Source organism: Orussus abietinus, unplaced genomic scaffold (assembly GCF_000612105.2).
Source record: "Orussus abietinus isolate OABI.00-Male unplaced genomic scaffold, Oabi_2.0 scaffold1, whole genome shotgun sequence".
Lineage (NCBI taxonomy): Eukaryota > Metazoa > Arthropoda > Insecta > Hymenoptera > Orussidae > Orussus > Orussus abietinus.
This window is the reverse complement of record NW_019396017.1, coordinates 2,506,024-2,574,737: the sequence shown is the minus strand read 5'-3', so window position 1 is coordinate 2,574,737 and position 68,714 is coordinate 2,506,024. Positions and strand designations below refer to the sequence as shown.

The following is a 68,714-nucleotide window of genomic DNA, read 5'->3' as shown; positions in this document are numbered from 1 at the left end:
ATCCCCTACAGGCCGCGCCGTCTCTCTGGATCGAGCCTGATATCGAAGGAAATTTATGGCCCAATCTGCGGCCCGATGCAGTTTTCACCGCGCGCGGAAACGATCAAATTAAAACGAGAGCCCACCGCCGGGGGTTTGTTTGTTGGTCGCTGGACGCTCCTCTTGTTTGTAATTTTTCCCCGTCGAAGGGGACGTTATTTGTATGGGATTTTTTTCGGATTCGCTGCGTCGATCCTGGTTCCCTCTGAACTAACATCCCTGGTCCTCCAGCAGGAATTCTCTCTTTCACCTATTGCGAATCATTTTCGAGATCCAAACTTCTCCGGGTCGGATTTATCGGGGTCTTCTTGTCCACTTGATATGCCGTTGTCAAATATTGCAGATGTAGCATTCGGTAGATCCATGTTTGTCTGGTACCGAGGGACGTAGCAGCAACACGCTATGTCGCTGCAGCGCTGCTGCAGTATTGCAACTGCAGTATTGCAGCGGCGCTGCAGCTGGCTTCGGCTTCATTCCTGCGCGCTTGATGTACGGGCTTGTTTACCGCACCCGGAAAATAAATCCCAGCACGCGTTACGCTCCTCGGGGTCGGATTTTCCTGCAGGAAAATCGGCGGGAATTAAACGAGCCCCGGTTTGTCCGGTTGTCGTTACAGCTCGTTATTCGCCACCTGATGAATTGGCGATGAAACCATATCGGGGGCGCGTCGAGATTGCACGACCCCCGAATGGGTTTTGCCTCACCGGTACGGATGGAGTTGAATGTTTCAACTCGTTAAATTCAAGTCAACCCTAATAAATTCCAACGTAACTCGAGTTATCGGTGGGATATCTTTTCTATTTTCCAAGGTATCCGTGAATAATTGAGGGAAGCTCTCCGCCGGCCCTGCCGAAACTTTCCTCCTTCGGGATAAATAATCGGCGTCGGGTTTCGAGTTTTCCGAGAGGAATGTTTACGGGCCAGCCTCCCGAAATGGCTTCGACTTCGGGTTTTGAATTTCCCGCCCCCGGGATCCCCGCGATACGTGATACCGGCCGCCATGTTGCCCTCCGGATGCGCGACTCGCATTGATCTGAAGCTGCCGTTTAATCAACACCGAAGGTGCTCCGAGATTCGGTCTCCTAAAGGTGGCTACACACGTGGCGGTAAATCGTTACGATTAATCTGCGCAAATCAAACCCTTGGGATATTGGATTGACTTAAATTGAATATCAAACGCATGGGCGTGCTTTCGAAGAGTTGATTCAAAGCGCTTTTGGAAACGCGCTATGCGAACCAGCCTTTAACTAGATTGCAAATTGCCGCGATTAATGGTCACATGTGTATCCACCTTAACCCCTGCGTCTCTATTTCCGTTCCATTAGGTGCATCCCTCCTGCATCCGTCCAGAATCAGTCATTCCGCGCGGCTCTATCGCGTTCCAACCGGGTGCAGATAAGAAATTAAGAGGGCGGCCCGGGTGGTTTATTACTAATTAAATGAGAGGCGTTCCGGGTAAAAAATTCCGCCATAAACGCAGATAGTCCCTGCCTGGCCCAAGAGAATGCACATAAAGCCGACCCTCCACCCCGCCACCTGTGCACACCCCCACACGAATTCCGGCCTCCGCGGTAATACAGTGCATGGTGCTCGCATTATCGCGGGACCCGTTTTGATCCCGATGCGGCCGAGCCGCATGCGGCGGATATCGCTCGGATCGGACGTAAAGATACCGGAAGTGATGCCCGTCGAGATGATCCGCGCGATTCCCGGCATCGTGAAATTTTAGGACCCGAACCGACCATCGATCGAGAGTATCGTTCCGCCTTCGAGCTCCCGCTCTTCCGCCGTGCGGATCCTGAAATCCGTCGGCGGGGACGGATTTTACGTCCCACCGATAAATAATTGCCGGATCACGGGATATTGCCGCGGAACCGGTACGGTTTAGGGTCTGGCGACCCGTTAGAGTGGTTTAGAGAAGACACCTGAGATTGCTTTCGATCCGCGGCGCCATGTTGCGCGAATGGGCGCGAGACGTCTGCCGGTACTTCCGGTTGCGGAACGGAACTCGGAGACAAATGTTTAGTTATGTCGGAAAGAGGGTTCATTCGGGTGTCTGGAGGATAAGTGTCCTCCTCCACCTAGATCTATCCATAAAATTTAAGAGAATTTTCTCAACGCCATCTTGCTCTCGCTCGGTCTGCTTTCTCTCATACGTCTATTTCCACCGGTGGCAGGTTATATTTTTCACGGGATGATTTTCTACTCAATATTTCTTGCATTCTTGCATTCCATATCCAAAGGATAAGTGTATCCATAAAATTTAACAGAATTTTCTATTTCATAGTTCCTTGTAATTACTTGATAGAATTCCCCTGGACGCCATCTTGTTCTCGCTCGGTCTGGTTCCTCTTATATGTTTATTTCCAGCGGTAGCAGGTTTTATTTTCACGGGATGACGTTCGTCTCGACGTTTCCACGGTTCTTCCAGGGTGCACCGGGGAGGCTTGCAGTAATTCCGGGGATCCAATAACAATTCGGGGTAGGTGCGCGCTTATGTTAGGTGCGCCGCTGCATACGAGATAGAAGGCGCTTTACGAGCAATATCTAATGGATTGCGGCGCGGCCCACGTGACGTTAAATTTGACGTTCACGATTATTGTCACTTGCGGGGGACGGGTGGGTGGCGGCGTTAACGGCGCGGTGCCATGTTAATTTTATAATACCCACGGAAAAAGTTACGACTCGACGCCCGGCGTCGTTCGCTCGCATTTCGCCAGATGCCCCGGCAAATTACCGCCGCTAAAGCGGAAAGGGTTGTTGTCTGGCCGTGGAACCGCGACGGCAAGGGCGATATTCATAAATAAGCAGGCTCTTTGCACCTCCGACTGCCGAGTTAACAAAGTTACGATTTACGGAGCGTGCTTTATGCGCGTCAGGCTACGAGTCGGCGCTCTCTCTTTCTATATACATAAGTATGTACATTTATATACACGTGTAGATATTTTCCCTCTCCTTCCTTCCACAAAAGACAGACCTCGTAAAGGCCTAGGTGGAGAACGACTTCTCGGCTGCCCCTGCGAACTTATTCCCGATGCCGCCCTTTCCTTCTGATCTTTTTTTCCCGTTTTCCCCCGGGGGTGCTCGGATTCTCGTTAAGAAATTCCCCTCAGTGTCCATTTTAATCGTGTACCTAAGATAAACGGCGAAAACGGCAAGTCCTATTCTAGAGCCACGTCTTCACACATTCAGCTCCGCCTTATATACCTCAAAAAGTAAAGTGCACATGCAAGCCGGGGATACCCTGTAGCTTGCAATCACCTCGGAAAGTCTCCACGTGGCTTAGGAAATTGTGTAAAAAAATACTAATCGCGCTGCTTAAACTTAAGTAGTTCGTTAAAATGCACAAACGTGGCACTCGGGGAATAAACCAGCCCCGGGCTCGCGACCGCAGCCCTCGGTGCAAGTAATAAGCAAAAGGCGAAAAGTTGGCACGGGGTGCAGCGGGCTCTTGGACGGTGGGTGCATTCAGCAGGAGTTGTAAGTTCCGCCCTGTTCTTTCTCCCCAGGTCCATGCGCGCGCGCGTACAGAGAGAATGCTATTGTTGGGAGAACAAAACCCGAAGAAGAGCGACATCGAGCAGAAGAATCGCTTCCAGGGCGCATTCCGGCCCCCGTCCTGCGGGCGCAGAAGTCGTCGCGGCGTCCTCGGTAACGAATAAACGGAAATCACGATGGCGACGTCGCGTGTCCACAAAAGCGCACCTAGCTAATAACTTCGGGGTAATCATCGACCGAGAGAGAGGGGAGGGTCTCCGCACGCACTTTGCGCGTATTGTGCGCGGAAAACAGAGCCGTTGTCTTGGTGGTCCAGGCCGTCATCGCGTCCTCTCCCCGGTAGTACCCGAACGAAGGATGACGCCGTGGTTTTAATTACGCGGGATGAAAGTGCGTGAGCTCTTCCCCCATCCGTTGCGTTCACGTCCTCCCTCGGGTGCTCCCCCGTGGATCCAGCCACCCCGGCCCGCTTTTCCTGCACCTCCTGCGCCTCCTGGATTTTCTGCATCTCCTGCGCCTCCTGCGACTCTCGCGCCTCCACCCGGTCTCTGATCTTCGCCGAGAGGTTTCCGCCTCCCTGACTCCAGGTTAGCAGGCCGCTTCTCAGCTGGGGGCGAATTCACGCACCGCCTCGTGCGGAACCGCGTGGTTCGCTTCTTTGCCCCAGGATTTGCATTTCTAGCCTCCGCGGAAAAAGTCCTGTATCCATGCCAGCCACTTCGAGTACGCCACATGAGGGTTAATGAGCTGGTGGAGGCGCTGCGGAGGGGTCGATTTTCAGAGAGTTCCACCTTCCTGAAAATTGTAACGAGTCATGGAACCTTGAATTCGGAGGATGTGCACATATTTCCGTTTTCTTAATTATCTTGGGTATTTTCTTGCAGGGTAGTCTTAAACTCCACTGATCTTCACCCCTGGGAGAAAGAGACCATTAACTTGGAATGAAAAAATTTTCAATTTTATCCTAGATATTATTATATTCAAGTCTGTGTGTTATGATTTTTTAGCGCAAACAGTTTCGGTTACGGTCGAGCGGAAGGACGTCGAGCAATGGCGAGCGCGTTTGGAAAATAGGCAAGATGGCGGGAAGAAAAGGGCGAGCGGTCAATGGGCGTCCGTCGTCGGCATTTTCCGGTCGATTTGCGAGTCGGCCATAGATCAAGCCTTCCGGTGGCTGAATCCTTCGCCTTTAAAGCAGGCCGTTGCCCCGGTGCGTCAAGGGGTTTAGTACCACTGGCATAGATGCATAAACGCAAACCGGGCGTTCACGTTGACGCGTGCGCTCATGCACGCGCTCGCCCCTGCGTGGTCGTGTAAGCGTGCACCGGGTGCATGCGTGAACAAGGCGCGTATATTACATGCAAATAAATATGCCACGTCGAGGCGGCGGGAGGGGTACCTCCCGAGTACCCACCCCGTGCCAAGGCGGGGTGCAACAATGGGCCCTCACCGGTTGCCATGGTAACCCCATCAATCCCTTAGCAACAGCTTGAGATCTTAAAGGAGACGATTCCCACCGCGAGAGCGGTGATTAAATGATCTCGGGACGAGGTGTCGCGACGTTTTCCCCTGGACTCGACTTTAATGCACCATTTTCCGAAGTGGTCCGCCAGAGGGCAGAGGGGGCCGCGTCGTCCGGGAATTTTGTCGGCCTTTAATGGAACCGTTCGATTCCTGGACCGCCGATTTTCGGACGCACCGGCTTAATATAGGAAATCCAGGGTACAGGGAAGAAAGGACGGGGATGCGACTGAGATTTATGGAATGGAGTTGGAATATCAGACCTTAGACCATGGCAAGCTAACCTAAATCTGACCTGATAACGACGATGGTTCGTTTCAAGTGATTAACGGGGAAATATCGGCACATGGTTTAGTGTATCACTTTTAACCGTCTCTATCGAACAATGAGTACCATATTATTTCTACGCGTGTCCAATCGTAACGGGCAGAGGAAAAACGGTTTCATCGACACCTGTTTGTGCGATTGGAAAGATCCGGATGTGTCAGGGGTGGCGTCGATTTCAGACCGGCGTTCATTCGATTTCACCGATTCGACGTGGCTCGAGTATCCTGGATCGGTTAGATTTTCCCACGTTGCTCGTGGGACCGTTGATCGACCGTTGATGTCGGAAACGTTAGACCTGCGAGTGATAACAGGTGATACCAGAGCACGACGGGTTCCTCTTACACTTCCCACGTGCTCCTTTTTCTATCGAGGAACAGGCATTAAAATCGATCTACTGTTCTACCGCGGTGATAAGAAATTGATAGATGTCTCAGAAAGTATAAATAAATGTCATTGGTTTAGGCGTCACGGTTTGATAAGGCCCAGCATCCGAATTTTCGAGGTTGGAAATTGTTTCGGGCGGCAGATTGGACGCCCGCCGAGATCTATCGGGTGCATCTGCCGGCGAATCGAATCGACCTCTATAAGAGCTGGAAAAAAAAAGAATATAAACGGAAGCATCGGGATTAATCGCGAGACCTTATGGAATAACGGACCCGGAGATAACGGCGTCACGACGCCCGCGTTTCTGGACCCCTGGGTCGCGGAAACGCGCAGTTTAAAGTCGCATCCGGCCTCCCCTCTCCTCGGGCGGGGTCTCGTTAATCTCTCGGCTCTTTCCCTCCCCTTTTTTCCTCCTTTTCTCTTCTTCCGCCTTCTTTTTTTTTTCTTTTTTTCATTACTCTCCTCGGGAACTTCCTGCGTGTAAATAATAAAAATGCGAGGCCGACTCTCGACGGCCGAACTCGTGACTAAGTCCGGACACTCTACCCTCTTCCGCGAGGTTCCTCGACTCCTCTTTTTAAACGCCCTCCCTGTCTTCGGGACACGCGAACATGGGCGAGCCGGTGATTCATGCTGCGAGCAATTACGTATTTATCTCGTAAAATTTTCGGCACCGCGCTTCCTCCGGATTCCGCCGCGTCCACCTGGGAGCCGGATGCGCTCTTTATCAGATTTATCGTCGACAGCCCTCGAGGAATTACGAGGGAATTAATTAGACTCGTCGCCTTCCTTCCTTCTCGGTATACCTACTTGCCTGGTTCCGAAATTCTGTCGGCGTTGCAGCAGAGACTTATTGGTCATGCTCCAAGGATCTCTCTGATTTCGGTACAGGAAACGCAAATGTCCCTTGGAGATGAAAATTAAATCCAAGGGGAATTAACCCTGGCTCGGTTATAAAATTTCGGCAGAAAAATCAAGGTATACAAAATTTCATACTCGAGAAAAAAAAACATTGGGGAGTAAGATTCCTGGAAAATTAATTTTCTCGATTATCAAATTTGTGCATCAAATCAATGGTGTATAAAATTTCCGCAGCAAGACCACGGTTTACACGGGTACTCTCTCGCCCTGGAACGAGTAAAAATGATCGATAGCCCCCCAGCGAAGTAATTACAGCGGTGTGTACGCTCAGCATAGGTAGAGCCTTCGGCCGAAGCTGCTCGCAGTGACACCAGATAGATCCGGCGATCGATCTTCGTTCTACCGACCGTCTACGAAAGCCCCGCGTTATTTTACTACCGGGCCGCGGAATGGGTGCGATTTGGAAATTGGCAGAATGTATTGGACGCGGGGCAATGCATCGGGCATTGATTAATGGCACGCCTGTTGCAGTCCGGTTACAATGCAATTTGCTTTACGCACCCGGGCCCGGTGTTTGTAGGAAGTGACAAAGCCGTGACAAGAGTGACACGGTGACATGAAACACGCGTCACTCCGCGACAACTAATTAATCATCCCGGAACGATGGGCTCTGCAATGAATGCAAGGCCATGCCCGGTGCTCGGCCACGTCGTTTCGCCGATTCGGACATGTCGAACATGACGAGCCGAGCCGCGGAATCGGCGCGGGTTCATCATTATTATTGGATTTGCATATCGGCCCTGACAGCGGGGCCGATTAAATCGCACGTCTGCCTGGAATCGAACGGCTGGTCCGCCGGAAGCCGTCAGATTCCTGGAACGCCGAAAGTTGTTCCAAGGACTCGGGGCTCCTCTTCGTCTCACCTCCCTCTAAGAAGTCTCCTATTGCGAGACGTGGTTCATGACAGGAGTTGGGAATAAGTACGGATGGTCCTCTAATTCCTAATAATTTATTGGGGATTATTGCTTGCTTCAGCTGATGAGCGCTGTTCCTCTTGGGCTTCTTCAACGTCCACTTTCTTCTACCTTAGAGTTTGATCCAGGGTTCCCTATTTTTTGGCGAGTCTTCCGAGGTGAGTCGATGAAATATTCAACTCCAAGGGGGGGTGAAATCGTGTCGATTCTTCTTCAGGGGGTACAAATAGTGCCTTCCTGAAAATTGGTGCAAGGTGCAGGGCGGCCTTGGCGGGTCTGGCCGAAGAGATCGGTCCTCGACAGAGGCAGGTCCTCCCGAAGGACCTTCGATGGATATCTCCGGATCGAAATCGGATCAACCTGGACCAAGACGAATCCTCGTGTCTGAGGCTATTCGGCTAAACTATTGATGTCAAGTACACCCCAGGGTACGGCTCCCCGTAATGGCTTGCATCCGCGAGGGTGGACGAGGGTTCGTATCCGTGGGTGTTCCACGTAGATGCGTTTTTCCGTGGACGCATCGGTACGTCAGTCAGGGTGTGCGTGTGCGGAAAAGAAGACCACCCTCTCTCCTGCCCTCTTATTTATACCTTTCCCCGTTATTTTCTCTCCGCCCCAGCCCCTCTTTTTCTCTCTACTTTCCCCGCCATTAGTAGTAAAGGAAGACATCAGCTTCCACTCAGTGATTACCGAAGCGGATTTGCATAACACACGAGTCGCGCAGGGCCATTTACATTTTATTTTAATCGCGGTAATCGATCCGATCGCTCCGGAATTAAACTGGCGAGGGTGAAGACTTGGAGGTGAGAGAGTCGATCGGCGCAGGGGAGAGCAGGGCACTTTAAATAAAAATAAAGTGCCGTGCAAACGTTTCGGCGGGCGCATTAGCCGATGGGGAACTACAAGTTACTTTTAACGAGTCTGCGGAAACTCCGCCGGCGGGGCTGCGGAACGCACTATCGTCGGAAACCAGAGATGGAGGGAAATTGGCGCGGATATGGACAGAGTTCTCCAAGGGAGGGTCGATGGTGCTGGTCATCCGAGCCCCAGAGGATGAGGCTGACAAAAGACGGTCACGATACGAGGAATTGAATGCAACGAACCCTGATTAAACAATTGCAAACCCCTACGGATCTGCGTCAAGACGCCGGGTCAATGGAGGGACCTCTCTTGGCAACCCTTTGCGACTTCTAGGGGGTGGTCGACCCCCCAAAGGAACTCGTTCGTTCCTTCGTCTCCAAGATAAGGGGAATGTTTCATCGACTCCAAAACCAGGAGCATGTAAACTTCAGTCGACTCGACGCGATAATATTCCTAATTGAGGCACTTAAAGCCCCGCGGCATCGATATTCCAATAACTCAACCCTTCCTGTCGTGGGCTCTAATGGCACGAGGTGTAAGGGTTCCCTTCGATTCCCGCGGGATCTGGTCCTTCGGTTCTGGAGCAATGCATCACTCTGTCCGCAGTCCCGTAACTCACCCCGGGCACATACGGCAGCTCGCGCGTGTACGCATGGGGTGCACACGCGTGCAAGGTACGCGCGGACACGCATGGTCAATAAATACACGGACACGCGAGGCTGGACACGGCCATGGAAAGACAGGACCTGCAGATATATGGCCCGAAGTGAACGACGTCTCTAATCTAACCCTTCTGGACGCGCGATATCCCGCAGATGGGGAGCTCCGGGTATCGACTCCGACCTCGAAGGTTGGGGTTGGAGGACCTGATGTCGAACCCCCGTCACTCACCTCCTGCCACCTTTGGGAGTCAAGTGGACAGGGACCGAAGGAACGTCCTTCTCCATTTACATTTTCCCTCCTAGCGTTTCCCCGGAACCCGTCATAACGCAGTTTAAAGGATGATCGAGTGTTGTGGACGTGGGTGGTGTTGGTCAGGGGGGTGGACCGCTCGACGAGATTTTCCGGTCTCTGAACAATTTCAGGCGAAATCGGCATTTTTGAACAGCGATACGAGGAGTACATCAGACTGGTCTATAAAAATGTCGGTAGAGTGAAATACACGGTTAAAAATTGATTAAATTGGTTTTCGATTCCGCTCCAGGATTTTTTAATCCGATTTGGGCTTGTCTAGGGTGTTTCCACCTTTACGGTCAGACCGCGGTTGAGTTCCACCCCAATTCCAGTTACTCCGCGCAGAAGTGCGCCGATGTTCCCCGTACCGTTACGATTTAATTGCCGGCCATTCGCAGCCGGTATAATTGTAGAGCTCCATTCGTAACCGGCGGCCGAACTGCCTGCGAGATCCGGCGAACTTTCAACCTCATTAGAGGAGCGCGTCGAAGCGCGAGCGAGTCCCTGCAGAAATCGTCCGCCATAACCGCGCCCCGAAGAGGATCTTATCGGATCCCCTGAGCGCGATAAGCCGAGTTTCGCGGAGTAATTGCCGGGAATAGAGGAGCAGACCCCTGCGATGCGTCCCGCGTTTCTTTCCGACACCCTAGGAGCGAAATCCATTACGCCGGACACAATTGCCTCGCGGGTGGTCCCGCCGCCTCGAGGGCCGACCGTTACCGGGCTGACCGGCCGAAAAGTGAAATGATAACCGACTACCTAGAGTAATAATCTAAAACGCCCGGCCGAGCGTGAAGATGCCACCTCGCGATAAGTCCCGCATCGCCGCATCTGCCACCGCTCGGTTAGCGACGACGTCCTCGCGCGCGCGCCCTCGCCAGATTCCAAGATAAGCCGGAAGGGGCTTACTCGGAACTTTCCGCCCCACGACCGCCGATTAACGCGAGATCCGCATCCATAAAACACGGCAAATCGGGTGGATTTTCGACCGGGCATCCCTCCATGACACCGCGAGACAAGGTATGCTTCCAAGGAGGTCCAAAGCGCCGCCATCTTGAAATGTGGTAGCGTTTCATTACAACTAGGAATTAATTGTTTCCGAGGTGACGTTCACCTGGATTCTCGATAGAATCACGTAAAAGCTTGATACAAGCATTACAGATCTTATGTTGGATTTATTTTCACTCTTAGAATTGTGTATCGCGCTCGGTGGTGTGTTTTTATTGGTCGGTTAGAGGGCCGCGAGGCGTCCAAGCGTACGCCATATTGCGACGGACTTTCCTCGGTATTTAGTAAGTTGCACGGTAAAATGTCGAGTAAAGTAGTCGGTTAGGTGCCTCGAGTATATTCCGTTGAACTTTTCCACGGGACCCATCATACCGTGAACACATGAGTCCTAAATGGGAGAACGTATCCCGCAGTTTCCGGCCATTAATTACGAGGCGGCGGCGGCGCCGTAAAGCGATCGGACAATATGCCGATGATTTTCCGGAGAGGCGATGTCGCCCGAGTCCGACTCTCGAGTGCAGGAAGAATCGCGCATTAGTCACGCACCATTTTGCCACCAGGCGTGACGTGCACGCTTTTTTCAGATCGTTAATGGAGGCTCCCCTTTCTGGCTCCGAGTGGCGCACTCCGACCCGTCTTGCGGCACCCCTGCTTTCCCGCGCGTTTTAAAATCCAAGATGGTGGCCGGCCGGTCACGTGGCCAGATAGGGGCGCCGTAAAGCATTAATTGTCGCTCCGTTTCGAATCTTCTTTCGATTATCTCCCGTCGCTCCTGTAGGATCTGACCCAAATGCATTAATTAGCTTACTCGCGCGGCAAGATGGCGTCGTAATTAACAGGATTGCCCTATAATCCAAATGACCGGAGGGAGAAGCGATTTACATCCATTTACTGACCCCCGGGTGCTGAATAATAGAAACCGATCAGGGCACCACTCCTCGGAGGGAAACTAACTCATCCGTTCTTTCAGGAGATGCAATTACCGAGCCGAGCTGCGATTTACGAGCGAAGGCATTCTCGTCGCTTATCGGCCGAATCGATGAAAGATCGACCCGAGTCGCGAGTAAGGACGGACAAGCGATAAGCGAAAATGGCGAAAAAGGGGGACGTCGGAATCGTGGATTTCGCGGAAGCAGATCGTAAAAGTGGTTCGCCTCGTGATGACCTTCCGGAATTGCCGCATCACGTGAATAATATACGAATATGGATCGCGTTATTGGGTTCGTATTCCGATCTTATCGTAACAGGGGACGCATGCGATGGAGTGTCGGAAGGAAGAGAGGGAAAAGCGTTTTCCACAAAAGAGGGTGATACCGACACCCCAAAAATTGGGGTCGGAGGTGAGGGAACCTTGGACACCGGTGATAAATGTTATCACTTTTGTAGCCGTTAGTGGGAGCTCCTGTAACCTTCAATAAATCTCGAAGCTGCGAAATTTTACAGCATGGCAGATTTTGACGCATAGGCGTCATGGGAATCATCGCTGACAATGGAATCGCTGGGAATCGTTGTACGAGTCCAGAAGAGGGATGTTCAACTACCCCTCTCACTCGGAAGCGACATAGATTTCGAACACGATTCGACTTCACCCCTCTCTCCGTGTCGACAACCCCTAATTGAACGGAAGCTCGCAATAAATATTACGCTTCTTTCGGGGCGAGTCTCGGAGGGCTGGCTGGCTGATTTTATAATGGCGCCCGAAGGAAATAAGTACGAACGGGGCGCCGGAAGCGGATGTGCAATCAGTGTGACGGCGGCACTCAAATTTATTTCTTGGATCATTCCGCCAGGTCGCAATGCGAATCCGCGCACGTGTTCCACGCCACGCACGCGCGCGAGCCATGTGAAATAAAAGACACGCGGCCCCTCTCCATTCGAAACGCATTATCGCATTTACATACGCGACACCGTGCGCAACAATATGGCCGATCCTGCATCTGATTTCGTTCTCGATTTCTCTCCCTTGAACCCCCAAAAATATCGGCCCATTGAAACCTAAGTATCAGATATTAATTGTTACGTTGGAAAAAAAATTGATAAATGAGAGGTCGACCACTTTTACACGGTATTAAGGTGTATTTCCATCGAGCTGCATCATAGATCCCAGGAGGAGACGTCGTTGGGGTGCATTTTGCATCCCTCGACAATGACACGACACGTAGGAGACACATTAGGTTAGGTTAGGGTTGGGTAACGACCTTCCGCGATTTGCATCCGAGTCGTAAGTTGCGCTCGGGCGCAGTAAAATCGGTTGACTTAACTAATCCTCTCGAGCTAACCGACACGTGACTCCACCTTGGGACTAATCATAGATCATAGGAGGGCCCGATTGCGTCAGCCGAACGATCGAGGCGATCGAAATGCACGACGCTCGTGGGGGAGGTATTCGCTCCGGAGGGTAAACTGTAAAGTGAATCTCATTAGTCGTGCCCCGCTGCATGCTGGCAGGGGCGTTACTTTGATGTCAAACGACATACCCCGGGGCGCTCGAAACGCGCTCCATTATTGTTATTATGCTTAAGGCCGTTTCTAATTATCGGCGAAGGAACCGGAAGTCGCGGCTGCGATATCGACGCCCCCGCGCGGCTCGACGTTCGAACGGCCTCGGTTTACGATCGAGACGAATCCTTGCATGGCTCCAGATAGCCTCTAATGAAAAACTAACGGCAACGGTGGACACCTGTGCCGTGAAAATCGATTCCCATCCGATCGTAAATACGTTAAGGCCATTCTAACCGGTCATTTACGAACTCGCGCGGACTCATTTCGCCTCATTTCGCGCGGCGCTTCCGATGGTGCAATAAATCGCGCCGATGCAACGACCGGGCCAACAAATAATTGAACGATCGCCGATAAAAAGGACGACCCTCTCGTTAGTTTCCAAGAGATCGCGAGAGATCTCGGTAAAACCGGTAAAACGTCACCTTTCTTTCGGGGACCTTTAACGCGACCGGCTAGGTCCTATTCGTTGCTTCGAGAAGTTTCGCCGACGCGCCGATAAGCGTCCCCTGACGGAATAGACTTTGCGAGACGAGGAACCGAGAATATCTCGGGCGGAAAATCGTCTCGTCGGCGTGTCGGGGGATTTTATGGCGTCGTCGAGACTTCGCGTTGCCAGGTGAACGGAAGCTCCTCTTCCGTTGGTTAGGTATTTACCAAGGCATTGTCGGGGAAGTCTGCCCCGGCGGTCCAGATGACGCGAGAAAGAGAGAACGATGATGCAGAGTAAGCGTGGAAGCGTGGCGGAATATGCGGGGCCGTAGAGGGAGTGAGAAGGGTGAGCGTATAGAAACGTGCATTTCGTATCACCGAAGATAAACACGCTCCCTTGCTAACCCATCCATTTTAATGGAAACTCCGACGTAGCCGGCGCTACTCCCGCCGTCGACTGGGCTCCATCGCATGAATTTAATGGCGCATATTTATGCCGGCAGGCACCTCGATTACGCGTTCATGCCGGCTCGTTAGTTGGACGGTCCTATTTGACGAGGAGGCTCTCTCGGCTTAATTGGGCCCGACGTCTTCGCGGATTCTCCGGTCTTGAGGAGCGGTCTTGAGCGTTCTGGAGCAGCTCCCTGCCACGAAAAGACCGAGCCGCGCTGCGTTCGTCGACCTTGACCGATCCCCTCGATCTCGCGCCGCGGGACGCGACCGACTCCGCCGGCGTCTGGCGCGACAGTGCCGCCAGCGCCGCTGCCGACTGGCGGCCGCGAGTCGAAGCTCGTCCGCTTAATTGGACAAGCGCCAGGGAAACTCCCGATTCGACCGATCGCGAGTCGATCACAACTCGTGGGGCATATCTCGAGGACGGATACGAACGAACGAGGCTTTCAGGGGCTCGGTCGACGTTGTAATCGTTATAAACTACACGTTCTCTAAATCGTGGGACGCGGATCACTTCTTAACTAATCGAATTCCAGGGGCCATTGAAAATAACATTGTCGAAAAGTGTCGAATAGTGCAATAGCGCTGTCTTAATTGCGTGCGAAGAGGGCCATGCGGCGCGATTGCGCTTAAAATGTTCGGGACTTTTTCGACATGAAATTTATACTGCTTGGGACTCAAACGGTTAAACGCGGACCGCCTTTTCCGCGACGCGAGCGCCATGGGCGTTTACGTCTCAATTTTGATAAAAGATACCGGTTTAACGAGTCTCGGGCTTAAGGAGTTCGTAACCGCAAAAAGAGCAAGCTCGGCCGCGCTCGTCGGCCTTGACCGATCATCTCAATTTCGCGGCTAGAGAGCCGGGAAACTGCACCACCGCCGAGGGCGACGTCGACGACGACGCCATGAGCCGGCGAGCGGTCGTTACCGGAAGTTCATCAAGATGTGACAACACCGCCGTGAAACTCGCTCGTAAAATACTTTCCCAATTTAAATTTGAGCGCAGCGAGACGCTCCCGCGAAGTTTCCGCTTAACGAGCAGAACCACCCCCTTAACTCGGGGGAAGGGTAATACCCCGTAATGGGGAGACGTGTAATCGAGAGCCGCGGGACGTCTCGATTCGACTCGCTCGAATCGCGGAGCGAGCCTCGAGAGAGATTGGCCCAGAGGTCGATTTTAATACACCCAAGTCAAGAGAAGATAGCCGACATATTATTCCAGATTAATTAGTAGAGGGGGTCGTTAAAATCTCGATATAAATGGGAAATATGCTACTCCCCAGATACTCATTCTTTTGGTTAAGCAACCAATTTCACGGCTTAAACTGTCGGGCGGATTTAGAAAAGGTGGATCATGGAGAGTGTTGAATTTTTTATCGCTCTCGGATAACAGGGTTATTCAAAAAACCACCTACGCCGTAAAGTGTGCTTTTAACGCTAGTGTTGATGAAATATTTTAGCCGACGTGGGCGTAAAAGTACACCACTTCCGATTTTGAGTGTTCCGGCACACATGGACCCAAGTGAACGCGTTGCTCGTATACAGGGTCGTTATCCTATCCCCAAATTGCACCACAAATACGGTTTTAACAATTTCGGCGTCATTATGGCGAAGACGTGGTCGCGGGAATACTAACATTAAGTTAGTATCGTCCAGCGTTCCCTACGTATACAAAATGCATAAATCTTAACTCCTATCGGCGAACATTCATTTTGATTTGATCGAATCTGAGGAGAATTTCTATACACCTTAACACTTAATTAATTTCTCTCGCACCTTTGCCTGCCGCGTAACGAGGGTGCCCTTTTCAAAGCCTAGTACCCTCGCGCCGTTAATTAAAATCTGCAATGGAGCAAAGTAAGTTGAGCCTCGAAAGGCGAGAATTGCGCGGCGAGCCGAAGTAAAACTAAACCTAAACGACGTAAAAATGGGCGACCGCAGCTGTCATGTTTTCGCCGGTGTCGGCGTCACAGGGAAAAATGCGACCGCGGGGGAAAAAAAGCGATAAAAAAAAAAAAGAAAAGGAAGAAAAATAAAGGCTGCCAGTCGCCAGTTTTTGCCATGCGGTAATGACATTTAATTTCGCAACGCGAAACCGCGCCCACGGTTCCAGCGGTCGAATTTTGAAACATAATATTAGCGAGCGCCGAGAGGCAATCATAATAAGAGCGGGTCCACTGCGAGCGAGAGGGAAATAAAAGTGCGGGGGGTAATCGGCGAAATTAAATCGCCCAAAGGCCGAAGTCGATCGGTAATCCGGTTATCGGGCGGAAACAACGTTAAGCGAGAACGAATCGACGATACGAATCGTTTCGACGATTGTCGAGGCGCGTCGACGGGCGTCCGGCCGGCGTTATTACGAGACGAATGAAAGGACGGTTAATTCGCGAATTTGGAGATAAAAGAGAGAAAAGAGAGGAAGAGGGGGCCAGATTTAACCGAGCAGCGTTAATACGGAACTTAATGCCCCACGTGAAATCGGGCCCTCCCTCTCTTTCCCTCTTCTTGCCGGCGAATATGTTCGCCTTCGCCTCCTCTGCTCGCTCCAGATAGCGCATAACTAATTTTAAGCCCGTAGCTGTAAACCCGCGGCCTCTTATCCGCGAGATAATGCGCCGCTCCTGAGATCGCCTTCTACAAATTCAGGGACATTAAGCCGGGGCTTGATTGGATAACAAACATTTTATCGAGCCTCATTTTGAGACAGAGCAAGAGAGAGAGAGAGAGCGCGCGCCCTCGCACTAAACTTTAACAGCTCCTTCAGCAATAAATAATATTATGCGCCCGGACTCCCCCGGCGACCCCGCGGGCAATTAAATAAAATGTGATACCGTTCGAGTTATGACGCGAATCTTTATGGTTTACTGCCGAGGAGGATTCCTTAAATCCCTAGACGTAAACCGCGTCTTTCCGCCGGTTGAGCCTCGTACGCCTGCGAAATGCTCGATTTGCAGGCAGTCCTCTTTACGGACAATACCGTTCGAGCAATTCCTGGATTCCTGAATCTCTTACTGAAACAAAATCCGAGTTAGGCCTCATTTATCCCGCGTTCGCGAACTATACTTAATTGGACTAATTTTCTGGGTTTTTCTTTAAATTATAATATCGGGGACTTAACCTACAAATTTGAAGTTTTAACGTTGCACGATTGTAATCTTGCTACGTCAGATCTGGACAGGAAACGAAACGTTCCTGGGGGTTCGATAGCCCAGCTGTAAAATGGGGTAAAATTCGTGCGGGGGAGTTTTGTGTCCCGCACCCCCGATATCAAGAGCGTCTTGGGCCAATTTTCCGGAGACTCGTAAAAGTCGGACGTTTTAAGATTTACGCGCGTCACGGCAATTATAATGTGTTTTATTGTCCCCCCTGGCCGACCCCTCCTCACCCTTCCGGACTCTTCCGGGCTTGCGTCGTTTCCGCGCGATCTCGGCACACCCTCGAACTTACATCGTAAAAACGTTATTAGGCCTCGGCGGGATAGGGAGACGTTTAAATAAGATGCCAAGTTTTTCTCTTTTCTTTTATGCCGGCGATGCGCGTGCCGCATAAAAGGAGCGTTCGTAAAACCGGTAGCCGTGGACGAAACGGAAATGGCCCGTCTCTCGGTTCGCTCCTTTTCTCCCTCCCGGGGCCTCGATATCGATGGATTATACCGTGCGTACGTATTATAGGTCGGCACACAATGTTGAGCTTAACTGCCCCTAAAAATGTTTGTCTAACAAATTTTAAGAGACCGGTTTACAGCGGCCTTTTTATTGCGCGGGGGGCCTGCCGCATCGCCCGCCCTCGCCCCGCGGCCGAGAGACCTCTGGGAGACCAAAGAACGCCTCGCATCTCTGCAGCATCCAAAGTGTTTCTCTTTGTCGCGGCGACGTTGAAATTGAGGGTTTTATTGAGGAAGGGAATAACACGAGCGTCGCGTCGAGAGTTACCTCGCCTTCGGGCTACGGGGAGGCAACAATGGTAAACGTGACGCTCGGCCGCCATATTGGATTAAGTGTCCTTAGACAATTCACGTTTACTATTGGAAGCTCCGGTCGAAAAGGGGTGAGAATGGCTTCCTGGTGGCTCGAAACCCTTCTTTGATTGCAAACGACCATCTCGCGAGTAGGTGCGAACGTTAAACCGCCATGGAAACAGCGGCACCGGTACTTCCTCGCCGCCCTAACCTTAATTCGGCGATCAGGGGTAATTAAAAAGAAGGGCATTTTGCTTGGCAGTAAACCGAGTTTAATGACTTCATGTAAAAATACCCCATCGACTTTACGAGGGCCTCCAGCGCCATTCTCATTCTCCTGGGGTTTTTGGGCGCGGCCATAACTTTATAGTTTTATGTAAACTGTATCGGGCCATGAAACACAGAGGTCTATGGCGTTTTAATGGTGATTGGCGAGGCTCCTCGGATATGGGATTTCTGAGGTATAAACTTTCATGCGATACCCCCATTGTTGGAGCACTATTCTTCCGTCATCTACTCTCCTTTAAAACTGCACTCAAAAGGGTACTCGATAAATCCCCGTCCCCCGTACTTGCAATTTGAATCTCCTTTTATTGAGCCGTATTTGTACGCGCGTTAAGTCGCTAAATGGAGCGAAAGCATACGCAATGGTTATGAAACGCAGTAAAACGGTTTTCAAAATTTATGACGACGTTTGTAGTTACCTGGGACAGGTATTCTTGATTTTCTCAAGTGGTATATATAAGCCTTCGATAGCTCAGTTGGTAGAGCGGTGGACTGTAGTTGGCTGGACGGAGCATCAGAGATCCATAGGTCGCTGGTTCAAATCCGGCTCGAAGGAGAATTTTTTTTCCACTCGAGAAGTAGGTGATACACTTTCTTATTACTTCACTCGGGATCGAATATGTCTCTGGTATCGTTATTTTGAACTGCGATCGCAAGCCTTCGATAGCTCAGTTGGTAGAGCGGTGGACTGTAGTTGGATCGGAAGATGTAAGAGACATCCATAGGTCGCTGGTTCAAATCCGGCTCGAAGGAAAATTTTTTTTTAGGACTCGGACACCGTATCATGCTAACAAATTTACATTTGTGCTTAATTCGTTAGTAAAAATAATTGATCTTCTGCTCATAGTTTCAATTAATCTGATGGTGTACCGAAGTAAGACGAGGTTCTTAGTACTCAACTCATGAAACTCCAGGAGCAGGGCAGTGAATGCAAAATATTGTAAATGCCTTTGCAAAGGCATTTTATACCGTTCTTACGTTCTCGGTCGTTTTCCCAATCCTTTCGCAATACCTTGGATTACTATCAGTTGGATAATTGGCCGTAGAAAAATAAAAGTCGAAAGGGAAGAAGAAAGGTTCCGCCGAGACTTGAACTCGGATCGCTGGATTCAAAGTCCAGAGTGCTGACCATTACACCACGGGACCGCATATCATGTCATTTTGATAACACCTTTTTTTATATTCTTTTCTTTAGCGTTTACGAAATTTATGATATTTTATAAAATTGTAAATTCCTAGGTTAGATGCAAAATTTCCAACGCGTTCGACGTTGGAGCCGAATACTCGCAAGTAGTGGCCCTAAGAGTGAAGGTAAGGACAAAAGGGATGTACTTTCATCCCATGGAAATAAAAAGTACAAGGTTCCACCGAGATTTGAACTCGGATCGCTGGATTCAGAGTCCAGAGTGCTAACCATTACACCATGGAACCTCATGTTTCATTCATTGATCTGGAACCTTTGCGGGGGATTAAACTTTGGCGTCTTCATTCCATAAATCAGGACGACCTGTTAACGCAACACGCATCAGGTGATCCAATATTCATTACATCTTAACTTGCGATCTAAATGATTCGGTTTGGAAACCCACTGCTACGTGCTCGGAATCCGACTAAGTAAACTGCATGGATGTCCAAGAAAATGCATCTACGTGTCCATCCATTCAGAAAATGGCCCTACACCGTTCCCTCGTGATAAGATCTACCCATGTTAGAAAAACGCAGGATATCAGTCGAGGGATTAAGAAGTCAGACCGTTTACAGGTTCCTCGGTTAGGGAGAGAGTCATGGGGAGAGTCCCTAGGGGGTTGGGCCTGGTAACCCTTAATTGAAAGTCCAAAATGCCGGGCACTACCCTTGGGACCACGAACGTATCGAAACTGAGCATCCATGGGTCCCTACGGGGGCTCCGACCGCGCCTCTTTCGGCGCCTACCCTAACCTCATTCCGCATTTCCGCCTGGCGTCACCCGTGCATCTACCAGGCTCCACCTCGCCATTTCTAGCCGGGAATTCAGCGAAAAGGGAGAATCCCTGAGGGCGATCAAAACGGATTCCTGTTTTTGTTAGTGGAACGTGTCGAGTTCCGACAGTTCCAACAGTTGCGCCTACTTTGTCTAATTAATCGCCGGCTGGTTGCCCCGCGTGAATGGGGGGCGCCATTCTTGCGGAAACCACTCAAATTAATTTCAAGTCAAAGCATATTCTTCGATTGACGTCGCGCAACTTGACATCCAATCACCGGCCCCCAGAATTTTGGGCAACACCCCCGATTCCATTTCTCCGTTGGGTACTGGGAGCGATGGTACAATGCTCTCTCACTTCCGCACGCTTGGTTAAATCCTGACTGACAGGACGACGCTCGTCCACGCTGCAGCGTGCGCGTCAGCTCGCACGCAACATCAACGGGTCGCGTTACGCTCCGTAGCTGCAGTCCGTCCAGCAGATGACAACCGGGAACAAGTGGCATTGTTGAATCGTTTTAGATTCAATCGCAGGAATGATTCAGGGAGATTCGACACGCCCTAGCGAGCTGGGGTGCCCTCCAACTTTTTCGAACTGGTTCGCGACGCTCCTTTCTCACCACCCGAACCCCCTCGTCGGATTTCACGCCGAGAGCCCCACTAGCTCTATCAACGCGACATGGACTTCGGAAATCCCGGCACTGCCTGTTAAAACGATTCCGCAAAGTGATAAAATATTAACATGTTTCCGGAGTACGACGTAGTCGTCGGTTCCCCGAAGACGTCGATTCTAGAGCGACCTCGGCAGCCGCGGAGAGTTGATCGATGGTCCTTCCCCAAAATGGAGGGACCTTCCAGCTTCCATTTCCACATGACTCCGCGTTTCCTCCCCGCGAAATCCTTCTTCGACTAAAAGGACTCGAGATTAAGAAGCGAGTAGACGACAGGCGATTCCGTTTCGACATTATCGCTCCTTCCTGCCTTGTCATCCATTCCGGGTGACACGGGACTTCTCATGGTTACTCTCAGAAATCCATGAGGTCCTGATTTCGACCCTAGACCTGAGTCTAGAAAGAAGGAACCAATCCTCTTTACGATTCTCACGGTATAGCCAGGGAATTAGGTTTTATCTCTCGGGTTTTCAACATGGCGCCGGATCGGCCGCTTCCGCCGTTTGAATTTCGCGCGCTCGCCGGCTCGGCGGGCGGAAACGCTCCGACGTGGCGGTGCGATTACATCTTTATGGCCTTATAACAGCGCTTGCACTCGGAAAGGGGATTTCATCTCCGCTGTCGAGCTGAGTTTCCATGTGCGTGTCGCTTTGTGCCGCTCGCACATGGAAACTACTTCTCTTGTCAGCCAACCCACATTTACACCGCCCCCGCACCCTCGGCCCCGCAAATTGGTTTCCCGCTGTAATGCGGAAAGACGCGTGTCTTCGACCGGAGATTCGTGTACACTTATTTCATGCTCGGCGTGGCGTCGCAATCGAATCATCGATTTCCTTAGCCAGGGCCTCGGGGCGGATTCTTTCTTCTCGCCGGTGGAAACTCCTCGAGCGTCGAGACGTCGACCGAGAAATTGGAGAATTTACGTAGGGGAAACTTTCCGAGTCCGTCGTCATACTTCCCGCCGAAGCAATTCCCGAGGAAAGATGCGAGCTCGGAATTGGAGTGCACCGAATATAAATCTCGGAATTGGCGTCTAAAAATTAAGACCACCCGACGGAGGATAGTTCCAGAAACTAGTTAACGTCCGAACCGCGCGCATACGCGGCGCTGCAGGTCGCGCCATAAAGCGCGGATATGCGGAGCACAAACTCGATGCGGAGTAATTGGTTTCTCGCATTATTCTCAATCAGCGCGACCCGCGGGATTCGAAACGACGGAAGATCGTCGAGGAGAGGGAAGTTTCGCGCAGTTCACGGTGGTTGGAACTTCGAATTACTGCGGTAATCGCCGAGTTGTGCGTTGAAACGAGAGTCGCGCGGTAAATCCAATATGGCGGCCGGCGAGCGTTGCGAGCACGAAATAGCAGAGTACCAGATATAACAAAGGAGTCCAAGATATTCAGATTTTTTTTTTCTAATCTACTGCGCGAGAATGCATCAATGAAATTTTGCAATTAAAAATTATCCTCTGTTAGTCTTAACCACGTTAAAAACATCACATTCTGCATATCATACGCGGATTATGGTTTCGCTTTGCGTACCTTAATGGCAAAATTAAATGCATTTTAGGTAATTTGCGGTGTTTAGTCGGTATGAAATGTTTCGGTTATGTATCAGCAAAAATCTGAGATGCTGGGTTTCGATTCTGCGATCACTTTCCGTGGAACCGACCATTGACGTTATGTCTCCTTATACTATTTCATGGTCGGGAGTTTCGCGAGGAACGTCGGAATCCCGGAGAAGAATTATCCATTTTTTCTGTAGGCACAAAGGCGAAGGTCTGACACACCGAGATATCGAATTAACGAGGGAGGTCTCGATAACGAGGAGCTCTTTCCCACATAACGAACCTCGCCGGCGAAAGCTCCTCCTGGGGATACGGACGAGGCTCGTCCTCGAGCTCCGGGCTGCCTCGCTGCAGGGACTTAATTATCTAATTAATTAACCTCAATCAGTACGATGAGTAATTTCTCGGTTCGGTGGCGCCTTTGCGAGGAGACTTTCTTGTCACACCGACTGCAGGGTGAATTACGGCTGAGTTCACGGGAAATCGATTACCGACCGATGCCGCCGGTCTTCCGGCCCGTCCGGGCCGCCCTGAGAATGAACCTCGAGATGTCGGGATCGCATGTCGAAACCTTTGAGAGAGTAATCACCGGACCATCTTCCAGGCTCCATTCCGTGATACAAGAAAGCAAAGTCGAAACTTGAACGCCAACCGATCACTGAAAATTTAACTTGCATTATCCTACAGGACGTAGCCTGGAACGCGATACAGGATCACATTTGGGCACTTTAGACTCGACACTTCGTCACTTTGGTCCACTCGGCAGGCTGCAATTTCCCCGCATCAGCCGACAAAAGGCCCCGTCATCAAAGTAACGCCACCCTCGCATGTAACTGACGTTTTTGACGCGTCAAGTGGGCGACTGGGGAGGTTTTCTCGCCGCCATTAGGGAGGCTTCTGTTTTACATAAACATCTCTCGGAGGGCCAATCTCTAGCGACACCACTGGGTCCGAAACACCGTAGGAGTGATTCCTTTAAGCGATCCGAAGTGGGTCGCGAGTGTTTTTGCAGTTGATTCGTTGTTTGTACTGCGCAAATGCATATCCCGCGGGAAGCTCGCGACGGGCTTTAAGCTCGGTTTAACCCTGGCCCGGGGTCTGTTTGGCTAACTTCGTATTTAGTTAGTCAACCCTGCCCGCGAGGCGTCATGGGAAATGACAAGTGGCACACCACCACCCCATAAGCTCGGCTGCACCCTGACCTGCGCGCGTGTACGAGAGGTGCACCCTCTCCTACGTGGGCGCCCCCCATCGATTGGGCCCCGCCATTCGCATGCTAATCCCTGTTTATTTAATCAAATGCTAATAACTCCAATGAAGACGCGGACCCTCCGAGTGTTTTCCCAAATTATGATGCCGCTGCTTAAGCTATTAAGAGGGAAGGCCATTAGCCGAGTCGCCGGAAAAGAGACGGATAAAGAGACCGAGGGACGCCGAACCCCATGGCTCCCTTAAAGCCCCCTAAACGTGGTACTCGATCCATGGAATTAGGCGGTTTTGCTTTCTGCAGGCACTTCTAATTTCCCCAGAACGTATTTTCGGAGGCTCGAATTCTAATCGGTTTTTCATTTTTAGGTTAGGTTCCAGGGTCGACGCTCGGTAATCCTTCTCGCGATCGTCCTTTGAATTTTTAACGCGTATGTCGCCAGGTCGTATCCAAGTGTTAAGTACTAATGTAGCATAAACCGACCCTAAAGCTCGTAAAGTTGTAAGCTCCGACGCCGAAGTCGCGGCGCGTCCTAACCGCGCGCGGAATTACTTTATGGGCCGCAATTAAACCGCGCCGCGGAATTCTCATGCGTGACGATCGCTGCTCGCGATGAATTCCGCCGGACTTCGGGCCCTCGTCGTTGTTGCCGTTATCGTTATCGATATTATCCGTCCCGTACTCTGGGTTGATATTGCGGTGCGCTCATTAAAGCACGCCCTGCACGTGTCGAGGGAGGTCTTATCGCTATGCGCTGCGCTTATGGCTGGTTCCTGCGTAGATTTGGTGCAGGCTTTTAGATCGATCGAAATTGCTCCAGCTTGTGCAAGTCCTGTTCGGAATGATTACCCGAGCCGAGAATTCTGAACTATATCCTGGAATAAATTTAAATATAAATCCCTAATTCGAATGAAATCCTCCCGGGAAATTTCAAATGTACTTCTAGGTCGTATCAATTGATTTCCGTGTAGATATCCGCGGTTCACTTATTCGCAGCTGGGTTCATTCTTCCCGATCGAAAGCGTGCAGGATGTTTTTACGACACCTGCAAATTTTCGTCCCTAGTTTATCCAGTCTACCGTAGTCCGGTTGCCCTTTACACGTCGTCCACTTTTCCAGCGACTTGCTAATTTCCATCCTCCCTCGCCGATGGATTGTTACAGCCATGTTTCAGCAGAGACAATGGTACTTTTCCCGACTGACCAAGTCTTATCCCGTTCTGAAGCTGTTCGACGTGTACGATCGCCAGGTAAGGCCCCTTCGTCGGCGTCATCATTTAACGCCGTTGAAGGTTTCCTGGTTTACCTCTTTTACTTTTCGCTTTATTTTCAGTCGTTCATCCGCCAGTACGTTCTGGATAACATCTTCGTTTGCATATTGATGTACATCCTGTTTTACGCCGCCCTGTGGTACGCCAACAAGGTAACTACCCAGTAAAACTTGGATAGCTCGACGACTACTACGAACGTCTTCTGCTCGATCGATTGCAGGTCATCAGGTGGATCGAGAAGTCAAATCGAGAAGTTCTCGCCTCGGTGGAGGAGAACAGAAGTGTAGGTGGAATTACGTGTACTGGGAAATGGGTTTTCGAGGCGCCATTTTATCCGGAGAGGACAATTTCGCTCGCTTTAGTATTTCCCTATAAAGTAGCGTATATATCGTCATGTATCGATGGAACGATCGATGTCTTCTTCGGATGGTGCATTATTAAGGGGTTTAAGTTAATTCTGATGGAATTTATAAATTGATTATAGAAACTGGACGACGTCATCGCCCTGAAGAACAAACGCGCCGAGTACGAGGAAGTCGTGGTCAAAGCGGTTAGCTTGCGGATTTTGTCTTAGTGAATCGTTCCTTATCTCTAACTTCCTTCTACCGAGCTTCCGTTTACGTCCTGCTGTATACGGGAAAGTTGGAATTACGCAATAAAACGTTAACTTTTCCAGAAAGGGGCGCAGAAAGTCACCGCCAGGCATTTGGACAATGAGGTGGGTTCGAGATGGGGTTTCGAAGTTATGTCAGGAGGCTAAACGTTATTGTGGCTTAATGTTACAGAATAATAATGGGTTCTGGAACGATAATAAATGCTCGTACATTTCTAGATAAAGAGGCTGAACACGGAATTGGCTGCCACGGCGAACAAGATGGCGGAGCTGGAGAAGGTCCTAGGAAAAGTAAACGGACGTCGTTATTCCCCGGATTAAGTGATGTTCAGGGCCTTCCAGTAATTGCTAATTAATGTTAGGTCATTTTCAGTGCAAGTTCTGGGAGAACTCTCCCCGTGAACCGACAGGAATCGTTATCTCTCGCGAATGCAAATCTCTCGAGGGAGGAGAGGGTGCGTCGGACTTGTTCGCGGATGTCAAGGTAGGATTGAATTTGATTTTTCTTTTTTATTCATTCCACAGAACCTCGTTCATTAAATAATGGCCTTTTATTTTCTAAATATTATCTGGGGATGATCTCGAATTTTTTTAATTTCAAAAGATACTCGAACCGTCCTTTCCACCCCCGACGCCACCAGAGCCTCCACCGAGGAAGTACGGGATCTTTGTCAGTAGACCACCTGGGCATCGTCCAACCCCTTCTACACCTGCAACCGGCTATTCAGCTCTATCCCCGAAAATCGGATTCAAGTAATCGAGCCTCTGCCGAGAACTCTTCGACCGAAACCTCGTACCGAGGTAATTATCCAAAAGACTTAATCAGGAGAAAAGTATCTAAATAAATTCGAACCGGGGTGTTTACCTGGCGGTGAAATTTTAGTTCCTAGCAGAGTGATATCCAGGTACAACTGCCAGTACGAGGGCGACAGGAAGAGGAGCTACTTGAGGAAGTGGAGGTCGCCATCGAGGAGACCATCCTTCGGTAACATTAAGAAATTCCCAATCGAACCGTTCAAACCAGTCACGCCGCTCACCAGATCTGTGCTTGGCTTGGCACCTATTTTGCTAGCTGATGACTGACCTTGTAAATTAATGACGTTCTTGCGGGCGTTACAAAAAATCTGCTTATGTCATGTGACGGTAAATTAATTCACCGCGGTGTAAATAATGATCGTTCATTGAACGCGAGATACGTAGAAGTCGATCTAATGTATGAGTGGTATTTTGGTAATAATTTTCTCCTCAATTTCAGCGTGCATTATAAAGACATTTTACGGTGAATATCACGAGGCTGATTACTGTTGTCCCGTCCGAAAGCATTAAAGTGGTAACGAGATTTTTATAAACAGGACATAACGGAGCCAGACCGTGCGGTTGGGCTCTGGAAATTTTTTGGGAAACTTCCGTGACGCCGATCCGCGTCAAGGAACGCCATTTTTAGGATGAGGAAAATTCCACTGGCGAGACCTTACCGTGGCACAAAACCGACCAATGGAAATCCCGTTTGGAAACTGGCGAAAACCCGAGGGATCCCATGGGATGAAGACCCATGGGTTAGGGACAGGGTCCGTCACACCCCCAAAACTTTTCGGCCAATCGAGCGAGGGTGCGATCCATTATGTTCCAGAAGACGAATGTACTTTTGAGCTCCACGAGTGTGTTGTAAAATCCTAGTAAACTACGGCTCCAGTTTCCATTCCTAATTTCCATGGAAAGGGACTCGAACTGCATCAAAGAGATCCGGGGATGTTGATTCATTGGTTAGGGTTGAAACCGGCCACACCCATTGGTTTCTTCGGCCAATAGAGGGAGGGTGCGTCCGATTACATCCCTCGTAATAAGTTTACTTTCTGGTTCGATGAGGGTGCTACAAAGGAGTGCACCCCTGGTGCAATTTTCAGGTTTACGAGTGGGGCAGGGGGCGCGGTCTTAGAGTTGCACTTCCTTCGATCTGAATCAAACGAAACGATTGTTAGAATGTTTCCTATCCTCTTATTTATTCATCCCTACCCTCGGGTGTCGCCGTCGTGATTAATCTTCGATGACAAGATTAATCTTCCGGATTCCCTGACGCAGATCGGTATGATCGGCACCCTTTGACGTGCACCTCGTTTAATAAATTATTGTCATGTCTAGCCCGATTCTATAACCGTATTCGTAAACAATGCAATGTTGCACACGGAAAGGCGAAAGTGAGCGCAGTCACGTCATGTGGCGTGCACCACATTACACAATAAATCGTAAACCAACTGAAATCCCGGCCTGCAAACAATCCGCAGTCCGACATGATGAGAAATCCTCGGAGCTCGATCGAGGACGAAATACGTGACGATGTGCTCTTTACTGTCGGCGCAAAGTGCAATCGAAGCATTTTGCGAGGCCTTCGAAAAAAAAATATAACGCCACTCGCACGGACATTAATAATTCTCCGTAAAAAGAATAACCGAAGATGCCCGCGCTAATGAGCTCCGCCGTTTATAAATGAAGTGTATGCCAGGCCGGAAGGAGAAATCACGATTGCGCGTTAAGTACTTTTCCGTCGTTTTCTAAAGTTTTCCAAGGAGATACCTTGAACTGGAAACTCACGGCTCAGCGAGCGCCATACCTGTCCAACCTTGAGGGATTACCTGTGATACCGATTCCTCTTCTTCCAATATTTTAATTCGATTAAAAATCTTAGATATGAAACAGGTTCGCAGAGATGGAGAGAATGTTTCCGCCTCGGTCCCGCAGGATTCTCGGGCTGAGGGAAAAGATGAAGATACGACAAAAAGAGATAATGCACAAGCCTGCCGTTCTCTTCCGGGTTTAAATCCCTCCAAAGTCTTACTCGTAGTCAGGTGCAATGCAATGCCCATGTCAACAGACGAGTACAAAAATAACCGAGACTTGTTTCCGAGACCACCGATAGTCACCTTGCGGTTCGAAGTCAGTATTAAAAATCCCTTGCTCTACTTATTATTACTTGATATCGATTTAAATCGATTTTCGGTGCAACGTGTGCAGGCGTATCAGTGCTCATCGTGCATATTGCGTTACCCGACTTTCAATGTGGTTGAAAAATCCGTAGAAAGCAGAGAAACCGAGAGCGCCAAGTTCCGTTGGCGATCATCTGGAGAGGTTTCCCGTCCATGCCGGTACTCGAGCACTTTCTCCGGTGTATTCCCCTGCCTCGGTGCATGTAATCACCGCGAAGAATTCAAACAATATCCGCAGATTCGTCCTCCGCATCGCCATCCAAAGTTCGCGTGATTTCAATTTTCGAAGACATCCCACGCACCGCCAAGAGGCATAATAAAATCCTTGAAAATTTCCAGCACATCTTCGAGCCACCTTTCCTCTAAAAATCCACCAGAACCTATGGATGTTGATATTTCAAAAGAAATAACAAATTCTTTCCTCATCGTGGATTCTGAAATTTTACCGCGTTCTCATGTAAGTGGTTGCAATGAATACACTTCTTCTTCTCCCTTTTTAAGAGAGATATTTACATCTTTTGGATACAATAGTTAATCTATTTTATTAGAATCATGTTATCAAATTTTTCGGTGTCATCGATAATTATCCAATTTTCCAGCTTATTTTTTGCTTCGGGCTCCGGATCTCGATTCGACCTCGCTCGGCTTTCGGAGGTGTCTGGCCGCAAACGTGTGCGTACCGACACGTGTGCGTAAACGCGGTTGTCATCGTCTCGATTCACATTACGAGACACGACAACAGAGTACCAGAGCACCGGGAGTGTCCAACTTTCACTGACTTCACCAGACCGAGGTGCGCACACCGCGTGGTGGTCCGTTCGCCGCGGTTACCAATCCTTCACAGTCATTCCGGAGCTCTGGTAACGTTGGCGAACGGTCTGGGTCGGTCTCAGTCTTCCCCGAGGATCCATTGACAGCTAGTCAATTAAAGAACCAACACCGAGCAACAAAGTAAGTATTCATTCCGATCATTAAATAGCCAAGAAACGTGCGAAACCCACCTAACCAAAGATCATCAGGTTGGGGTATCATTTCCTTGCACCCATTGTTCAGGGCGAGAAATTGAAAGAATTTCATTGTCACTTTAATTAACATGATTATTCCGCCCGGGCTATCGAGGCGTCTCTGGAAAAAGGCTCGGTAATAAAAACACTCCTCACGAATTTTTATTCGTTAATGGTACGCTTTTTTATTAATCATGAATATCAATGATACGACCAGAGCGAAGGAGCGGTTTCATTGATTGTTGTTGAAACGGAATGTTTTAGGGGAGTTTTGAGATCCAGCGGGTTGGATAAGAGTGATCGAGTTTTGGGAAATATCTTAACTCGAGCGGGAACAAAGAAGAGCGGGGTCGCTTCTCGGTGGACACTGCCGACCCTGGGGAGGTCCTTGAAGAAGCGGGAGCAGAAAAAGGAGCGGCGTGGAACCGGACCTCCATATCCCCAATCGACAGACACAGTGCCGGCAGTCGCGCCGGGAAGGAAGCAGAGGAAAGTCGGAGTGGGAAGAGAGTGAGAGTTTTGGCGTGGAGTGACGATACTTCCCGATACCCGAGAAAGACTGGAGGCAGCGTCGGCGTCTTAGAGTCCGCGACCGGCAGCGAAGCGCGACGCGCTCTCTGGTGACTCGCAGTTCGGGATGCCCGAAGCCCTTAACATTAAATATTGAATATCCGGTATTAAACGTGAAACACCTCGGGTTGAGTAACCCAAACCACGTGAAAAGTGAGCTGGATAAAATTTCCCCCGTGGACCGAGAAAAAGGGAGTCGAAGCGTCCGGGTGAAGTTTAAAGTTTCGAGCGGCGCGCGCAGCGGCGAGGACCAATCAGCGAGCAGGGCTTGGAGAATCGACCAATCAGAGGCGGCCTTTGGAGGCAGGGTCAAAGCATGGTCGTGGACACTGGGACGGTGCGGTTGATGATTTTCCTGGGGATGTTTCTCGCCTTCGCCGGCGACTATAGCGCCATCGTGGCGTCCATCTTTGGAAGCCCGGCGGGGAAGAACGAGACCGGAAGGGCTGCGGGACCGGAAGGACCCCCCAAGGAGGGGCTGCATGCCGAAAGGATGGCCCTTGCCGCTGCCAATAAGCACCTCGAGGAGGAAAACGGTAGACTTTCAAGCCGAGATGCGAAATGAAGCGAACGAACAGCCGAGCGCTGCAGAAAAGCGGAGCTGACTTCGCATTCCTTTTACTTTCAGCTCGGCTATTCTGCGACCTGCTTTTACGTAATATCTACTTATAAATACGCCTTTCGCGAGGAATGCAAAGAACGTGGGTGTTCGGAGTGAAGTTGGGATGTTTTCTTACCTGGTGTATTTATGAGTGGCTGTTCGGTGAAAGGGGTGCAGGGGAGTTGAGACTTATTTCAAAGGTGTACCGATTTCTTCGATTGCACACTTTCACTCCTATTAAGTTACTCGCCGTTCCTTTTCTCGACGCGCTAAATTTGTCCTGGACACGCCACGCATCGAGATGGAAGTATTAAACGAAGTTGGATGGCTCTGCTTAGAATATTCCCGGGAACGTTCGTACACAAAGCGACAAAGCACCGCGTGCACTCCGCAATCTCCTCTATCTCCAAGGTCTCCCCTTCCTGGCAGTCGTTCGCGAACCTAGATCGACTCGTGTTAACGCAAAGTAGCTCGTAAATAAAGAAGCAACCTCGTCTCATGGTCGTAAAATTACGGTATCAGCGATGTCATAAGTTCGCGGTTAAATCGTAAAGAGCTCAGGTTCATTTAGACCCTGAAGGCGCGAAGACATACGTACAAGACGCGCAATTATTCGGAACAGTAAGCGGATTTCCTCTCGTATATTCCCGAGATATTCCTTGCTGCTTCTAGAGTACATAAAATCGCTCCAATCGACTTCAGGTATTACATAAATTTACGCAACCGAGTCTAGACTATGTACTTCCTGAAGACGCCGATGTGTACGGATGAGACGCAGGGACTGATCTGATTTTCCATCCTCGCGTGTGCGGTTGATTAGAAAGCGATTATCGGGAGCATCTTGGAGATTGAAAAAGGGATGTCGTAAGTGATAGTCTTAAATTAATTGCCAGCTTGATTTTAATATCCTGGTATCCTTTCCCAGCGGCGACTCGGCGAGCCAAGATGGTGGCGACGATCAAGACGGCTTGTTTGCCAAAACTCGTCTGCGAATTGATGTCATCCGCGCATCAGGATCAACTGAGCGACATGGAGAGGTCTCTGCTCAATCTAATCAGGTACTCATTAAAATTCAGTCAGCTTTTTTCCCCTCAGCTCGAGGAAACAATTTCTTATGGACCGGCGACCTTGGGGTACGATCACGCTGCCGGACGGATCCAGCGGAAATTTTCTAGGATTTTTCCTGTACCGAGATCTGAATATATCTGCTCGCCAATGTGAGTACCTGGTGTCGGATGAACCAGACATTCAAGTTTCGCTGGCAACATGCCGCGTGTAAAGAACTTGACGACCACTTTCAACTGCAAGTCTTTTGCAGCCGGCTACTTTCACAACTTTCGTTTACAACGGGCCGGTAACCGTTCTCTTCTCGCTTGCGTCACGTAATTCTGCTTAACAGTGTTCACAAGAACCCCTTTAATTAGCGATATTCAATGGTAGAGACTGCACGCAACAGTCGGACGTTCACCTGAGAGACTTCCAGAAATCTGGAAAATCCAGCACCGAATTCGTCGTTAATTTCCAATGTTTTTTTCTTTCTTCCTCGTCTCTCCTTGAATTATTAGAATTTTTTTTCTAGAACATGGCGATTAGTGGTCAAAGAGATCTCTAGAAGTTCGGCCGAGAGTCCCAGGAAGTCCGTCGTCCGAAAATTGGACCCTGAAGCAACGTGAAAGTTGGCCAGTTACGTAAGGACACCCGAAAAACGGCGCCGGTCGCCATATTACGCACTCACCGTTTTGTGCGGTGTTATAATAACCGGGACGCACTTTCCTTTTCACGGGTTATCCAACGAAAGGACTTTCTCCGAGCTAACAGCGCCAGAGGCAACGCAGGTCTTTGTGGTCCACGTTGAGATCCCTGATTGTTAAGAAAAAAAAAAGAAAAGAAAAGGTGAATTTCCAACGCCGGTGGACGCTTCCGCTGTTCGTTATCCCGCCATCTTGTTTTACCACTTGCGACGTTTACGGCGTGCATAAATACCGTTTTCAGTTAAACTAAGGCATGCGCTTATGACTTGCTGCACGTCGCGTTATCCTTTTAATGAGACACAAAAGAAAACCTCCCGGGAATCGTATTTTACCTTCCAAGAGTACCGGTAATGAGACAAAAGTAACACGCGAGGGAATAAAGTTGTCGCGAATTGCGAGTTACTTTCAGCCTTTACGCCGCTCGAATGTACGCGCTTGAGATACGACTCATGATTTAATAAGGTATTTTATTTGTTGTTATTTTACGTCCCGAGGCATGTTGGCTTGGTACATTCTGGGAGTATTTTTGAAATTTGTGCAATTTTTGAATTCCCGAATTTTGGGAAGGATAACAAGGCGACGGCGGCAAAAATCGGGGCGCACCCTCCGTTTTCGGCCCTCTCGTTCACGAGAGAGCGAGAGTGGCGAACGGAACGGTGAAGTCGTAGAGAAACGTCTTCGAACGATCCTTACGCGCGCGGTTAATGTCCCGGAAAGATCCGAGCTTTATATTTACTTTTATGTGGGCGTAAACGCAAACGCGAACGCGCAAGGCTCGATTTTATTGGACGGATCGCATCGAGTTAAACCGATCAAGATGGAGAAGCTAAAAAGCCGTTTGCGTTTATTCGTTATATCCCCGCCGAACTACGGCTTTTCGTGATCGTAAAGGAGCAGGATCCCTTCTTCAAGGCTGGGCTTTATCGTAGGAGAGTCTTCTTCTTCTAGCGTGGATTATTATCCATGAATCTGGCCCCTGAATATTCGAGGTGGTCGCCGAGCGGGGACGCCGTTTCCGCCATATTGGATTCGCTCCTCAGCTTATGGAGATTTCTCGATCGCTCGCTTCCTGAGAGGCATATTTAGCCATGAATATTTAGTCGTCGAGTTCTTGCCTCCAAGATGGCGGCCGATGGAAAGGATACGTCGATTCCGACACTGGGTCACCTCGGGTGTGGCAATGGTCGAGTATTCCCGAGCATAAGCCCTCGATATCGAAAGTAAAAGGCAATTTGCCTTGTGCCTATTCGGAGCATATTGCGACCGTGCAAAGTAACGCTCTGTTTCCCTCAAGTCAGCCGATTCATTCGCAGGCATTTTCTTCGCCACGACGTTAATCTTTTACTCTTACTTTCCAGCAGACCTTGCAATTCCGTCGTCAAACTGAAAATGATTTAATTAGGAATTTATGTTTAATATCGTGTTGTTAAAATTGTACGTGGAATTTCCGAGTGACTAAAAGGATGTACGGCGTTTTTTTCTTTTCTTTTCAGGGAAACGAGCTTGACCACTATGGCGGAAGTGGCGTCGAGGTACCATTTCGCGGCACATATGGGTCAGCTGATTTCCGGTCTGGAAGGTCAAGGATGTTATAATTTCTACCCCACTTGCCCGCTCCCTGGACCCAGTGTGTTGAACATGATGAAGAAGATCTCACTTCGTTGACGAAGATCGAGGATCTCGTGACACCACTTGGGTCATCACCTGATGATGGCAGATCGCAGGGATCGAGACTTAGTTTTAGGAGATTCGAAAACTGCGCGAGATCTTTTATTGATATTATTACTGGATAGCATTGAAATCTTCGATCTCGATCGATCGATATTAGACATTAACCAGGATTACGATGAAAGTGGAGGAGATGATAAGAAGTCTGGTCATGCAAGCTGTGCGAATGTAGATCTGGAGTGTCAGTTTGGATATCTGTGATACCGGGCAGGATGAAATTGCAAAATGGACATTACCTTCCGAGTTTAATTTATTGTTCCGAAAATAGTTGCAGTTCTCGTTCTCCCCTTTTTGATGCTTTCCTTTACGGCGAAAGGGAAACGTTAAAAAAGAGAAAAAAAAAAACGCATAAAATTTATGCCGACACAGATATTGCGACTCGAGTTTTTGTTAAGTTTCATAAAAGTAGCGTAAACGTAGTTTGTAAACATAGGTGTACTTAGTTAATAAGTGTTTAGCACGGTAGGAATTATTATCGAATGACCAATCACCTTATCACGCCTCGGTGTATCAAACGTCAGGAAAGTACTTTTATCATTCGGCGGAGTAGGTACATCGAGAAACTAGTCTTGTTCGAAAGTGCTTTCGAAGTAAATGCCGGTGACGATAGATCCCCGTAAACCGGCATTAATCGTCATCATTACCGGCAAACTTCATCTCCGCTGTCGAGGTTAACTTTCAATCTGTGACTTTCGCGTACTACTATGTAATAATTACCGCAAAATATTGATAGGACACGACCACCTAGCGTAATCTAGAGAGACCCGTGTACTCATAAGCTAAAAATCAAGTTTCCAAGTGCGACTTGGATTTAGAATTATTTTTCTACTTCGACACCAGTTCAACAGAGACTCGTTGAACTTCTCACGTTAAGCTTGCCAATGTAAGAGGAATCACAAGTTCACGTGGACTTTTAATAAACCGCGTTAAATGTTTTAGTTGCAGTTTCAATTACTCAATGGAGCTGTGGACGTCGAGACCGCGATCAGTGCCCGAGGTGTCCTTAACGCGTCTCTTATCGATAAAGGGAAGTGTCCTAAGGACACCGCACATCCCATAATCGCATTTTCCCTCCCACTTCGTTGACACTTTCCGGCATCTCGATGAACTTGTCGAAGGCTCGCCATTAGGTTCCGCTTGTTCCGAGAAGTGGCGGCGCGTAATGCCGTTGAATGGCGTCGTCGGTAATGGAGCTTTGGCTTTGACCCCCGCAATTATACATCCGAGAAGGAGAAAGGCAATTTGCCGGGCCGAGTTACCGGGATCGGCAGCAACCGGGGATTATATCCTCGGTAACTCCGGTATAAGGACGCCGGAGAAACCTCGCTCGCGTTTCCCATAAGGCCCGATTGCTTCCTCGACGGACGAGCGACATGCTTTTCCCGGCTCGATAATCATTTCCCGTTCGCAAAGAACTTCGCCGCCGTTTTGAACGCGGCTCTTCGGACGTTTCGTAAAACTCCGATTTTTGACCTCTTGCTCGTGTACAACGGACGGCGCGCCGGTCAATTTTTTTTTTCCACCGCGATATGCCCTGAAGTACTCTCAATGTCAAGTGAGTGGCTACTTGCGGAGGTCTTACAATCTCGAGTGGCCACTCGCCCCAAGAATCAGCGTTCCGAACTGGAGGCTCGAAAAAACTTCCCGATTACAAGGCCGACTGTAATCGAGAAGTAGCTTTCGATCGAGCCAAAGACTTGCGGCAATGCCCGTTTTTGGGCCGTTAACGACGCGTTATGAGACTCTGTTGGGTTTAAATTTGACCCGAGACCAGTTGCGAGACACACGTCATAGAACGACGTGACGGCTTTTTATGAACACACGCATGTGTACGTTTACCACGCACAGGGTGAATTAGAGTGAAAATATAGTCTTACAATTGCGAGTGGCCATTCGCCCCAAGACCTGGAGGCTCAAAAAACTTCTCGATTACAACGCCGGTTATAATCGAGAAGTTGCTTTCGATCAAGCCAAAGACTTGCATTAAATGGCCATTTTTGGGCCGTTAACGACGCGTTCTAAGACACGGTTGGATTTAAATTATTCAGCCCAAGTCCAGTTGCGAGACACGCGTCATAGAACGACGTGACGGTTTTTTATGAACACACGCATGTGTACGTGCACAGAACAAATTGGAGTAAAAATAGTGCCAGCTGGAGGAGGGAGTATGGTCTGCCAAGCGAGGATGCACTTTGTAATGTCATCATTGCACATATTAATGCTTGGTTGAGCTTGTCATTGGAGCTAATAATCCAAAAATATTGGTAATTCTCGCCCCGTTCGTTACTAAATTACCGGAAGGGTGCATCAGCTGCATATGGAGGTAGGGGTGCATATACGTTGCAATTACCTCGCAAGAAAAATGGAATAAAATAATTTTCCGCAAATAAATCGAGCCGAAGGCTAAGTAAGTCGGTAAGGCCTTATCACGAACGGAGTAAAAATAGTTTAATTCTCATTCTAAGCGCATTTCTGGGCATCCGTGAGGGGACGTAAAAGGAATTGCAATGATCGGTAACGTCGGATTATATTTCACCCATCCGGTGTCGTAATCCCTTGAAATTTAATTCCGGGAATTCGAGTTGTAGAGTCGAATCAGAATTTGGTTCCGTCGACGTCCTGAGTTAACGTTCCGAATTTCCTTGGTGAAATCTTGTTTCCGCCGATGTCGATGGAATTTACGATAGCCTGACGAACCGGTGACAGCCGCGTCGTTCCACTGGCAATCGTCGAATTTCGGTTAATCGTGTCAAGTCATTTCTGCACGTCGTGGCTCAGGGCACGTCCACAAGTCCAAAGGGATTCGGCCTTGCCGTGGGGCCCGAAGAGGACACCGACGAATCCGCGTCTCTTCGGCTCGAAATGTCGCAATCTGGAACTCCTATCCGTGGCCAAGAGTCCCAGGAGGGGCAACACTTTCTCCCGAGCCCGGCTGGGGCTCGCTCGGTCACTCCAGGAACATTCAGCAACAAGTTTTTACCAAAGAAACAACACCCGAGTTTTGACCGGTGCTCAGCCGTGGACGAGATCGGTGCTCGAAGGTCGCACGGTACGTAAGGCCGCGATTTAACCGAATCCCGGAATTCGGCCACTTTCCAGTTGAAGTTCAGTGACGAAAAGAAGTTCTCGCGTCTCTAAAAATCCCTCGACGAGCCGCTAAAAGGTCCACGGGATCGATAAATCGTGATAAGCGAGTGATAGGGTCGATCCTCCAGGCTGTTCTCCAGGAGGAACGGTCATGCCCGTAGAGAGTCACCGTCAGTGTCATGTACGGTGTCTTGTACAGTGTCCGTGTTAATTTAGAAATGAAAGAAGGTCTGTTACCAATATTTTACTTAATAATGGTCATATCCGCTAGAGCCAGGTGGAGGGTAAGAAATAATTGACGATTAAGGGACGACGAGTGGTTTGAAACCGTTCTCGGTAGATTCTATCTGCAGGTGGGAATTGGGAATTAATTCTGGGAGGAATGTCAATGGAAATGTACACGTTCTTCAGGTACCATAGTAGAATGCAGCTTTCAAGGACTATTCTGCTCCTCGGATGCTGCTTCCTGGTTTTGGCACTCGTGACAGCGGCCCCCAGTCCACAGGAACCAACTTTCGAGCTTCCGGTTCAGCTTGTCGGATTCCCCGTGATCATTGCTGCAGTCAGGATAACGAACTTCATAAAGAAGCTCGCCTACTCCTTGAATCCCGGTAAGGAACCTCCTCGGGGAGTGGAGTTCGTATTCTGGAAGCGTTCCGGTCGGTTCCGTAACCGGAACTCGGCGAGCTTTTCCGCCATATTAACATACCGACCACGTGGGACGAATGGTCGAACGGCGAAAGCGAAAGTGTTCCACTTGCAGCGATCTCTCGCGCATGCGTGGCCGTCATATTACGACAACGTAAGCGCACGTTGACCAAGGTCCAAACTTGCTTTTGCAAACTGGCCCCAGGCAAACGAGTCGTCAGCGATAATGTCCACGATAGTCATCACCGAAGCAATGAGCGGCAACGAGCATTCCTATCGAGAAAATCGATACTCCGAGTTACCTTATCACGAACGGTCACGGTCACCCGTTATCTTCGACCCTTAAGGTGATGTGAAAGTGGCGTAAAAGGTGTTTCGTTTACGAAACTTTTCTCGAAAATGTCGAAATTTCGAATTTTTTTCTTTCAATTTTATCATATGTATTTTAAACATTTTTTTATAAAACCTGAAATTTCATGAGTGTCAGAAAAGTTTCATGATCGATCGATCCTTCAGATGCCACTTTCACGTGCCTTTAATGCGGTATGTGATAACGATATCTTATAACGCAGATTAGGATCTATTTTATTGATTTTTCAGAAACCTACATGAGTCGAGTGAAGAGGTCTCTGCCACTTGCCCATGACGAAGAGGTTCTTGACATCGCCCAAGTGGAGAAGAAACTCGTAGCCGAGATCGGCGAGAAGGTTTGCATATACGAGAGAATATGCCTGAAGTATGCCAGCAGAACACTTCGGAGAAGAAGCAAGGAGCGAGTTCTTGACTGGAACGTCGTCTTCAGGTTCGCAACGTTTATGCTATATCATGGCGATTGGTAATTCCTAAGAGACCGGCAATTATTATCGGCATGTCGAGGTGACGTAGGGTCAGGAGTACTTCGAGGTGTACCCCATGGAATAATGCATCTCTCGCGACGGTCGTTATGCAACTGCATGTTACCGTGATCGGAGGTGCATCGGTTGCATTGGATCCATCGAGGATCTATGATCCGGTGACGAAACCTCAAATCGATGGATTTCGAGAACCCTGGGTATTATTTCCGGATTTGAATCAGTTTTGGCTACGTTTATGGAATTCATAAGGTCTGCATTCAAGGTTGCAGGTCGTTCAACCCAATTGGTTTTCATGGTCTCTTCTTCCCAAGGGCTTCGAGACGTTCCAGATTCACTCCACGGAAGTGCCGTTTCCTATATCCCCTTCCCTGAAATTAAATCCTTAAGACGATAAAGTCCGGAGGTGGGTTCCCGGGAGCATCGAGCACCGTTCTCGGGATCCTTAAAAGCCACGAGGACTGCAGTCGTCCTTTCTCGAGAGTGGACTATTCCTGGGAACCTAGGAGCCCTTCGGCTGCCTAGTTGTCCCTAAGTACCCTTTCTCCGTCGACAAAGCTTACACTAAATTCAGTTGTAAGTAACACCAAGGCCAGATAACCTTAATGGTGTTGGCTCGTGCACTCTAATGCATTCCGATAACTCTGGCCTCTTTCTCTAGCCCTCCCCCGCGTTTCCGTCTCTCCTCCCAGGTTGCGACATCTTCCTTTCCTAAAAAGCTTCTCGGTCCTGTCTGCCGAAATCTGGACGTTTGAGGACCTGTCATCTTATCAGCCCTTGCTAATGTCTACAGCTAGATTACCAGCACGTGCTCTTCCTATCTCGAAGCCGTCCCCGTTTCCATTGACATAGACTATAGACTCTCGTACCAGAAGACGCGAGGCATCATCCTAATCCTACATCTCTGGAATTCACATTCACAAATGTAAATGACGCCAGGAGAGGAACGGAGACGGTTACAAAATGCCGTAACGACCGTTCAGCTTGGATTAGAGGTATCAAATCGGCCAATAAAAGCAAACGACTGAATGTTATCTAGTTTCATTCGACATTGCGTCGCAGCCAACGAGTGGTGGAGCATTATCACCTTGCGGTCAATCAGCTGTATTTACTTGGCCGTATCGATGATGGACCCATAAAGTCATCCGGAAAATCCGAACTTTCGCCAGCCTCTTCAGCCTCCGTCTCTTGGTTCATGTTTAAATACCCTTTTTGTCTCGTTTCCTCGTTTCCGAGGAAATCTCCCTAACCGATGCTTGCGTCGGAATGAAATGAAAATCGGAGAAAGTGGAACGAGTTTTTCCGCCACTTCCGAGAGGTCTCTGGATTAATTGCTCTCTCTTGTCTTCTATTTGCAGTCAGTACAAGTCATCGCCCGATCCCATGAAGGAGAACTATTTGTTGAGTGTCTTCCTCGGCGACATCGTCGGCAGTCCGAGCCTCTGTCATCAGCTGGTGAAACGTGGAAGAGGCTGCGAAGACTCCTCGTTGTCCGACCCCTAGGGCGAGAAATGTCAAAATACGGGACTAGTTACCTATCTGCCGAATCAAACCGACGATATTTCAGTAAACAGTGTACAGACAGTAATTGCCGTGGCGCTCAAATGGCGTGAAGCTCTTGTAATTAAGTTATCGAATGCTGGGGAAGTAGACGAGGAAGAGCGCGGCTCTTCACGGACGTCGACCTTAACTTTCTACGAGACGTAACATCGAAGAAAGGTGTTGTCGCTGATGCATCTGTAATGCTTGTTGAGGATTACCGACGTCGTAAGATTGAGCGGACGTCGTTTGAAGTAATAGGGAGAAATGGAACGGAAAGGAAAAATCCCATCCTCGGAGAGTTCAATGCTCGGAGTTTCGACGACTGCGATTAAGATTGCACTCGGCATAGATTAATCGTTATTCCGGCGATCGGAATTTAATACATTTTCTTGGTTCTTCCGGGCGTTAGAAAGTAGTGAAAATGGTAAACTGGTTTTATATGGGTTTACAATGACGATTTAATCGACAGGTTGGTGCAAATGTACAGGGTAGTTAAGTGCGAGGAATTGTAACGAGAGTTAGGGTTATCACTGTGTACATAATAGGTCAATTTATACATGTGTTCTGGAGGTTAAGATTAATAGGCGAGCAGGAAATGTAAATAGTACCTAGTAAATGTCGAGGTCTTCCCAGAGACTGAGTATTAACGATGTCAAAATAACGCGTAAACGCTCAATACTCTACGGTCCTTATATTTTTTTACCTAGGTTAATTTTAAATGTTAAAATACATCGGGTTAAATCATTTCTAGCTACCTTGATTACAGGGTGAACCATGCAATCCAATCAAGCATGCCAAGCTAGGTAAAGCGACATTTATAGTGCATGACTCTTAAGACAAGAAATCTCGATACCCTGATTTATGTCATTTTCACTTAAAGCAGTAAATCAATATTTACAATTTTATGATACCTTAACGGTGCTTGCAAAAATTATCTCCACTCACGTCTTCTCATTAAAAATAATATACCCATTATGCTGAATAATTGTAAATCTGTACGGTGCTTGATTTAATAAATTCCATCCGATACTCGTTTTTACAGATGTCCTGAATTTTATGAAAATGTGCGTATCGATTACATTTATGAAGTGATGTATCAATGACTACGTGCAGGTTACGTGATCAGTTTAGGAACCGTAGATGACTCCGAGTTCGGTTCCGCTGATTTTCCTCCTTCTCCTCCTTTCACTATCCTTAATCCTTTCACAAATTTCTAACAGGGTATATGCTGGAATATAAAGAGAGAGGTATCGGCGTTTTGCGTTTACGCGGACAAAATGGCGACCGTGCGAGTGGAAATGTAGGTTCTCTCTTCGAGAGAGAGTTGCCCGCGATGACGTCCCTCCAGCCCACGCTGGTACCAAAGACCTGGACAGCAACTTGGCTTCAAGGCAGTCTTCAAGGATCTTCCGGGAGATCTGCATCTTTGAAATTTCCGACTCCACCTCTAGAAAAAACGAGAGAAAAAACGGAAAAATATTTCCATCACCCCAACACCTGCAAGACGTGAGTCGCGACGGTGCCCCCAAGTTCTGGGTCCGGATAATCCGTCAACAATCAACATACAAGCTGTATGTAAAATATCAAAATTTCTACAACTCACCTACTAGTTCGCCGAAATGCATTTCCCGAGAATTTCCACTGTTTCTCAGGTGTCGCAGCGGAAATCGACGGTGAGTTGCCTCGAGAACTCGACGGGTACTTAGGTCGATTAAACAAGCAATCATAATCGCCTGATTGGCCAAGGGTTCTCGATTCGATCGGGCCCAGTGTCGATTTTCCGGGTCGCTGTGGAAAACAAAGCGATTCTTGGAGTGCGAAACGCTTTGTTAACGGGCGCACATTAATCCGCAGCTAACGCGATAAACCGCCGGTGGGAAACGCGTAAAAAGAAACATGGCTGGCATTGCGGACCCCCTGAAGACGAAGGCATGAAGTCTGCCAGGCAGATCGTAACAGGGAACATGAATTAGCGGTGCCAGTTCCGCAGAAGTATAGACAGCGAAATTGAAAGAGAGATCCACATCCGGTCTAGATGGCCATATATCGACGGAAATTCCGGTCCGGGATGAGATTATGGCTCATCGGCTCGACCCTGATGGTCTTTATGGTGTTTTTCGAGCTGACCACCGCAGAAGCAGTGACCAATCAGCTGCAGTTGCACTCCTGCAACTTCAGGGGCTACAAGGTCTACAACACCACCGATTTGCTGAAGTAAGTAGGAGTAGGTTCTTGAAATTAGGTTCCGATCAGTGAAACTTAACTTTCACGCCATACAATCGGCACCGCGTAGGAGGACCTCGAGAAAATGTTTTGTGTGATCCGATTCGGAAAGAAAGGCTCGTTAAAAAGGATTCAATTGGTCGCAGATGCATGAACGAGTTGGCTTCCAATGTACTCAATCAGAGCAAGGCATCCGGGGAAGTGAAAAGTCGGCACCTTCGAGATTCCCCAAGAAGCAGAGTGAATTTTCAGTTTTCTCACGGAAGGACAGGGAGGCCGGAAGTGGATCCTTTTTCCTATTATTACAGCTCTAAGCCGAGCAATTCGGTGAGTCGTTAAGTGAGTATGATTAAGGGGCATGTGCATGATTGGTCAGAATTTTTTTTCCAGTTCCATCCGAGTACTCCGATTGCGGCGTCGCCTCGATTAGAGTATTATCAGCCTGGAACTAGGTATCCTAATTTATTGGGTCCGAATTCCGCGGATGGTCCTGGGTCGATCCTTTACGACGCGTTGACTTCTATAGCTCGATATGATGACTTCAAATGTATTCCAAGAATTTTGTGCGAAGTGGCCAGTGGAACCATGCCAGGAAGTGGAAGTTCCCAGCAAAGGGAGTTCCAGTTAGAGAATCTGGGAGTTAACGCATTAATTAGGTAAGCAAAGGTGTCCTTTCAAGTCTGAAAAAGTTAGGATGATCGAGAAGCATTAAAATAATTATTAAAATTGTTTCCGATAGTCTGCTATCAGTCCTGAGCAGCACGGAGTCGGCACCTCTTCTAAACTTCGCGAAAGCGACGCTTACGGGATATTCGAGCAAAGGAAATCCTGGAAACTGTTTCAAAGAGTATCCGAGATGTCCAAGAAACCCTGACGACCTGGTTAATTACTTGAACAACCATAATGGCGGGTTCTTCCGGTTCTTCAAAAGCATCCGTGGCAATGCAGGAAACACTCCTCAGCAAGGACCTTACGTTACGCAAGGTGAATGGCAGTATTCCTAATTATCTTTGCGCATCTGTCAATCGAAGACGATGATGGATAAAGATGGTAGATATTGGCTGGAAAGATCCAGCCGAGCTGGGGGGAACCGCGTTAAATCATCCGCCGCGTGGCTTTGTGATATTGATGACCACATTGATGATGATGAAAGGGCCAGCAACATTGATAACGTGTTCATTATCGTAGCACGCGTCTTTTGTGTGTACGGATTTATTACCGCCTGATTTATTGCGGCAGAGGTGTAATTAATTACCGTCGATTGTCAGGTGAACGAGTGGTTTATGGACAAGCCAGGGTGGAGCAGACTCCACCTTTAGGGTTCTCCAACGGCGGATTGGTGCGCACCGGGGAACTTAAATTCGACCAAGTGGGTTCCCCCCCTCGTCAGTACAATGGAAAGATCGAACGAGGTCGAAATGAGTCCGGGAAGATCGTTTTTCCTGGGTCGAGTAAAAGCGGGGACCATCCAATCCTGAACAGAGTGTCAAAGTCCTTCGGAAGCTACCAGGAACCAGGAATCGCCAGTCAGAATGTGTTCAGTCCTGCACCTCCATTCTTTCCACAGGTACTTGTGAATTAAAATCCGAGATATGTATCAAAGAATTTAGTAGCTCCCTTTTGAAGCTGACTTTTGGGATGATGATCTATTTCCGTAGGATGGAAAATCTCAGGAGCCCAGGACGTACACCTTGCCGAACGCCTACCAAAGACCTCAGCAGCAATTAGGTTCGGGTCAGGTCCCAGGCATGAACGGCAATGCCAATGCCATCAATTTTGCAAAGCCTCAGATTTACATTCCCGAGGAAGCTACCAACGAGTCGATAAAGACGTACACCTTCCCTGATGGATACAAAGTGAAGATCAACGTGGCCTTCTCCAAGCTCTTTTCCGATGGCTACAAGAAGGCCCTGAGGAGGAGCTTCAACGACGACCGTGGTCCACATCCTGTGAATTTCGAGGGATTCAGGATGGTGGACCTGGCATCTTTGCTTTCTCTGGACAAGGCTCGACCGGATGAACAGGCTGTGCATCCTTGCGACATGATCTGTCATGACATACATGGAACGCCTGTGCAGTTTAACCAGATTCTGAGCCATTCCGGGGACCTGGTCACTCTTATGGCGCCTGATCGGCCAATTCTGGATCTGTCAAATCCTCTGCCTTGCGAGATAATTTGCATCGACAAAACAGGGGAGAGACGACACTTGTCCACAACTCTAAGCAAGGTCTTGAGATCCAGCAACGGGCGGCAACAATCTACCGAGCATCCTTCCAGCAACGATCCGAGCAATCAACAACCTGTTCAAGGTTTTAAGAATTAGAGCTCAGACTCCTGAATCATTTTTTCTGGGGTTTCCGTGTACCATTGTGTGTTGCCTTTTAACAGAATGTCTCTACGTTTGCTTTTGTGATGTCTTTTGACCTGTTTGTAGAGTCGATTCTGTAGTCATCATTTTCATTTATTAAATAGTAAGTAGGTATTATGTATTTCCTTTTAGGTATTAAAACGTTCGATAGTCTTGCGTGAAATCTGGAAGTAATGGGATTATGTATGTCGATGTAGTGGGTGGCACTCGATGTCGGTCACAGAACGGACATGGAGGAATAAAGTAAATCTGAGGAACATGAAACCATGCGTAATTCCATTACCCCAGCCCTCTTATTTAAGGATCTTAGAAAGTTGATCGTTTAGTAATCGGCACTTGTGAACATCTCGACAAAGTACTGCAAATTTTAGGTACATGGAGTGCTCAGAAATCATCGGGTAATAGAATTCTCCGTGACCGATCATCGGAGCCTCGGAAATCCCCCAAAGCTAAGCAGCAGTACAATACAAGAATCGTAAGAAATTTCGATCAGATCAATCCGGGAAATAATCCGAACCTGAAGGAACCGCAAAATATGGAGATGCAACGACGCACGCCTTACGAAGTGGAGGAGGAACCATTTTACGTAAACTATGGTATTGCAAGTTTCGGTCTAATTAATTTACGGAAATATCAGCTCTCAAAAATCCACTTAGTTCTAATTGCATCAGATGAAAATGTTTATAAAGCATATTCAGAATAATACATTTTAGCTGCAGGCGACCCGAACATGATGCCAAACTTTAATGACCAGCCGTTCATGCCAGAGTACCAGAATCCAGGCTCTCCTTTGACTAGAGACTTTATTCCAGTCCAAAACGACTATCATGACGAAAATTCAGTCTTCCCTCCTGGAAGCATAAACCAGGTACAAAACGAAAAGTCCTAAAAAATTTACGTGGAGGTGTGGACATCCTCCAGCTTAAATAATTTCTGTTAGCATAATCTAGGATCCTTCTTCGGTGGGATGCCTCCAATGGGCATGGCACTTCCGGCGCCTATATTGGCAATTCCCGTGGCCCCGATTTCCGGAATCATGGGAATCATGCCGATGATGGCTCCGCCGTATCCCTTTATGGGGTATCCGGGGATGCCGTGTAATCATCCCTCGTGCTACGAGGAGCAACAACCGATGTTGGGGCTTTTCATATGTGGAGGGGTCCTTTACTTTATACCGCCAGGTTTCATCGGGTACATGCCGATATGTGCGGTAGTCCTGCCATGTGTCGGGTCCGGATCGGAAGGTCCTGGAGAAGGTCCTGGAGGCGACGGAGGAGGTGGTGGATTCGGCACTACCACCTCCCAATTTTCCACAGAGCCAACAATTCCGCCAGGTGGAAGTAGGAGGGATCCAGGTAAGCTCATCAATTCCTGCTTCACTCTTTTCCCCTCCTATCCCCTGCAATTACATCTGCGAATCAGGGGTCCTTAAAAAAAAATGGTAACCTAAATGCACATGAACGCACCGGTTATGGGATAATATCCTTGAAAGGAGGATGGGCAGAGCTAATGTCCTGACGCATTCATCTTGATGACCCGTTTCAGGTGGACCTGATTACCCCCGAGAATCCTGCCTGGAAGGAGAGCATTGGAATAAGGACTTCACCGAGTGCGTCCCCATAAAGTACGACAGGGATGCCGAGCTGAAATACACCCATTTGCCCGGGGCTCCTCTGAGTACTCCTGCTAATAAAAAAATGGGCAGGCGGTTCCACAAACTGAAGAAGAAGAAAAAGAAGCTGCTGATCATCACCGACCGCGGCAACATAACCTACGTCAAGGCGAATTGAGATTAATCAACGCGATCACGGATCTTGGGCTCTTTACTCGAGCGAGTCTCAGAAGTGTCACGATATCGTTGACACGGTGACACCGATGATAAAGAGAAGGCCCCTTCATCGACATACCGTGCACACGTGTCTAGGTAATTCTTGTAAACGTATTCAAAATAGAGAAAAAAATTAACTCTCATATGCGGCTTTCAAACGTTCACCAAGGATGCGACTTGGATAATTTCCATGCGAATCTATTCGTATGGGAGAAAAATCCAAACTCGAGAATCCAGTCCCTGGGCACCACTTGAATGGTGCTCCCCACTTTGATCCTGCGCGCTGGTCGAAGGACCCCATCATCTTATGGGTGCAGTCAACGATGCAAGTGGACTCGCGAGTCCGTGTATCCACTCGCAGGAATACTCGCGAATCGGCGTGACACGCGATAGTGTATGTATCAGAAGGCTAATTGTCTTCTGCTGTCAGTTGCACCCCACTTGGCCCTGTCTATGCCACACGCCCCTTCAGGCTATGCCATCTCACCACTCCCACCGGCGACCGCGCACCCTAAATTATACGCCAGAGAGGATAAAATAATTACATGGTGCCTTCCACCTTTCGATATGTTCGCTCTTCCCCCGTAACCCCGGCTAATGCGATCTTATTTGAACAATGTCCTGGGACGTTGACCGACCTGGCCGGACGATTATGTCCGAATCAAGCAGAAACCGCGGGTTACACGAATGCCGGTGTGTACGCGTGTACAGGCACAATGCGTGCGATATGCATACGAGTAATGTGCGTACACGCACTCGCGCGTCAGTCCGTCAGTCGGTCTCTTGACCCGTCCATTCTATCAACCGGTAGCACGGCAAATTACATGTCTGCGGTGGCCAACTTGCCAGCGTCTAATTGGCAGGGTGAGAATTTCGAAGTATGCGAATGAGTGGAGCACACGTCAGGGAAAAATAATTTTTTGAACAAACCTTTCACGCCTGACAACTGACCGGGCGCTCCTGCTCTTTTTATGGGAGTCTAATGTGGGCACCGAGGGGAGTAGGTACGTTACGGGAATTTTGCGTGTACTTGCTAAGGTACTCCGTCGATGATGCCTGCTTTTTGGCGATTTTCTGTTAATTCCCCTGCTCGATTGTTGGGAAAGTTTGACAAGGAGTCGATGAATGTCGAAGAGGTCGAGTCGTTGGTGAAATCTCACCCATTGTTAGAAGACATTGCGTGTCTCTTTTTAGGGCCCTAATTCTTGGACGTGGTCGTTGGGGGGTGACGACGTCGAATGAGCGACGTCGCGACGCCCTTTTACGCGCATATGAATAATCTTATACTATTAATGGTGGCATTACTTTCCGACATCAAAGGGGATTGCGGGCATTGTATTACCGGCGATAATTCCTCGTTATTAGAAGCTTGGGGTGTTGGTTTCATGTCGGCTTACCACACCCCAAGTGCCGAAACAAATCCGCCCGAATTGGAACCGATGCAAAGGAGCTCACGCCCGCTCCTTGTTCGGGGATGACAAAGGACTCATCGTAGTAGACTCTAGTGGTTTGTCCACAATGAAAAACGTCGACGAACTCCTTCTGGGCTCCATCGAACGAGGATCGATCAAGGGACGGCCTAAAGCTGAGAGGAATTCTCTTACCGAGATTAAGAACCGATGGCCCCTACAGCCCGGAAGACAAAGGACTTACACATCTTTTTCTCTTAGATTTAGCCAAGTGCTCCGGAACTTTTCGACAAAAATCAATAGAATACCCTGGACGGCGTTTACGAGCTTCTGCTATCAGCCCTAAAAATCGCGAAACCGAGCGTCGCCCCAGAGAATCTTCAATCCCTCCTGAAACGCGATAGGGTAGTCGCCATTCGCGTGTCCTCGGATTCCCAAGCAATTTCTGCGAAAAGTATCCTGGATAAAAAATCGTCCTGCACGTCTTCGTGGAGGGGTGGATAAGTGAAAGGTCCCAAACCCAAGAAAAAGGCGTTGGACCCTTCAGGGTACTCTACCTAAATTGTATCTTGGAACAAGAAGCATTCGGCAATATTCAGAAACGACCAGGTCGAGATATTGTCCATCAGCAGCAAAGCCACGAAAGGCCGCTATCGAGAAATCCCGCGATCGAGCCCCAAAGGATCAGCCACCCAGTTTGCAGGATCCAATTTACAGCGAGGGCGAATATCCTCCGAAAAAATCGAGGACCAGTTGTCAGGCCATCGAATGCTTCGCCGGCAATCCTGAAGCAGTGGGTAGACGTAGAGGGTACCCTGCCATTCAGAAATTCCTGGATTATGGGACAATATCCCGCACGTCCTGGACCAGATAAGTGAAGCCATCAAGCCCAACAATGAGACGTCGGATTTCCTGGGGATCGGTCGGTGGCTAGCGATTGTAAAACCGCCTGTGGCCATCGGTTGGCCGGCTTTAAACCTTAAAATCGTCGATAAATAACGCATTAAGGCCGGAGCCAGCGGTCGGCGCGCAAATGCGAAGCCGTCAGTCATCCGCGTTGATTGCGCCATTGAGGTCGCGTGTCGAGGATCAATCGACACGCGTGCCAGTATTTTCGTATCATCGGTCGATCCAGGACGATCGCCGGTCGCGTGGATCAGCCTCGACGACGTCGCCGGGAATTTTCTTCCCTTGGCAAAGCCGATGAATTCGTGAGGAAAACCAAACAGAGCCGGCCGAGCCTTAATCCGCGGTTCCGCAGCGCGAGGAAGACGAGACCAGGGATCAGGGCGGATTTCCATCGAGAGTGTCGGATGAGAGGGGCAAACATCTCCGAGCCGAATAGTCGCCCGCCTGGAAATCGAGCCCGTGAAAAATCCGACGGAAAGGGGACTCTTTTAGGTCCAGAAATCCTCAGAGTGCGCCAAGGAGAGCAAACATGGCGGCTTCGCCCACCGTTCGCCGAAATGGCGGACTCCACGGTTTATGAATTCCAAGTGGTGGTCGGGTGGAGTGGACCCAGAGGAAAGCTCCGAGCTTAACCGGGAACCTTCTAGCTAGCTTTGTTTAAGACTTCGATCCGCGGAAAAGGTTTGCCAATGGAGACGATCCTCGCGTTGCGATTCTTCCTTCCTATATCTGGCTCTCACTCGCTGAGTTCGTCCAAGAGGACAATGGGTCTTGTATATATTCGGGGTGAAAAGAGTCGATGCCGACGTGGGGTTTATGTGCTTTATTCTCGGGATGAGTTTAATACATAAATAGAACGATCCATGAAGCAGGAGGTCGACGAACACCGGGGAAGTCAGGCTGCATTAAAGTCCGGGCAGGCATTACTCCCAAGATGGAGGCGTCGGCGTTAGACGGCATGGATCGTTAGACAATGTTAGGTTAGGTTACCGCCTTGCTGGATTGTAAGGAAATTGAGACGCGCTATGGAGTGGAAGGAGCCAACAAAGAGCGAGCTAGCAGATACTTTCCTGGAAAGATGTAATGCCGGTACTCTCTTTACTTGTTGTCTACGTCCGCTGCTCCCTTGCCGGCAAGTAACGCGGATAATAATCCGTAAGTAGCGGCTGCGCCATGGATGCGCGGACCCTCTGGGCTCGTAATTTTCATAGAACATCGCCCAAGCACGACTCGGTCTCGACTCGATTAGATATTCGTTCCATTGCGTCTCGACGATTTCCTCGACGTCTCGCGTAAACGCCGTTACCCCCGGTCGCCTTCGTTACTCTTCGAGAAGAGTTTACTCTTAGAGGAATGGACCGGTCGAAAGAGGACACGTGGAAATGGCACGAGAGTTACGGCTGCACGCAAGATAACCTTAAAACGGTCTCCGGAGGAGGTTCTTTGGATGGTTAGAAAAAATGGCGGCGTCCTCGAAGGACATCAGAATTCCGGAAGTCCAGCGACCTCAAAATGGCACAAGAGTTACGATTTAACGCAACATAACCTTAAAACGGTCCCCAGAGGAGGTTCTTCGGATGGTTTGAAAAAATGGCGGCGTCCTCGAAGGACGTCGGAATTCCGGAAGTCGAGCGACCGGGGGATCTCGTCCTGGGAGAGGACCTGCCTTCGAGGACTCTTTTCCAGGAGGCCCCTCGAGCGAGAAAAGCCGCGTCACTCGGCTCTTCGAGTACGCAAGTAAATATCCAAGAGGACGGCGGGGTGGCCCGATATTTGCCGGGTTACCGAGTGTTTGATATTCGTAATATGTATGAATCATGACCAGACGTTGCTCGAGATGTGATTATATGGTGTCAGTGGCGTACACACGGGGAGGCCCGCACTTTATACGTCGGGGTATTATTAAGCTGCCGATTCGTGGGGTTGCTGCGGCCGGCCTATGGGGTTGAAATTCGACTCCCATGCATCATAATAGAGAGGCGCGTGCAACCTTCGGCCTGCTATTTAAGCGTGCCATAATTATACGCCGTCAATGTCCGCCGGAAAATGATTCGCACTGCGAGGGAATTATTTCTCGTTAGTCGCCACTTGGTTGACGGTGACCCCTCCTCGGCGTGCTTGAGACCCCATAGACGGACGACCTGGTCCAGGATATTGTCCGTTGACTAAGCATTTAATTATTAATCCACTTATCGGAGTCTTCCCAGTCTCGCGAAGACCCAAATGTCGACAACCCCGAGACTCAAAATGGCGGACCCCTCATGACGCGCCAAATGGAAGTTTGAATTGAACTCTCTGCCTCCCGTAGCGTTAAGATCGATTTGCAATATGCATTCGCCCACGGAGGCACCGGTCGATTTCGATTAGCCTGCGACGAGCATCGAGATACCGGTATTACTCTCTCTCGGGCTAAGTACAACCCGCGTGCCCGACAAGTGCCGCGAATCGTTTAACGCCCACAGGTGAGTGCGCATGCGTGCGGGGATTCTTTAACTTCCTACCGCGGTATCACCTGTTAATTATTCCAGTTTAATTAGCAGGTCGATTCGATACGCCAGCGATATCGTTGGGCTCCGCGGTGTTTTGCAATGCCGTACGTGGAACATATTGTAATTAATCGGTAGCTCGGCCGTAATAGCGCAAACACGACGCACACGATTGTGAGCGATCGAGAGGAGCCGATCGCGCGACGATACGAGGATCAATGGCCAATCGGACACGCATAAATCGAGCCGCCTATGAATTACGCGGCACGAATCGCGAGGGTTAAATAATAGGAGGATAAGTTCTCGCGATTTGACTTACGGGGCTTAATGGCGCCCACGTAAGACCCTTTAAACGTGGCTTCGGATGTGGTGGTAAGGTGCTTGTATGTTTTTCCCCTTTGGGAGTCTTTTTCTCGCAGGCAGCAATTAATATCACTCCGCCCTGGCCAGTCGGCGACGGCGCATAAATTCGGCGGTTGAATAATTTCGTACATAATTCAACCCTTTCCGCCATAACTCATCGGTCCTCGGTAAGTTGTTTCGCCGAGTGACTCGCGGTATGCTAATGATGCGCCGATGCAAATTCGGGGTGTGAACTATGGGAGAGGACAAACGACTGCACGTCCTGTGGGTGAAGGCGAATGATTACGATCGATCCTGGAAAGATCGCTCCGCGAAGGGAATTCTCTCTCTTCGAGTCGGAGACTGGTCCGCGCGCCATCTTGCGGCGCGCTAGCGAAACTAGCGCAATAATTAACTCCGCCCGTTCAACGAGTAGCCGCTTCTTGCACGGGAGGTTTATATCGGCGCATAATGGTGATAATGAATAAGCGTAGATTTTATCGGACGGACGCGGGGAGGAAGGGCGCCTTTCTTCCTCGAGTTCGCCAAGTGGCGCGCCGTAACGGGCCGCCGCCATTTTTGTTCGGGCACTTTCTTCTTCGCGCGCTGTTGCCGACTGATCGGAGCGCCGCCTGGCGGGACGCTCTCGAACCTGCCCCCGTAATAATTAACACCGGCTTGTACCGTTCAATGAGTAACTACGCTTCTTGCGCCGCCGGTTTATTTACTACCACGTAATGACGATAATAAATAAACGTGGCTTTTATTGGACGACCGCGGAATAGTTCCGACCAGAGAAAGCCGCTCCTTAACTTATTGTGGAATAAGTGGAGCCGGAATTAAGTAGTGCAAACGGCACGACTAATATCCCGTATTTATAACAGGTTGCCTGCTCCTCGGCTATCACTTCTGGCAATTTGTATCTATTAACGTTGCACAGCCGTTACCGGGCCGGCCGATTTCCGGCGATCCCTCGTTACATAAAGCGCAATTCTTTCGATCGATGGGCCGCGGGTAAAAAGTTAACGGCGAAAAATGTAACAATCAGCCGTTTTACGACCGACAACCCGACGATTGGTTGTTCCGTCGATCCCGTCATGGCGTCCTCGGCGGGCCCAAAATTCGATACTCGGATTTCCGAAATCCAATCCCCCTAAATCTTCATTATACGAGTACGCAATGTCTGACTGCTATTAAATCTTCATTACGCCCGCCTGTAATATACGGCCATTCCTCCGTACTCCGAGTAATGCAAACAAGCCCCACCCGATTCTACATTAAGTACATTTATTTAACCCGCTTGCACCTATTTGTCGCTATCCGGTCGAAGCGTATTAACCCTTTCCCTGGTACCACTAATTCTGCTCATTTGGTATCCCCGACATAAGGCCCCGTGTTTATGTTATTTACATCCCGTATGAAATATTTTATGTAAAATACCTAGTCATTTACCGTGAAATAATTGTAAATTACCTAGGCCATCTTACCCTGCTCCTTTTCCCTCGCGTTTCAAGGTACTGGGTACACTATGGTGTACACCCTGGATTTAGAAACCCCATTTAACATTCGACTCCGGATCGTTTGTTTGTTATCATATGTCGCGCGCGTTTCTATGCCAGATATCGTGACTTCTTAGAAATTCTGAGCTAAAACAACTTCCCTGGGAAGACTCGAGTGAAGCTGCGGAGAGTCGAGTTGGTAGCGCTCACCGAGCAGATAGCCAGCGATATCTGTATTTAATCGGTAAGAAAACCTCGGCAAACAAACGCGGCTCGACACGATACTCGTGGAGAAGTTCTCGAGACGCAAGCCGCAACCAGGAACGTGTGTACACAGGTGTAATGCGACGCCTCGTGCCTACATCGTTCCTCGGAACGTGCAGTCGTGTACGCACGTGCGCGCCGCCATTTGCGCACACACGTGGACCCCCGACACTTGCACATGAACGGGATGTAAATGTGGACAAGAGGTGCGTAACGAGGGCGTTTCAGCGTGTACGGAGCGGTACGTAGCTGGAGAGGGTGTATAAACACATTGCACGTACATGAGCGTGTACGCGATATATGTAGCCGGGCGTCATCGTATCGCTAGACGGCCTGTCGCCGCGGTTTTATCTCATTTCTTTTTTTTTTCTCCCTCTCTTCTAATCGCTACCACCGCGCCAGTCAGTGGCCCGATAACGTGATTCACTTATCTACGGGTTCGACGAATGTGGAAAATCAAGATTGAGGCCAGGTACACGCAGGGGAGGGCATGATTGCATAAAGTGGGCACGCCAGGAACGAGTGCCGGAATGGTGGGATAAGTAGGGAAGAAATGGAGGGATTAAGAGAATCCAGGGGAAAGGGATCTTTGAACGGGGGGATGAACAATTGCGAGGTGCTAATAAGGGAAGATGCCATCAACGCGGCTTCTTATCAGGGGAAGTTCGGGGGTAGACCGAGCAGTTTCAACAAGACCATAAGACAGTTGGTCTGGATGAAGGACTTGTTATCTTAGGGGGGGAAAAAACTGGAGCAAAGACTTTTAAAAGCCCCGCGGAATAAACTTCCCACTGGGTCCGATATCGGGAAGTATCTCGTCGAATTCCCCGGAAGTTTCGCCGGGTGCTGCCAACGACTCCGTGATTTATGCCAGTTCTTCTCGGCGCACTATCGGCCCTTGACGCGTCTCCGCAAGTGCAGCTTGTTTACGGTTTGAGGAAGCAAGATTTGAGAGAGCCACTAAGGGTTTATGGTCCTCGAGGTATTCTCGCAATTCCGCTTAGAACGGGGAATACGGTTGCATGCAACCTGGAATTACTACTTAACGACGCGACCCACAGATAAGGAACGCTTGAATGGTCTAGCCTTAGTTCATTCCCACGTTTAATTGAAATCTTAGGCGCAGGATGATCTGGACACTGGAAATTGGATCGCTCTCGGGGTTGACTCATTTCGTTGATCGGAGATGGAAACGCGCGAGGTGGGACTTCTGGTTTAGGCAGAACGAGGAAGTGAGAGCGCGACACTTCCCCTCCCTTGTATCTCTGCACGCGAGAGAAAGTAACAAGTACAGAGGCGCGGCCAGGATACGCGAGGTCGGAGTTTCCGCTGGTGCGAGGAGTGCGTCCGAGTGCGACAAAGAGGCGTCCCTTGTATCGCCTCGCTTCGTAAACGCACGTTACCCATCTACCTAGTAACGTAATTTAAGGTCGGTTTATCCATCCTGGCCTAAAACCAAGGATAGATATATATTTTTTTTTAAATTAAATCTCATGAGCATCGCGTTCTTCGTTAAGACTTCCATATTCACGTGTAAAGGCTTAAATTTATTCCGTGCCTCCAGTTTCGAGGAAAGTTTGCCTCTTTCAAGACACCCTATTGATAAACATTTATCTTACATAATATTGAATTCTCGGCGGTTTATTCACTAAGTTTACATGTAATCGTCATATCGTTGTCGTAAACGAGATTTTTACGTTTTTCCAAGTCTTATTTCGTCCTTTGAGTCCGTTTGAAAGTAGAACTCGGTGCTCCGAATTTCGGGGGTGGAGGCCGCCGGCGCCATCTCGCGGCGGGCCGGGCGAAGCTCTCGCCGTCAAAGCCGGGCAATTCCCTGGAAAGGCTTATTTCGCCCTTGCGTCCCGATGGAGCTCTAAGGACGTCAGAATTCCCGGCGTGGGCGCCAGCTCGTGGCCGAGTCGACTTGTCGCGTGTTAAAGCCCCGGCCGAGAGGCCGGGTATTTTCCTCGTAATTACCGAGTAACGAGCCGCGTGAAAAGGGCGTTCTGCTTCGCTTCCGAACGCGGGCCGGGGTTTCCGCGCTCGCGCAGTCTCTTATTAATTGAACCTGGCAATTTGAGGAATCTGAAAAGCCGGTAGGTGCGGCAGAGGGGAGGCGCAGGAGTGACGTTAGAAGGGGCCGCCTCAAGTGGACTGTATTTACGCGCCGCCATTATAATACCGGCAGGGGGTTCGGGTGGCCTTTGCCTGCGGTTTGCACCTGATTTTTCACCGAGCCTCTGCGCCATCGGGCGGAGGGACGGCGCAATAAATGCAATTTCGCCGTAGCTGGATTTCTTCTCCGCTAGTTTTCTTTCCTTTTCTTTTTTTCCCCTCGGAGGAGTGGCCGGAGGGTCTGTCAAAGCATACTGTACTTAACCGACACTCGTAATTTCCACCGCGCTAAGGGAAAGGACCGGGATTCGTTCCGCGGACTGCCGGGCTCCATTGTGCGACTTTACGCGTCACTCCGCAAGAAACGTTTTCCGAGTCGTTAGGTGGACGCGTTAACGCGTTGCGAAACCCTGGGACTGCTCGATATTCACCTCGGGGCTCGATTTTAAGGATTAACAATTGAGATTTTTGCCCCGGATCGAGAATCACGATGGAGCTTTGCGCCAAATACGGACAGAGCGTACATAACCTCTATCGCTGGTCTTAACGGGATATGAAAGTGGGATCTAAAGTAGCAATTGTTCATCAGACTTTTCTCTGAACTGGATGTGCCGAATCGTTCTATAAATTGACTACGTGAATATGTACGCTATAAAAAAAAAAAGTCCCAAACCCTCGTGAAATTCCATTTTTTATAAGGAATTTCTTAAAACATCTATGAAGAAATTTTAAACGGTTGAAATTTCATGAGTACCTTCCTTATACCTTCCATATTTACATTGTACAGTTTGAATCGATTCGGTGCCCCTAGTTTGGAGAAAATTTTCTCTCTGACGCCACTTTCACATCCCCTTAAGACCCTTTACATATTTTATCCTCGGTGAGCAACATCGAGGTTATGTCAACTCCTACTTAACCTATCCGATGCTATCACCGAACCGCTCCCGCGAATATATATGGTGGTACCGTTACGACTAATTGATACGTCTTTCTTATCGTTGATATCAGCGCGCGGCGTGGTCGCAGACAGTCGTGTAGCGTTTTAAGCAGGCCTCGTTATTGCGACTGTCCCGACTGAGCTTGGTTCCCGGAACACCGTTCTTTCCCCGCGGTGTGGCAATCCGCGGTTTCGCTCTTTTTACAATAGTAAAATCTAGCTCGCGGATCTGCGGGTAAACACCCATCGTAATCGGATCGTAAACGTCTGGATAATCGAAGCGGCCGTGACGTCGAGCTCCGAATTACGGCCACGAGTCACGGGGGCCCGTGACCGTAGCCAAATCGGCAGCCGCCCGGTCCTTTGTCTCCCACCTCTAATTACTCTTCTGCGACGACTTTCCAATATCGCGAAAAAGGCGATCCGAGGTTTCGCTCCGAATAGCCGGTATTATCTTCGCGGCATTAGTCATCGAGATTACGAGACGTGACGTAGCCGGCCAAACTCGGACGTGCCTCCTCCGTTTCCGTCGCCGTCCAATGGCCTTCCGCGCGTTTTCGCCCCGGACTTTTGACTCTTGCCTGCAATCGCTTTCGGCAAGCGCTAATAACGCGCGTCGCAACAATGGAGGAATCCTTCTCCTTTGTTCCCCTCACCGGGATGGAGGGCACTTTGTTCCTCGAGGTCCCGGGAACAATAGATCCCAATAAAATGGAATCGCATGAAAATTTCAAGCTTTATTTATAAGCCACTATCAGTGGATAGGGAATTCATGAACGGACTTAAAGGAGATGCGAAAGTGGCATCTGATAAGCCAATCATTAATGAAACTTACCTTCAAACTGGGGATACCGAATCGTTATCAAACCTCACAACGTGAACATGGAGGACGTAAGAAAGGTCCTGACCCTCGCGAAATTTCATTTTTTGTAGAAAAGTTAAAAAATATGTATAAAGAAATTGAAAGAAAAATTAATTTCATGGGGGTCGGTACCTTCCTTATAGCCTCCATATTCATATTGTCAAGTTTGAAACGATTCGGCACATTCAGTTCGGAGAAAAGTTACATAAGCGCCGCCTTCACGTCACCTTAATCGATACTCGAAGTGGTCGCTAGTACTTAAGTCGCGTATCTGCTTTAATGCAAGGTCAGTGGCGAGTAATTCCCATTTTAAGGGGGGTAATGCTTCGTGCAGATATAAAAGTGCACAGGTATCGAACCGGGCGAAAGATTTCCAATGCCTTTTTCTCAGGTCTAAATCCGATCGTGGAAACGCACCCTTTCTGGGGGTAGCGCGATCCGCTGATTTTTGCACGGCCGATTTGCGATTAATAATCGAGGCCATACTCCGTTAGACGAGTGCTTTAATTGCTCGCCAGCCCCCGATTTCCAGCCGACCTGATCCGCAAACGTGCGGCACTGATGCACGCGAGAATTTCCTGCATATTCCCCGCAAGGTGAGACGCGTGCACGGGCGCATCCATATTTCACGATTGACCAAATCGCGGCAATAAAAGGGCCAACCACAATGAGGGCCGACACGCGCCCCTTTGTGCGGCCAGTCTTTTGTTCTTTTGGCCGCGATCTAATCAGCCCGAAGCTGCGAACTTTATCACTGTCGCTCCTCCCGAGAATCGTTCTTTTTACCGGCCCTCACAATCGGGGGCAATCACGGGTCGCACCCTGGGAAGAGGTGGACGTCTTGAAAAGCGTCCAGGATTAATCGAGCCACCCCTACGTACCTGGAAGCTGTTGTTAAATGTAAAATGAAGTTGACGACAGTTCCCAGGGGACCCGAAACACCTCTGGTAGGACAAAGCCGAGCGGACAATTCGTCGCCGGCGAATTCGACCAATCCGGGGCCGTTTGGCCTTTACCACGGCGGAACAAAGGATTTTAGAAAATTCCATTAGTCGGAAATATGTCGTCCCACTCGTCACCTTTGAAGCCGCCATGGCGGTAATTCGGGAAAACATGAAAAATGCCCCTAAGCCCCGGCAGGCGGCATACCCAGCAAAAGCGAAAACACGGGGGGCCTTCGAGCCGACCGGGAATGTATGCAAATAGAAATGTAATCTGGTGTCAGCGGCGCAACCAATAATGTCAATCAAACGCACTGGTGGCCGAGAGCCAACAATGGGGAATTGGTGAGCGAGTATATGGCCCAGAGCGAATATGCAGTATGTAAATGTTGTCATATCAATGGGGATCTGCATATGGATGCACGCCAGATATGCAGCTAGCGGTGACACGCGGATCGGCGACATGTGCCGCTAGTTTTTCGGTTTTCGGACGCGACTCCACACCCGACATAGAAAACCCGACACGGTGGGAGGGTCTTGTAAACTGCACCCATGCTCGAGAGGGGAGGATGCAGATGCAGGCTGCAGATTTCGAAATTTATGCCGCTGCTCCCTTAACCGGATTCGCTGGGCGCGCTCGTCGTTCTTTTTTTCCGCCGTCCGCGAATCGATCGGCTGCCCACCGCCAATGATGATCCATTGCTGGTGGCGGTAATCACGTATTTCGAGTCATCTAATTGCATGTGACAGCTGCTATCGTGGCTGCATCGGGTATCGAACTACTGCGCGGATCAAACACGTGCTCGCGCTCAAAAGGCGACGCGACTGACGAATTACTGGAAATTCCAGGAATGTTGCGGCTACCTTGTGTGGCGTTTTTCACGAGAGTAGTTTACCGTAGGTGGTGCAGCGTTCCCTACGTGCTGTCGGACACGTTTACACGGCTATCTCTCTATTTCCTTTCCATAAATAGGATTAAGCCTCCTCTTCGCTTCCTTTATCTCGGTAGCTGGGTTTAGGACGCTGACTAAATTACCTGTCGTCGTTCTCGGAGGAGACGCTTCTGTATCCTGCGTCCTCCAATCCCCTGGAGGATTAGCATGGGCTTATGCACCTGTAATCCGGACTCTTCCTCGGCAATGATTAGCATCGCTCGTCTTACCCACCTTTGGACAGCTCCAAAGCGGTCCATCTAATCCAGTAATCAGGGTACAAGCGTCTTGTGGTTCCGGACAGGTTCGGTGCGCACGTTCGAATTGGTACGGGGGCTTGATTGGTTTGCGGTTGCATCCCTTAGTAATGAGCTTCCCAGATGGCACGTCTCAGGAAACCCATTAGAGCGACTCTAAACACCATTGCATATGGTGCTATCGGCAGGACCGAGTCTCTTCCGGAAGCTGACCGAACGCATCGAAATTTATGTATCTACTCTCTTGGTAATAAATCCGGGACGTGATATTTCCAAACTAAACGATGCCGTAAGTCCCATAACCAAGCTCTACAATTATTTCCGAATATTACCGAATGCAGATTTTAAGGGCAGTTCCTCAAAATTCGCGGGAGGGAATCGAGGAGAAGGAGCGAGTCGGTAAAAGAACGGCAACTTGACAACGAAACTGTCTGCTCGTATGCTTTCGGCGTGTTGACATTTATTTAATAAAAAAAATTCAAGTACAATAATAATTGGATGACGCCTAGCCACCGCTATCGGCGTAATAACGCTTTACGATATAATAACTATATAAAAGTGGAAAAAATCTGTACAATGAAAGACATGCGGGTAGCGGAGAGATGTCTCTGTCCGTTAACGCTGTCCGTTGTCCACGATCGAGTGAACCTCACGGATTGGAAACCCGCCTTAAGGCGTCCCGACGCCGAACGTCTTCTCGGACAGCGGGACCCGAGAGCAAGTCGTAAATTAATTAATAAAAAAAAAAAAATATCGACAAAACGAGGGATCTTCAGTTGGGAGCGCGTACGGGGATAGGACCGGGGGTCGGGGGCAGACGATAATAATTAATAATAATACACAATGAAAAAATCAATGCAGCACGTAAAATCGGAATTAATAAAATTAATAACATGGAAAAATTGTCATAAAATAAAATAAAAGTAGCAATAACGTATGGTCTCGTAGTGACTTAAATAACACAGCATCGTACGATAGGTCCCACGGCCTAGGGGCGCGTTTTCAAGGTGGCGGCGCCGCGTCACGCCGAGCTTACGCGGCCCGCCGCGAGAGACGCGCCAGGCGCGAGAGGGCCGAACTTCTCTTTTTATTTTTCATCTTCTTTCTTTAATTCACTTAGAATTACCTCGAAACGATGATCGATTCAAAGGAAAAAGAAAACAGATCGGAAGGAGAAACGGGAAAGATCTACGCTAAAGAAAAGAGACAAAATCTATCGTCTAGTATACGGTTATTAGTAACAATACGGGCAAAGTATCCGCCTTAAGGAGGGGAAAAGATGGAGGGGACGTGTCTGGCGAATCGGGCTTTCGAACACGGGGCCTAAGACGAAAATCCGGTTATATCGTGAAAACTTACAATACTTATGCCTCTACTAATAGCGGTGAATTTGACAAATCGGCGAGTACAAGACTTTTGTTTTTTTTTTTCTTTTCCCTCGTCTTCGTTCTACTAGGTATCGCTGTTTAACCTAATCTTAAGGCACGACCAGAGCCATCCGATTCGCGATTCGCAAGACCTACAAGGGAACGGTGGGTACGGAGGGTCTGAAAGAAAATCCGTAGGAAGGGAAACACGCAAACAATAATAATAGTACCATTTTTCACTTATCCGCGAAGGACTGTTATATCACGTGACCGCCGTTCAACCGAGTCGAAAAGGAAATTATAAGAAAAAGAAAATAAGACAGAAGAGCACCTCAAGCATCGTGCAATCGCTCGCAAGTATCGTTCCCTCCTTTATTTGGTCGCTTCTTTGGATTGGTCAGCTGGACGAAATTTCGTTTCAATAAATATCTTTGTTTACCATTTTTTTAGCTCTTAGCAGGGTCTCTGCCCAAACTCTTCCCCGCTCGCACCGCGAACGAATGCGCCCGGGTACATAGACGTGTCCACCGAATTGCATTAATGATAAAAAAAAAACATTGAACATTAAATGTCTACCCTAACGCAATTCGATGGGTACGTCTGGGCATCGGCGGTGATTTCAATGCCGGGTCGTTCGCGGTGCGTCTCTCCCTCTCTCTCTCTCTTCCATCGCGGTTACATTGACTCTCTCGAGCTGGTTATTTTTGCATCCCTAGTTATTTCATTTTTCCATTATAGCAGGTATAAGAAAAGAAAACGGCATTAGAGTCCAGACTCTATCACAAGGCAGTTGCGAGCTTTACAGCAGCTTGAGATCGCGCAGGGCGTTCGAGATGAAGCAGATTTCTCTTTCCTCGAAAAGATCCACGGTCGATCAGTGTCTATCCTCCCCATTTCTCTCACTCACACTCTCTCTCTCATTCTCTCTCTCGCTTTTTATAAATCTTTCTCTCCTTTCCTCGCGCTCTCTCGTCGAACAAATCGCGGCGGTCTATGGTCCACGGGACATTTGGCTACAGGTAACGCATTATAGGCATTTAGAGTTATTAGTTCCTCGTTTATGTATATCTAAGTAATATATATATTTAGGGGGGAAGGTGGAGCTAAGGACAACAAACGGTGATTTCGAGTAAAACCCTCTCGTTCGAATTGACCAGGGTCTTCCCCTGATGCGCCGAAAAGTCGATGATAATTGCGGCGCCACTTCCGCACTTTGCTTTCCACATTAAAAAGAAAAATCCTCCCACATAAGCCTCTGTACGGAAGAAATGCCGCAATTTCATCCGTCGAATAAGAATTCCTTCCAACGAGAGAATCCACTCCAGGGTCGGGGAGTTTGCGATTGCAAAAAAATTGCCACCGTCCAGGAAACGATGCGTCGATTTGGAAACGAGAAACGAAAGGGGCTGGGAAGGGGGGTAAAAACAGGGGGTGAAAGAAAGGGGGGGAAGAATCGTACTCGAATCTCGGAACGGAAATCTCGACTCCGCGCCGCCGCGGCGGGGGGTCTCGGGGGGCGAAAAAGTCTAGTCGTTCTAATGCGAACACGTACGGCGACGAGGTGTCGTTATGGCAAACTTAGGCAGTCTGGGCAACCGAAAGAATTTCCTCAGGGTCTTACACGGCTAGGGCGATCGTAAGTGTATTTTAACGAGGGGATGGGGCGATCGCGCGACCCCGATCAACCCCGAGAACCCTATTTTAATCGGAGCTCGTCCCTGGTCTCCCGATCGGCAGTGAAGTTCGGCGTGAAGTCGGCGTTAAGTAGCGTCACTAAGTGCGCTTTTGTCCCTATTTACACGGGGGACCGGGACACAGCCCCGACTGAAATACTGGTGAAAGATCAAGTATCTCTATGGCGTGCTACAATAATTTATTACTGGTAGAAAAAAATCTTACAAAACAATGTCGGACGAAATCGTCGCCGGCGATGGAGGTCGCGCGCAGCACGCGGGGCTCAGGCTAGGATCTAGAAGAAATACTCGGTATCCTTCCATTATAATAAATCTCGACCGTAAGTTCTCCTCTCTTTACATATTCGAAATCTCGAGAATCTCTCCCTCGTATCGTCGCGCGATCGATAATCGAAGGATCGATCGAAGGGTGCCGAGGGTGCTGCGCGCGAGGGCCTCATCGTCGACCAGGATTTTTTCGAGCGCGGCATCACAAGAGGTAAGGGTGCCTTATCAAACGAGTAAAAACATCAATAGGGGACGAGATAAGAGGGGGGGGAGTAGAAAAACAATCTCAATCTTAGAAAATATCCATCGTAAACAATCTCAATGCTTTGTCCGGTAAAGACTAGTCGATTACCTCTTTAGTGCCGGAGTATAAACCTGAAACTTAATCGTAGGCGACGGGTACAGAGTAATCGATATCTAAAATCGTTAATCGTTAATTAATTGTAAGGATAGTCTAGCTATGGTACATAACGCAATTATTGAACAATATACTTCGGCCCGGGGGCCGGCGAGCGCCGTTGCCTTCTGATTTCGCCCAAGGGCGATCACAGGGGTAGTTCCGTTCCTAATTCTTATCGTCTCGGACTCTACTCTTCTTATCAGAAGTGGGGTAGAAGGTGCACGAGAAAACGAACTAGTTGAATGTAAGAAGAAAAGATTCTCCGCTGAACCCAGCCAGGTGCTAATATCGATCGATCCCTAGCCGATCTCTATACCAAAATTGTTTCAATCATGAAAATCCAATTTACTTGTGTGGTTTTCATTACAACCCGATACCCTTCACTTGGAATCAAAGAATTCGTTTTATTAAAAAAGACAGAAAATGGACTGTTTGAAATTCGGCACAATTAAATACGTTTGCCACAGTTATCCTGCTATTTCCTGCCACCTCGATTTAATTGTTTCATCCCGACCGCGCGATGGCAATTAATCGAGTGACATTTAAATATCATTTACTTATTCGAGCCATGTTTAATGTCGTTCAACGATTCGTTTTCTCAGCGTACAAAAAGGGTGGCCGGAGGATGCCGAAAGCAGAAGGCATCGAGGCTCATCACCGACCGCTCCGGCGCCTCCGGGAGATCATTTGAAAGGCGATTAAAGTTAANTTACGAGATCACAGTGACGCTTTGACGCGCGGGGATCTCGGGTGGGCGGGCTGTCGTCTTTCGTATCTGCATCTCCGCCGCGATTTCCCAATTTTTCTTTTTTCTTTCTTTATTCTATTCCAAGTGAGAATCCTTCGTGGGGTCCATTTTTAATTTTCTCCCGACCGACCGGACGTTCCGATCCTCCCAACGGGCCCCACTCTGGAAATCGCGGGTCCGGAGAGCGCGGCTTCCGCTTCCGGTTCCCCGGCCGTCCGCGCGCGGGAGGAAAGAAAAGGCGAGAGGAAAAGAAAGAAGAAAAATAATAATAAAGTCTCGAAAGAAAAGGCAGAGAAAAAAAGTCACACATCCCTCTTTCCCCCCGGCGGCCGATCGGGGAACCGGAAGTACCTGGCACAGCCTGCCCCCCACGATCCACAAAGTCACAGTTACAGCTTATGTCCCTCCTCTCCACTCTTCCACTTTCCTCTCGACATCCTCGAAACTCTGTCAACTCCCGATGACAGAAAATCCGACTCCTCTCCTCCGACTCGTTCCGTCCGCCTCGACTACGCGAAACAATATTCTCTCTCTCTCCTCTCTCTCCCTCGGTATCTCCGAAATATACCATTTAAAATATATATATATATCATCCATTATATATATATTTATATATATACTTCTTTATCATTGTTACTCGGTAATATTACATTCTCAAATATGGCTGACTATGCTATAAAGATGCTCCTACTGCTGTACTGCTCTATGACGAAGTAAACAAATGTTAAATAAAAAAATAAAAAAAAAATAGTAAAGAAACAAACAATCAAATGGTCATTACTGTATACTCGGTGTCTCGAGAAGCTGCTATATATGTACATGCGCTCTGTTTTCTCCCTCTTCAGGTGCGTTCGGTTTTCTCGATACGAGTCCTTTTTCTCCCTTCTCTATTTTTCTCCCATTCCCGAGTCTTTCCGCCATTTCCTCTCGTCCTGCCCGATTCCGGGGCCTTAAAAAGGTCGCTCAAGAAATCGGCAGAAAAATATTCGGCCTCCGCCATTAGGCCGGTACTCTAAGGGGCGCGTGTGCGAGGAAGGGATGCATCCGACTAAGGAGACCCCAGGGGACGTCCCGGCCTTCCTTTTGGGGCAACCACCCCCAGCCGGGACTTCTCTGCTGGGGGTCTTCCTGGGGATCTACGTCCCGGGGAACCCTCGGTCGACGACACCTGCTCGTAAGAGTGTTCCTCGCGGAGGAGGGACGATGTCGGAGCAAGGTGGGTGTCAAGTGATACGAATGCAAAAGGGGGAGAACGAGAAGGAGGGAAATGGCTAAGGAAGGGGACTGAAAGCCTCCGAGGGTTCCCGTGCATTTTTAGCGTCCTGGGAGAGATCTCGATGGCAGTGAAATTCAAGTGACGCGGCCGACTGCGCGGAAGAGCACAAAACGCGGCCATCTTTTATTTGCATAAATGCATGCCGAATTTGCCGAGTAAATACTGCGAGGCATGCGCCGAAAAAGTCGGGCAAACCCTAAGGATGTAATAATGCCTTAGTCGATACAAAGCTGCGTTTCTCGGTAAGGTAGATAGGCGTTTCGCGCGATCAAAATGGCGGCCGCGCTATCAAAAGGGTAGCGTAGAGAATACTGTCCATGGCTTTATGACGAATTAAAAAAGAACTTAAAGGCAGTAAAGATGAGAGTTTGGTCGAATTCCACATTTTGATGGGTCAGTCGTCGTTTGCCTCGCGTTTTTCGTTCCATGCTCTTCGGCGCGTCTTTCGTCGTCCATCGGGACTGGATTTTCCGGCGACCATAAGACGCTCTAAAATTTTCCCCGGGTCGAAGGTCACGAATGCACCGAAAATCCGTCACACACGCGCATTAATTAATTTCAGACTTACTAAAGTTCCTAAGGGATTGTGGAGGTTGACGGAGAAACTAATAGCGAAGAAAAAACAGGAGGAAAGAAAAAGCGGCGAGGGAGAGCCCGAAAAGGGGAACAGGGAGCGAGAGAGAGAAAGAGAGAGAGAAGGACGGCAGAACGAGGGGAGTCGAAAGAGCAGCGAGATGAGAAGAACGGAAACGACAAGAGAAAGAAACGGAAGAACGTAGAACAGGAACAGGGCAGTAGAAATTAGAAGAGAAACACAAAGGAATGACGCCTCTTCCAAAGTGCTAAAGCGTCCCACTGGAGGGCGCCACTAGAGCTAAGCTACCGGAGATCATTTGAAAACTGTCCACGGGCCTCGCAGCGAGCCAATCAGATGCTGCGATCCTCGACCTATCAATTATCTAGTTTAATTACTTTACTCAACTTATTACTGATTTATTACTTTAGGTAATTCTTTTATACAATCACGTCGCTCCTCCTCCTCTCTCTTTCCCGCCTTCCCTCGGCCTATATTTCTACCCTCGTCCCTGACTTTCTCTCGTTTCTCTTTGTTTTTGGACGTACACCCTCCTCTCTCTATGTACAACGCATCCCATCGTACGCAATCAACCGTCAGACGGATGCGAACGGGCCGCGGGGTGTCGCGGGCATCGAACGATCGACAATTACGTCCAAGAAAGCGAATACAAGAACCTAACCCCACCCCCGACAAATAGTGTCTTATCGAGAAATCTTCGATTCGTCACAGAAATGCCTCAAAAACACCCTCCAAGGACTCGCGAGAATCGGCCTCTCGGCATCACCTGGCGGCGACTCGCGGAACCTCAACTTTGTCCGCGAACACCCCGCGAGTCGCGGAATGAAAGGAAAATGTTTCCTGAGCACAGGTCGCGCTCTATCTACAAAACGGTTTAACGCTAAAAGGGAGCAGATACTAAACAAACAATAAGAAGAAAAAAAAATATAGAAAAAAGACACGCGTCCATCTTAGTATCATACCCCCCCGGATTCACTATTAAAGACGCGCCATCGAAAGACTCCCTCTCCTCCCTCCCGCCTAGTCGCTACAAGATTGGGTTTATTTAATTCTCTTTACGTTATTCCTTAATGAGATCATCATTTGATTATTCGGTTTAGTCCTCTTTGGATCTCGTCCTTAGCCCCTCTCTCTCTCTCGCTCTCTCTCTCTCTGCCACTCCGTCTTTCTCTCTCCCGTCATCCAGCCCTGATCCCAGATCCCGAACGCAGTCGAGGAGATCGAAAGAAAACAGCGACCGCCCCTTGCCTCTCGACCAGGGGGTGGGTCGCGAAGCGGAGGACCCTCCAGAGGCGACCAGAGGATCGTGGAAGCGCGGACCGAGGCCGACTCCCTCCGGGGTGTCCTTCCACGATCCTTACCGCGCGGCTCCTGGGACCAAAATGGCGCGCGCCCTGCGCGGAGCGCCGAGTCCTCGCGGGGGACGCGCTCCCTGCCGGGGCTCCCGGCCGACTGCGCCCTCCGGCGGCGGCGAGGCGCTTTTATACTGGCGCGCCTCCCCCCGCCTGCGCGCGCCGCGCGCTCGGCCAATCGCAGGCTCGCTCTTATGGCATCGTATCAAGGATGATCCCGTAATACCTCCTCTATCGGAGACGCGAGACGAGCCTCCATCCCAGGTATAGCGCCACCGTCGTCCACAGGGTTTCTCGCAGAGGCGCCGGCAACAGGAACGAGAAGAAGCTGTCGGCTGCCGATGACGTCGACCCGATGAACGGTAGTCGGGATTTCTCGACCTCGGCACCCTGGAGCAGAAATCAGAAGCCGTTGCGTTACTCATAGTCGAGAGACATCCGGTAAAGAGGCTCCTCAGGAACCCCAGCATCCCCAGGATAATGAAGAGCGTTCCGTGCCGGATCGGCAATATTTCAAGGGGATCGCATTAAATGCCCCGTAAACAGCGGGTGTAGACGTTATTTGCCATTGTTATCAAGAGATGATAAGTGCTCCTACGCTACGTTCGGCTCTTCGCCCCCACCTCGCGGAGTCGCGCGCAAAGGGCGGGTGAAGTAAGGAGAGGTTACGTCCGCTAATTGGAATTGTTCTAATTGGACCGAATTACCGAGCTCGCCCTCGACTCGCGACCCGATCTCGGAGGGACCCTCGATCTTTGCTCTCTTCTTCTCATTGTCTCGACCAACTTTCGCCAGACTTGCCGAGTCTCTTTGGACTTTTTACCTTGAGCCGTGCCAAGGGCTAATCCGCGACTCGAGAGAAGGAAGCGAGAGGGGGATGCGCAATTGCAACTTCGCCCTCGTTGGCGGTGCACTTGGTCACGGTGCACTTAGCCTTCGGTCGGCAGGGTCGGGATTGTTTATCGCGTACCCGTCACGAATTGTTGCGTCTCGCGCTTTTATATATATATATATATTCTATTTTTATTCATGATGTCGATCGCGGCGAGGAATTCCGACCCCGTGACAGGGCGTAGGAAACAGTTTCGCAAGGGAAAGCGCGAATTGGGGGGAGGAAGTGCACCCCTCTCAGGATCGAGTTCACCCCTCGCACTCATCGGGGACATACTTCACCCCGACCACCCCGACGTGTCGCGACAAAACCGCGCAGCGTTCGCATATCCCACGAACGAGCCGCCAACAATCCCCGAGGTCCTTTGTTGTATCGGAGCCGTCTGACCCCATAGCCGACTTCCGATTCCCGTTTCGTCTTAATCCACCGGCTCGATATAATAAACGCGAGGAGGGAGGTCCCCAATCAAGGGAGGAGGCCTTTATGGCCGGCAATAATATCTGCTCGTCGCGTTTCCATTTCACCCCCGTCTCTCCCCACATGCCCCAATGCGCCCTCGCCCCGGCAAACATTCGGTCGGATCCCACAGAGAGCGGCGCGAGAGGAGAGATTATCACCGCTACGGGGAAAAAAGCGTCACATTAAG

The 68,714-nt window shown here is 49.3% G+C and overlaps 6 protein-coding genes and 4 non-coding genes across 11 annotated transcripts in view; 6 read left to right on the top strand and 4 right to left on the bottom strand.

Moving 5' to 3' along the window:
- The first annotated feature begins 18,515 nt into the window (after positions 1–18,515).
- Trnay-gua lies at positions 18,516–18,610 on the top strand. Its single transcript has 2 exons — positions 18,516–18,552; positions 18,575–18,610. It is a non-coding gene; the product is annotated as a tRNA-Tyr (tRNA).
- A 101-nt stretch (positions 18,611–18,711) lies between these two features.
- On the top strand, positions 18,712–18,807 carry Trnay-gua. The gene is made up of 2 exons: positions 18,712–18,748; positions 18,772–18,807. It is a non-coding gene; the product is annotated as a tRNA-Tyr (tRNA).
- Positions 18,808–19,128: 321 nt separating this feature from the next.
- Positions 19,129–19,200, bottom strand: Trnaq-uug. The gene has a single exon. It is a non-coding gene; the product is annotated as a tRNA-Gln (tRNA).
- A 213-nt stretch (positions 19,201–19,413) lies between these two features.
- On the bottom strand, positions 19,414–19,485 carry Trnaq-cug. The gene has a single exon. It is a non-coding gene; the product is annotated as a tRNA-Gln (tRNA).
- Positions 19,486–24,623: 5,138 nt separating this feature from the next.
- On the top strand, positions 24,624–26,353 carry LOC105698177. Its single transcript, XM_012422201.1, has 9 exons — positions 24,624–24,707; positions 24,791–24,880; positions 24,949–25,011; positions 25,213–25,278; positions 25,405–25,446; positions 25,561–25,632; positions 25,715–25,825; positions 25,946–26,142; positions 26,225–26,353. The coding sequence occupies exons 1-8, from the start codon at positions 24,624–24,626 to the stop codon at positions 26,096–26,098; spliced, it is 681 nt and encodes a 226-aa protein (XP_012277624.1). The 3' UTR covers positions 26,099–26,142; positions 26,225–26,353.
- Positions 26,354–29,972: 3,619 nt separating this feature from the next.
- Positions 29,973–34,321, top strand: LOC105698178. Of its 2 annotated transcripts, none has more exons than XM_012422202.2 (3): positions 29,973–30,432; positions 31,423–31,555; positions 33,742–34,321. In XM_012422202.2, the coding sequence occupies exons 1-3, from the start codon at positions 30,213–30,215 to the stop codon at positions 33,911–33,913; spliced, it is 525 nt and encodes a 174-aa protein (XP_012277625.1). In that variant the 5' UTR covers positions 29,973–30,212; the 3' UTR covers positions 33,914–34,321. The 2 variants fall into 2 exon arrangements, with proteins under 2 accessions (XP_012277625.1, XP_012277626.1); XM_012422203.2 differs by having other exon boundaries at positions 32,077–33,870.
- A 3,166-nt stretch (positions 34,322–37,487) lies between these two features.
- Positions 37,488–40,065, top strand: LOC105697879. The gene is made up of 3 exons (XM_012421609.1): positions 37,488–37,674; positions 38,312–38,513; positions 39,921–40,065. The coding sequence occupies exons 1-3, from the start codon at positions 37,488–37,490 to the stop codon at positions 40,063–40,065; spliced, it is 534 nt and encodes a 177-aa protein (XP_012277032.1).
- A 1,013-nt stretch (positions 40,066–41,078) lies between these two features.
- Positions 41,079–41,750, bottom strand: LOC105698208. Its single transcript, XM_012422257.2, has 2 exons — positions 41,708–41,750; positions 41,079–41,551 (listed from the first exon to the last, which is right to left on the bottom strand). Exons 1-2 carry the CDS (start codon positions 41,727–41,729, stop codon positions 41,232–41,234), a joined length of 342 nt encoding a protein of 113 aa, XP_012277680.1. The 5' UTR covers positions 41,730–41,750; the 3' UTR covers positions 41,079–41,231.
- Positions 41,751–42,003: 253 nt separating this feature from the next.
- On the top strand, positions 42,004–46,667 carry LOC105698207. The gene is made up of 10 exons (XM_012422256.2): positions 42,004–42,318; positions 42,474–42,654; positions 42,718–42,983; positions 43,067–43,311; positions 43,596–43,894; positions 43,986–44,637; positions 45,068–45,292; positions 45,410–45,564; positions 45,637–46,051; positions 46,242–46,667. The coding sequence occupies exons 1-10, from the start codon at positions 42,140–42,142 to the stop codon at positions 46,484–46,486; spliced, it is 2,862 nt and encodes a 953-aa protein (XP_012277679.1). The 5' UTR covers positions 42,004–42,139; the 3' UTR covers positions 46,487–46,667.
- A 20,682-nt stretch (positions 46,668–67,349) lies between these two features.
- The window catches only part of LOC105697922, a 15,671-nt gene continuing 14,306 nt past the window's right edge, over positions 67,350–68,714 (bottom strand). The window contains exon 3 of the mRNA XM_012421659.1: positions 67,350–67,566. Coding sequence (XP_012277082.1) covers positions 67,408–67,566 — 159 coding nt within the window. The 3' untranslated portion in view covers positions 67,350–67,407. The remainder of the gene's footprint in view (positions 67,567–68,714) is intronic.

Coding starts and splice junctions, on each gene's coding strand:
- LOC105698177 (XM_012422201.1), top strand. CDS start 24,624: ATGTTTCAGCAGAGACAATGGTACTTTTCCCGACTGACCAAGTCTTAT. Junction 24,708..24,790: donor TCGACGTGTACGATCGCCAG/GTAAGGCCCCTT, acceptor CTTTATTTTCAG/TCGTTCATCCGCCAGTACGT. Junction 25,012..25,212: donor CGGTGGAGGAGAACAGAAGT/GTAGGTGGAATT, acceptor AATTGATTATAG/AAACTGGACGACGTCATCGC.
- LOC105698207 (XM_012422256.2), top strand. CDS start 42,140: ATGGCCATATATCGACGGAAATTCCGGTCCGGGATGAGATTATGGCTC. Junction 42,319..42,473: donor AACACCACCGATTTGCTGAA/GTAAGTAGGAGT, acceptor AATTGGTCGCAG/ATGCATGAACGAGTTGGCTT. Junction 42,984..43,066: donor GGAGTTAACGCATTAATTAG/GTAAGCAAAGGT, acceptor TGTTTCCGATAG/TCTGCTATCAGTCCTGAGCA.
- LOC105698208 (XM_012422257.2), bottom strand. CDS start 41,729: ATGCATTTCGGCGAACTAGTAG. Junction 41,552..41,707: donor GCATTTCGGCGAACTAGTAG/GTGAGTTGTAGA, acceptor CGTTTTTTCTAG/AGGTGGAGTCGGAAATTTCA.
- LOC105698178 (XM_012422202.2), top strand. CDS start 30,213: ATGGTCGTGGACACTGGGACGGTGCGGTTGATGATTTTCCTGGGGATG. Junction 30,433..31,422: donor GCACCTCGAGGAGGAAAACG/GTAGACTTTCAA, acceptor ATCCTTTCCCAG/CGGCGACTCGGCGAGCCAAG. Junction 31,556..33,741: donor TCTCTGCTCAATCTAATCAG/GTACTCATTAAA, acceptor TTTTCTTTTCAG/GGAAACGAGCTTGACCACTA.
- LOC105697879 (XM_012421609.1), top strand. CDS start 37,488: ATGCAGCTTTCAAGGACTATTCTGCTCCTCGGATGCTGCTTCCTGGTT. Junction 37,675..38,311: donor CGCCTACTCCTTGAATCCCG/GTAAGGAACCTC, acceptor TTGATTTTTCAG/AAACCTACATGAGTCGAGTG. Junction 38,514..39,920: donor GACTGGAACGTCGTCTTCAG/GTTCGCAACGTT, acceptor TTCTATTTGCAG/TCAGTACAAGTCATCGCCCG.